Source organism: Lichenostomus cassidix, chromosome 9 (assembly GCF_008360975.1).
Source record: "Lichenostomus cassidix isolate B80296 chromosome 9, HeHo_3.0, whole genome shotgun sequence".
Lineage (NCBI taxonomy): Eukaryota > Metazoa > Chordata > Aves > Passeriformes > Meliphagidae > Lichenostomus > Lichenostomus cassidix.
This window is the reverse complement of record NC_139490.1, coordinates 22759049-22829477: the sequence shown is the minus strand read 5'-3', so window position 1 is coordinate 22829477 and position 70429 is coordinate 22759049. Positions and strand designations below refer to the sequence as shown.

Here is a 70429-nt window from a genome sequence, read left to right as displayed (position 1 = left end):
GTAGGGGTGCAGTTCAGCCAGAGCAAGACCCCAAAGGAGCTCCACACCTTGGCCATGGAAGCTGCTGTGGGGTGTGTTATCACCTGCTCAGCCCTCACAGGCATTTCCGTCTGCCCTTCCCATAGCATCTCCCTGGATTTCACCATCGGCATTGCCTGGACCCACTGCCCTTCATCCCATGTCTGTCTTTTATTCCTTATCCCTGTCACCATGGCATGGCTGAAATACCCCATGGGAGCCAAACCTCCTGCTCCCATCCCTGTGCCTGTGACCTCTGTGCCTTTGATCCTTGCCTCCTGGTGTCCCTGCATCCCTGTGTCCTTCTATCCCCGTGTCTTTGATCTCTGCATCCCTGCATCCCTGTTACCCTGAATCCTTGTTTTATGCATTCCCATGACCCTGCAGCCCTGTGTCCTTGAGCTCTGCATCCCTGCATCCTCAATCCTTGCATCCCTGTCCAAGAGACAGAGCTCCCATGCCTTGCAAGGGGCTGATGGAGAATCCTGCAGAGTTGCTGCCTGGGTTTGCACCTGGATGCAGCTCCTCCTGTGGGCTGGACATCCACACCCCTGGAGAGATGGGAAAGGGCCAGCAGGCTCTGCTCCAGGTGCCACCAGTGTCACCTTGGTGGCTTTGGCTGGGGCAGCAGCTCTTGTGGGTGACAAGGAGATGGCTCAGCTGCTGCAGGGCTGTCTGGGGAGTTCTGGTCCCTGTGTGGTCACAGTGGGCTGGGACAAGGCCAAGGGGCTCCTTGGGGCTCCCTGGCTGTCCATCAAGCCCCTTTCCCAGCCAGGAACACCTCATTCCCTTGGTGTCACACCACAGCAGCCTCTCTGCAGCTTTGCTTCCTGCTTTTCCTCATTTCTCTTTGGAGAATGGTGTTATTTGGTCCTTGGAGCACCCTTGAATTTTGGCAGGTCCTCTGTAGGCCCTGGTTCCTCCTCATCCTCTCCTCGTGCATCCCTGCTCCTTTTCCACTTGCTGAATGCCAGAACTGAATCGGGAAAGACAAGCTCATCACACTCTCCTTCATATAGGAAACTGTTTCAAAAACCAAAAATTCCTCACCAGAATCTGGGAGAAGGGCAATTTCACCCCCCTTCCAAATAATCCAGATCCTTGTGGGGGAAGTCAGGCAAGGCTGTGGGCCAGCCCTGCAGCCGCTTCCCAGCAAACCAGTCAGGCAAACCGGCTGCTTTCTCTCGCCTCAAGTCCCGGCTTGCTCGTCGGACCGGCAGGAATGAAGCTCTCCCCGCTGGTCCTGCTGAACCCTTCCCTTCCCCCTCCCTCCCTCTCTCATCCCACCCCTTTCCCAGGGGTCCCCCAAGCCTCCAGGCTCCTCTCTTGTCCAGAGCTTGTTGGGGGGGTGCGGTGCCCCCCAGGCTTTTTTCTGCCAGGGGTCATCGCTCCCTTCCCGAATTCCTTGCATTGGGCTTTGCATTCCATTGCCGAATGAGGCACCCTAAGGTGTTCCCTCGCTGCAGAGCATCAGCTTGCATTTTTTGCATTCCCATGACCCTGCACTCCTGTGTCTTCTATCTCTGCACCCCTGTGACCTCAGTCCTTGCATCCCTGTCCCCCTGGCTTCCCCTGCCCCTGCGAGGGGGTGGCTGGAGATGCCTGCTGAGCCCCCAAAATGCCTGTGTGGCAGAGATGGGATTGCAGGATGGGGGTTGTTATTTCGGGGTTGGCCATGACACCCTCCAGGATGCTCCATCCACTCAGCCTTGGAGCATGCTCCAGCTTGGCAGCTCCATCCCCACCCTCCCCAGCCCCAGGTCCTCCTGAAACCCTTCCTCCAGGACACTTGGGGAGGTGTGGACAGTCCAGGTGTCGTGGTGGGGCTGCCCAGCTCCTGCTCTCCCAGCCAGGATCCCCACCTGGGCTCTGCTGGGCTCAGCAGAAGCGGTCAGAGCCGCGGTGCGAGCGTGGCGAATTCCTCATTCCTCTTCCCTGCGCTGTGCTGCCTGCCTGCCATCTTTGCATGCAAACAGTAAACAGGCTGTTATTATCCTGGATGCTTTGAATAACTGTGGCTATTTTTTCTCTTCCCAGTATTCTAAAAAGGCAAAAAATTCCCTGCGGTTTCTGAGTCAACTTTTTTTTCCTCGCTCTCTTTTCTTTCCTTCCCACCACCTCTGTGACCTTGAAAAACCAGGCGGATGAGCTCCCTGGCTGGCTGTGCTCGCACCCTCTCCCCAGCCGTGCTCCTGCTGCTGCTCCTGCTGCTCCCCGGGGCTGGAAATAAGGGAATTCTGGGCTGAGGCTGCTGGTGGAGCAGCCCTGGCAGAGCAGTGGTGGGCAGGATCTGGCCTGCTGGGCATCTTGCCCATCTCCTCCCTGGGACGAGGTGCTAGGGATGCTCAAGGAGGTGTTAGGGATGCCAGAGGAGGCTGGGGATGCTGGAGGTGCTGGGGATGCTCAAGGAGGTTTGGGATGCCCAAGGATGCTCGGGATCCTTGAGGTTCTGGGGATGCTGCTGGAGGTGGCCAGGGATGCTGGAGGCACTGGGGAAAGGGAAGGGAAGGGAAGGGAAGGGAAGGGAAGGGAAGGGAAGGGAAGGGAAGGGAAGGGAAGGGAAGGGAAGGGAAGGGAAGGAAAGGAAAGGAAAGGAAAGGAAAGGAAAGGAAAGGAAAGGAAAGGAAAGGAAAGGAAAGGAAAGGAAAGGAAAGGAAAGGAAAGGAAAGGAAAGGAAAGGAAAGGAAAGGAGCCTCCTGCTAGAGCTGATGGGTTTGGGGCTTTTTTTTTTTTTTGGTTGCTTGCTGAGTTTGCTGTAGCAGGAAAATTTTAGAGGTTTGTGGCAGGTCATGGCACACAGGGCTGGATCCAGCATGGATTGAAGGGCAAGTCTCTGGGGTGATGGGCCACATGCCACCACAGGGTGCTGCAACACGCTCTGGCCGAATATCTGGAGGGAACCAGGGATTAATTAACTGGATGTAAAAATTTGTGGTCATTAGAAGCTCATTTGGAAGCAAAGGGGCTGGGGAAGGGCAGGAGGCTCTCAGCACTTCCTTGGCTGGATGGGGAAATGACATCCAGCCACAGGAGATGGAGATGGCAGGAGCCATTGCTCCAGGCAGGGAAAGCCTTTAAAACCCACCCAACTTCATTTCCCAGGTCTGTCTCTCCCAGCACAGACTCACTCCACACTAATGCTGCTCAGGACATTTCAAGCGAAACTTTGATTTCAAGTATTTTCCCATACAGAAGTGCCTTGGTTTCTTTTTTTTCAATTAAAAAAACTTGTCTTCTTCCTTCCAGGAAAAATTGGATGTTTGGCCTTTCTGCCCACTGCAGGGGAAACCTTTCATTGTGATTTTCCTTTCGTCTCCTCTCTCCCTGGAGCTAAAACTCTTCCGAATAAACAAGAGTTTAAGAATGTGTGTTGGTTAATGAAGAAGAAGGGGCCCATATCCCACTTTCCCAGAAAATCACAGAAGTACTGAATTTTCGGGAAAACAGTTGGCTTCAGGCCAAAGGAAAGTTTTAACTCCCAACACTTGAAATTGTATATGTACAAAGTTTCCTTGAAACATGGCAGGGGGAGAGAATCACTTTCCTTGAATTTCTCAATTTTTCATTCGAGAAAGCTGGAGAATAACAAAAAAAAAAAAAAAAATCCAAGTTTCAAGGAGAAAAACACAAACAGAAAAGCAGAATGTGAATTTTGGCCTCGATGGAAAAATGACACAGCCTGGAAAATATTCCCACCCGCATTTTTACAGCCTTAAAGTGCGATCCTGTTATTTTTTTTCCCTCTTGCATAGGGTCCAGCATGAAGTAACACTACCCAGCCTCGCAATCCCATGGCATGTCCCAGGAATTTGTAAGCAATGTTGTATTTGCCGAGTAAACAGGGGTCGGGACAGAGGGTAGGTCAGGGCCACGTGTGTCCAGAGCCACTGGAGAGCAGCTCCTGCCACTTTTGGGAAGGGAGGGCAAAGCCCCACCACCCTGACTGGCTGTCCTGGAACTCCAGGCATGTCTTGGATCTACCAAAAGTTTAGGAGTGTGTTTCCAAGGCAACCAAAACATTATTTTTTCCAGCTCACCCCCTCCAAAAAAAAAAAAAAGGTGGAATTAGGAAAAAAAAAAAAAAGAAATGGAACCATCAGAGGAAATTCTAAGAAAATGAAATCAGATGGAAAACTGGCAGGCTGGTCCCTCTCCCCGGCCCTCCCTGAGGAATGCTGGATGCATAGGAGGAGGGAAGATGCTGATGGCTGCACACCAGGGCTGCCCTTGCCAGCTGGGGCTATTCCTGAGCTGCTGCCCCATGCCCAGACCAGGAGCGGCTCCATCCCGGAATAGAGCCCCATGGAGACATTACCCTATTCTGGGTTGTGTCCCTGCAGAGTTAAATGTGTCTCCAGCACCCGGGAGGCTCCATCCCTGTGACCCAAACACAGCTTGTCCTGCACAAAAGCCCCACTATTTTGGTCCTTGCTCCTTCCTCTTCCATCCATTTTTCTCCCCACCTCCTTTGGTTTGTGGCTGTTTAACAAGCAGCTTTGCTTTCCTTCCCCATGTCTAGCTGGCTGCAAGGCTGAGCAGTGCATGGAGCCATCATGGGTTGGGAATGCCCATGGATCAGTGGGGAGGAATGCTCAGCATTGCCCAGCACCCCAGCTTGGCAAATCAGGAAGACTGGATTGCAAATCCCAGGAATTTTTTTGCACTCTGCTCTCTTGTTTACGGCTGCTTGCAGGGTGTAATCCCTGCTGTCCTCCTCTTCTATGCCAGGCATTTGCTGGCAGTGATTCCCTGTCCTGCCACGGAGCTGCACCCAGGAGAGTGTGAGGGAAGCTGGGCAGACAATGCAGGAAAATCCACTCCTGCTTTGTGAGGCCCAAAATGGCTGTAAGGGAGAAGAAAACCCATGGAAAAGACGGATGTGTGCTGAGATCAGAGAGGCAGCTCGTGGCTTTGTGGTCAGGGGAGCAGGAGTGAGTGGGAATGGACATCTCCCTCGGGACTGCTGCACCATGGGCTGACTGGGAGGCTTGGAGAGAGCTTGGAGAAAGTGTCACTCTGTGGTGGAGCAAAACAGTCATCCCAGCACATCACCATCACCCCCCTTGGCTTCTGCTCCCTTCCAGACAGGAGAACCAGTCCCATGCCTTCCAAACCACACACTCTTCATGCTCCACCAAGCACCGTCCCCACTCCCATGGTCCAAAGACCATCTCCAGTCCATGGTCCACCTCCACTCCCAGTGCTCCTTGGAGGCTGGTGCCCTGCCAGGTGGGAGAGCACTGAAAACAACCCTGAAGCTGGAACATTTCCAGCTCCACAAGCTCTCCTGGCTTCAGCACTGGCAATCCCTGGGGCTAAAACCAGGGGTCCTTGGGCTGACCATGGCACAAACACTGAGGGATGAAATCCTGAACATCCAGGCTCCTGCTGTGCTGTGGATCCCTCTGGCTGACTACACACAAACACAGAGTTATGTGCGGCACAACCAAGGCATGGCTGTCCATGTCCCCAACTGTCACATCTCACTCACTGGCCAGGGAACAAAATCCTGGGATGACAAAGCAAGAGAATTCCAGGGTGAGCTCTACCACCATAAAACAGTCTGGAGAAGAGAGGGCTTTGGGGTTACCCAATTGCAGCCTTTCTGTGTCTAACAGAGCTCCAAGAGAGCTGGGGAGGGACTTTGAACAAGGGCATGGAGGGCCAGGACAAGGGGGAATGGCTTTCCACTGCCAGAGGGCAGGGTTAGATGGGATATTGGGAAGAAATTGTTCCTTGAGAGGATGCTGAGGCCCTGGCACAGGGTGCCCAGAGCAGCTGTGGCTGCCCCTGGATCCCTGGCAGTGTCCAAGGCCAGGCTGGACAGGGCTTGGAGCAACCTGGGATAGTGGAAGGTGTCCCTGCACATGGCAGGGGGTGGGATGAGATGGGCTTTAAGGTTCCTTCCAACCCAAACCATTCTGGGATTCAGTGATTCCATCCTGCAGACAAGAATTTGCTGGGTAACCCCGGTTGCTCCCCAAGCCTGACTTTCAGAGCATGACTAGAAAGCGCTGGCTGGCTCCAACATGCCGAGGCAAGCACTGCCTCTTCCTGCAGGTTCTGCAACAAACCGCTGCTGCTTTGCTTTTGTGCAACACCTGGAATGCTTCCAGAGGCTCGGCAGGTAGGGAGGGATGGGAGCCTCTGCCGGGAATGCTGCTGGGTCAGCCTGCTGTCCTGCACTGCGAGGTTGCTGCTGAGCCCTGTTCCTGGCACAGTGGGTTGGGAATGCACTCACCCCCTCCCCAGGAGCAGAACCAAAGCAGATTTTTTTATTCTTTATTTTATTTTATCGTGTTCTCAAATGGTTTCCCAGGGGCTGGGGAAAACCCTCCTCTTGCATTCAGGTTTTCTACAGAAATTCCACAAATTCTTTCAAAACTCCCCAACTTTCTCAGCTTCCCTGCAATCTCAGGGCTTCACCGTTCTCCAAAACCTGTGGAATGAGCAGTATTTCCTGGTGTTGAAATGCTGACGTAACAGGGTGGTGAATCAGTGGGGATCTTTCTGCCCAAACCGTGTTGTATCACTGTTAGTGCTGAAGTTTTGCTATTTTAATCCACAAAGCCCCACACTATCCAGCCGGAGTAAATGGCGAGTAACTCTGCTGTATCCAATTTCAAACCTAGGGACTGGTGAGAACTGTATTAATGCAAAACTATTCTGGTTGATGGGACCCTGCTCCAAACAGACTGGATGCCATGCAGTAATCCAAGCAGTGTGTAACATTATAAAGTGTATAAATAGCCCTCGCCGGGTGTGTCGGAGGGGCAGGGGGAATTACAGCAGAAGTGTTTGCCCTGGAAAGATGAACTGAAAGCCAGAGATGGGCCTGGGGCTTGAATCCACACTCAGTGAACTCAGTCCTGGCTCCTGCCACGTTACACACACTAAAATGGGTTGGCTTTGCTTAATCCCTTCACTGCCTTTTGCAGGTCTTTAAGTGACGCTCATCAAACTGGGCTGCTGGTCCCTAACTGCCAGTCCCCTTCCCTGCCACCGCCTCACCAAGGATGGTTTGGCTTCTCCAAAGTCAGAGCTGCCTGCTGCCTTGAACCCAACTCCTCAGCCAGCAGCATCCTCATGTTCTCCCAGCTTTTCCAAGAAAAAGCTGACGCAGCTGCAGATTGAGGGGCAGAGGCCACGGAGCCACCAAAACAAGGACAAACGAGTCCCTAGCTGCCATGGCATGACGCGGGGAGATCCTTGGAAGCGACAGGGGAGCACATCACCCCCCAGGTCATGGCAATCTGGCCCCCGAGGGCCAAGTCCTGCTCAGATCCCTGCGCCCCCCTCCTCCAGGGTGAATGAACTCCAGCGCTGGAGTTTGGAGCGGACACTATGTCCACATTCTTCAGCCCAGGGCCGGGAATGTCAGCTCCTGTCCCGACGCCAGGGGCTTGCATTCCTCCCCGATGCTGCTCCCAAAAAATGCCAGCCCAGAGGGTGCCGGGGAGAGGGTGCCACTCGCTCCGGGGGGATGAGGGGAGATGTGCTAAGCCCGCAGCAAAGCCTTTGCCGAGCTGGCAGAGCCGGGCAGGGGTTAGCTAGCACATGTGTGCTGCTGTGTGTTTACTAAACACTGCTCCCGGCGAGAGGGAATGGCTGGAATTCACCCCCTCGCTCCCCACCAGACCCCAAGGACATGCAGGCGGACCAGGGGAATTCGCTCCTCCAGCCTGTTGCCATGGCTGCATATTTCAGAGACTCAAGCAGTGAAAAAAATAAAAGAGGCAAACCAAAACATTTCAATGGGAGGGAAGAAAAATAGGAGGGGGAAAAATGCAGAAGAGTAATGAGAAGGACGAGCGAGTCCAAGAAATGTATTAGATCATCCTTAGAAACTGGTGTCTGAGGAGTTCTCCGTAGCTCAGGCTGTTCCAATATTTACTGTGTGTTATTTAAACCATGACTCCTGGCACCAGCTGGGGCTCGGGAACGTTGTTAAAAGCTGGTCCCGGGCTCCAGGAGCGCTTGAGAGGGGCTGGAAGCAAAACATCCCTGCTGGCTGGGGATGGCAGCCTGCTCCAGAGGAGCTGCTGGCAGGATGGCAGGGCTGTATCCTGAGAGCGGGACCCAGTGTGGAGCTGGCAAACAGCAGTGTGGGATAGAAATTCCTAAATTATAGGATCAAATCCTTGGAGAGGCTGAGCAAGAACAGGCCAGGGCTGGCTCCAGCGTGAGAATGGAGCTGAGCTGAGCAGGACTCTGAGCGAGGGTGAGAGCACACCTGCAGGCAGGAAGTGTCCTGGCTCCTTGGATCCTGGAGGGATTTGTAGCTATTGGTACACTGGGTATTTAAAGCCACTCCGTGGGGTGGCTTATGAGCAGGTTTTGGCACATAGATTGCTCCCTGTGCTTCGTGTCCATGACACTCTGGAAAAGCATCCCTTTCTCCTGCAGAGGCAGTGCACAGCATTGGGAAGCTGGAGTTCCCACTCTGGCCAGGGTGATGCAAGTCTGGTTCATGTATCTCTGTGATACCCACTGGGGTTTGCAGGGGAGCCACAGGCATGGCAGAACCCAGCTGGATTTAAAACCCTGCAATGATCAGGCACCTTTGGCTCTCAAATCTCCCAGAAGAATCTGGATCTGCAGCAATGTTTGTTCTCTCGTGGGATTCCCACTGTTAATTACATGATAAGGAACGATGGTGCCATGCTCTCTGCTCCACGCCAGGAGTGCCAGGGCTGCCTGACCACATGCAAGAGATGGTCTGGAACTGGTTGTGAACAGGAACAATTTCCCAAGGGATGAAATCGCAGAATCAGGTTTGTCTTGGAAGGGACTTTAAAGATCACCTAGCTTCACCCTCTGCCATGTACAGGGACACCTTCCACTATCCCAGGTTGCTCCAAGCCCCATCCAACCTGGCTTTGGACACTTCCAGGGATCCAGGGGCAGCCACAGCTTCTCTGGTCAACCTGCACCAGGGCCTCACCACCCTCAAAGGTAAGATATCCCATCTAGCCCTGCAGCCCTCTGTCAGAGGGAAGCCATTGCCCCTTGTCCTGGCCCTCCACGCTCTTGTCCAAGGTCCCTCTGCAGCCTTCCCAGTGCCGCTTTAGCCCAAGAAGGTGCTGTGAGGTGATCCCTTCCCTTCCCTTCCCTTCCCTTCCCTTCCCTTCCCTTCCCTTCCCTTCCCTTCCCTTCCCTTCCCTTCCCTTCCCTTCCCTTCCCTTCCCTTCCCTTCCCTTCCCTTCCCTTCCCTTCCCTTCCCTTCCCTTCCTTTCCCTTCCCTTCCCTTCCCTTCCCTTCCCTTCCCTTCCCTTCCCTTCCCTTCCCTTCCCTTCCCTTCCCTTCCCTCCCCTTCCCTTCCCTTCCCTTCCCTTCCCTTCCCTTCCCTTCCCTTCCCTTCCCTTCCCTTCCCTTCCCTTCCCTTCCTTTCCCTTCCCTTCCCTTCCCTTCCCTTCCCTTCCCTTCCCTTCCCTTCCCTTCCCTTCCCTTCCCTTCCCTTCCCTTCCGCACCTGGCAGGTTCCTCTGCCGCGCCGACAGCGTCACCTGGCGGCCAGCGCCGGCCCTGCAGCCCGCACAGCCCTGGGGAGGGAGCGCGGCCAGGGAAGGGAACGGAGCCGGGAAGGGGCTGGAGCACTGAGAGCGGCTGAGGGAGCTTGGTAAAGGGTTCAGTCTGGAGGAGAGGAGTCTCAGGGGGATCTTCTGGCTCTGCACAACTCCTGACAGGAGGAGGCAGCCAGGAGATGTCGGGCCGTGCTCTCAGGGAACAAGGGACAGGTTGTGCCCAGGGAAGTTTAGATTGGGTATGAAGGAAAATTTCTTCATGGAAGGGGCCGTCCAGCTTTGGCACATCTGCCCAGGGTAGTGGTGGAGTCCCCATTCCTGGAGGCATTTAACAGCCATGTGGTTGTGGCACTTGGGGACATGGGTCAGTGGTGGCCTTGGCAGTGCTGGGGTAACAGTTGGACTCCATGGTCTTAGATGGGCTTTTCCAACCTGAATGATTCTGTGATTCCATCTTTATATTGCATTTAGTGACCCATTCCCCAGGCTGGAGTGGGGCAGTGATGTTTTCCAGCCAAGGGCTTTTCCCCATGATTCATTAAGGAACATTTCTCCCTGGCTGGTTTCATTCTGCTCACAATAATGAGTCTTCAATGACAACTCTGTTGCATGTTCAGGACAAAGCTTATAAATGAGGGATAGGGAATCTGTTGCCCTCTCCAGGAGATATTATGAACACAGGCAGAGAGATGCCAATATCACCAAACTGAAAGCAGTTTTGAAATGCATGGCTGTAAACTGTCCACACAGCTTTCACCCCATAAAAATGCTTGTGGATGGTATTCCAAGACCTGCCTTTTGCTTCTCGTGGTGTTCAAAAGATGTTAAGCAGCAGAAAGTTCCTTTCCAGCTGACCTAACCCTCACCCTGCCCCACGAGGAGATGCCTCCAGTGGGAAATAGGAGATGGAATTCATTGCTGTGACCCATCAATGTCCAGCCCTGTCACCCACAGCTCAAGAAAATGCCGAAATAAGACCTATGGAAGCGGTTCAAGGTCAGGCTTCTGCTTTACAGGGGAAACCCAAGGAAATGCAGCTTATTTTGCTCATGCAGGACAAACAGCTGAGCACAGTGATCACAAAGCAAGAAAATTCCCAAGGTTTTTTGCCACAATGGTGACAAAATTTTAATCAGCTGGTGAAAATGTTGTGAGGATTCTGCACCCATCATCCAAGCTGGAGAGAGACCTGGCCCATGCAAGTTCCTACTTTCCAGGGTCCCTTCTTGCTTCCAGGATCCCTTCTCACTGTCTCTGGGGCTTTAAAAGATTTCCCAGCACAGAAATGCACATAGGAATACTGGAAGTTTTATGAGAAGCATTTTGAAATGTTTTGGATTTTTTGAAAGAAAGAGTTTTCATTGAATTTTGGGCTTCATGTGGTGGGAGCTGCTGGAGAATGAATGGTCTGGCTGGGATTCTGAAATCACCCAGGAATGGCTGGATGGGAGGAGGACAGGTTGCCTTTCCAAGGCTTTTTTCTGGACTCTTCCCTCAATTTCAAGATGAGGATGTGTAAAAACACAGCAGCCCTGACAGAACAGAATAGAGCCAAAGGCACAAAGCATTTTAATGAGGCAAAAACATCCTGCTAAGTCTTTTGGTTTATTGGTGTTGAGCCCATTCCAAGCCCAAAGAAAAGGACTCTGAATCTATTAAAATAGTTGGCTTGTGGGATTTGCAACGTAAGCATGATTAAAATCCATCTATTTTTATCTATATGAGAATATATCAGCCACAGGAATCTGGTTTTGTTTTTCAGAAGTAAAATATATTTGTCTTTAGTGCAAGTGTCCAGGTGAGCTCAGTGCTGGGAAGAGACAGGTACCTGGGTCTGCTGCTCCCCAGCCCCTCTGTTGGCTGGTGCTGGTGACATTCCAAGAATTGTGATGCCACTTGGACAGCAAATGGGAGATAAGAGTTAGATCTCTGCAACCTGAAGAAATTCAGGCTTGCTGCTGCCCACAGCAATCTAAACCCTGAGAGGAGTGGGAGAGTCCTGCTCTTTTCTGCTTCCAGCTTTGTTGGACCCAGGGGCTTCACAGCCTCTTCTGTAGAGGGTGTGGGATTTGTTCAATACTTCTTTCTGCTTCTCATTTACCCCAGTGAAAATGGGGATTTTAATACTTTCTCAGAAAGAAAGTCCCATAAATATTTTCCACTTCCTGAACAGACACTCCAATTGTGCTTTTGTAAAAGAGGGATGGGATACAGTGACTCCTACAATTAATTATCTCCATTCCTGTATTGTGTGTGGGCTCTGAAAAACCCTGGTAAACCATAAAGCAGCTCCAACTGCCAGAGCACAGGGAAACACTTGCATGAGTGACCTGTAAAACACAACCACATCAGTTTATAACTGCTGCTCTGTTGCCTTCCCGAGGGAAAAGGGGAAGGCACGGAGAGGACTGAGCTCTCTGAGGATGGGTGCTGCACTTGGAGTCATACTGAATTATAGTGAAAGGTCTGTTGTCTGAGCAGAAACAAAATAAAACCCCGGGAGACAAATTTCGAAGGCCTGGAGACAATTTTCGAAAAGCCAGTGAAAGACCAAACAGGAGCAGGTTCAGGTGCCTGCTTGCTTCTCTTTTCCCTCCACCAGATAGTTAGCCAATTTTCCCTCAATTTTTCGACCGAAAATGGTTTTACTTGTAATTTTCTGTCCTCATACCAACTCTCACGTGAGCATCAAGCTCTGATTGAGTGCAGAACAAATTGTAACAGCATTACAAGCCTTGTGCAACATCCATGGCCCCAAATCCTGGCATTCACTGGCAAGGAAAACGCTCCCAATGACACACACGCCAGCCAGCAACCCCCGGGTGTCCTGGGGAGGGAAGAGGTGAGACAGCCAGCCCCCAAACACAAACAATTCATTTCATATTTAGCAATATCATGGCATGTACCCTCCCCTTATAAGGCAAACACAGGAATGGCATGTGCCTTCCCAACCACATGCTGAAACCGTATTCCGAGGCTCTGCTCCCCTCCAGCCTCCCTTGCTTAATGCCACAGCAGCTCCAGCCAGCTTCATGATCCCAGGATGTTTTTTCCATTAAATGCTACATTTCCAGGAACTTGTTCACGCATTTCCCTCTGCTGTTGTGTGAGTGACTTTTCCTCTCTGTATATCCCAGCCCCAGCAGTCTGACTCTGCAGGGATGGAGCAGCTGGCCCTTCCTTCTCCAGGACAGCTTTACGGACCTGTGAGCACAGTTGGGAAATAAATAAAGAAAAAGTAGAAATCTGATGCAAAGAGGAGCAGGTTGGAAGTCTGAAGGCTTTTATCTTTGCCCCAGTGCTATTCCAGAAACGGGACACCAGCCTTCCCAGTGCCTCCTTTTTATGGTTGATGAAATGGCACAAAAAGAGTTTGTGGGAAGGTCTGTACATTTTAAACTTTGAAATTTCAGCTCTTGCCTCGCCTGGAAGAGTCCACAGGTCAGTGCTGATTTGAGTGAAGCCATCTGTCTATTTATATGACTCAGTATGTTGTCCAGTCCCTCATTCTCATTTCTCCTCCTTGGGCTTTGGGAAAAGGGATGGCAAATTTAGAGAAGAGGGAGCAAACGAGCAGCAAGCCCCCAGTTTGTTCCACCCAGATGAGAGAAGAGAACTGGAAACCCTGGGGCATCTTGCTCTGTGAAAGACAGAAGTGGGAAACCCCTCAGGAAAAGGCAGAAGATGAAGCAGAGAAAATGAATGGGTTTATCCCTCCTCAGCAGTGTATGGATGTATCCTTGCCCATGGAAAGGGGTAAGTAAATATTAAATAAAAGGGAATACTAAATAATAAAGGGATCAATCAATAGTAAATAGCGTAGGAAGCCAGGTGTTTGCACAGGCTCAGCTCTGCCATCTTTTCCTAGGTCTCCTAAATCTGAAGCCCCTCTTGCCCATTTCTAATACCCACCCGTGAGCAAAGCCAAAGCTCCAGAGCATTTTGCAGAGAAGCCTTGTGGGCAGAAGTCCTTATGCAAACTAAGAGTGAAGATTCCTGGGCCACAGAACCAAGGTGCAGTCGTGTTGGAAACCATCCAAGCACTGAGGTCACCTGGTACTTGTAAAGGAGAGAAGCTGTTTGAAGGGAAACATGTTGGAAGACTGATTGGAAGAGGCAGAAGGACTTCATTCCTGTGTCTGTGTGAAGGGGCCAGCTCCCCTCTCCAGGGAATGCTGCACAGTCACTTCCAATCATAAAGAGGAGGTGGGAAAAGCCATCCTGCATTGCAGCAGCATGTGTGAGCAAGTCTGGACATGGAGCAGTCATTCCCAAAGCCCTGTCTCCCATCTCCCAGCACCCACGGAAATATCCCTATATCATGTGCCTTCCATGAGGCCCTCACGTATCAAATTCCCATCAGTGTCATTAATTGTCAGCTATTTGCTTTTACAGATTTGTTTTACATCCAGAAATGAATCCCAGCTCTTCCTGCCTCTCGGGACCTGGCGGTGGTAAGTGCTGATACAATCAGGCTGGGAGCACATGCAGTGATGCATCCCAGTGCCTATCCAAGCAAAACTTTTCCATGCGAGTGCTGCGAGTTCACAGCTATTGCTAGCAGCCTGCCACGGACAGACTTTGTGTATCCTCTTGCAATATAATCTTCCCCAGAATGGTTTTGAAAGACTGTGAACTTGATCCTGCCAAAAATAGTCTGTGCAGCCAAAAAAAATCAACACAAGATCTTCAGTGTTTGAGCTGGCCCGTGAGTTGCATTTTTCACCTTTTTCCAATGAGATGTTTCTTGACATCCATGAAACCTTCATTTGGCTCCAAATACCCCCAATTATCCTCGCAGCCTGCATTTTAATTACAACATCAGAGCCCGGCAAGCAATTGGCTTCATGGGCAGAGGGGCCCAGCCAGGCCTGTAGCCCCGTGAGCGGCTGTGCACAGGCTGGCAGCTGCAGCCCAAGAATGTGTTTATTTGTGTTTGGTTTATGTGGTTTTGGTGACCTTTTGTTAAAATCAGCCAGTGGCTTCCAGGAGGCAAAGTTACATACTCACTGAAAAGAAATGCAGGGCAATAATCCCGCACGGGCCCTTCTGCCGAACGTCACATTTGTGCTGAATATCGTGTCCCTGTGCCCAAGGCAGGGGTGGCTGAGGTTAAGGTTAAAGTCATGTTATCCACGATGGCTGCATGGATATTGTCCCCTCGATCCTTGTGAAGAAGGACAGCCCAGAAATAAGTTTGGGGGAAATGAGGCACAGTGGAAAATGGAAAACAGACCCCCATGTTGGGGTTCCTGTGCATGCTGCCACCATTGCAGGGTGTTACAGCTGAGAAGTGTCTGTCTGTCTGTCTGTCTGTCTGTCTCTTCTTCCAACTCTTCAACAAACTCATGGGAAAAAAAGAGCTGTTTGTCTCTTGTCTGGTGCCTACACCACGTTTTCAACCTTGCTGGGCTTGTCCAACCTCCAGAGAGCAGCAGCAGTTTCTGCTGCTCCCTCACTCATTGTGACGGATCTTTCCAAGTGATAAATCCATGCCAGCGCTCGGGTGGCTTTGGCAGTGTCTTTCCACATAAACTGCCTGCTCATGTCACCAGAAAAGGACATCAAAATTTTACTTGCTCTCTGGCTGATGAGCCTCAGTCTTGGTTTTGATCCTATCAGACACCACACGTTGTCTGTCTGTCCATGAGTGCCTCAGCGAGGTGCATCAGCAACACACGGAGCCTGGGATTTAGGCTGCGTTGGCAGGGCAAATAAACACAGATGCCCAGGCGCCGGCTTTCCAGGCTGAGGAAATGGCCTGTGGAGAAGCTGTGGTGTGGAGGGTTCTCTCTCAGCAACCAGCACAGTGCAGCCTGGGCCACATTCCCCAACTACAGACCTGCATGGAATTTCCAGCCCTGTTCCAGTTTGGTTTTTTTTTTTTTTTTACACCTCACGCTGTTTAAGTAAGTGATGGTTATTGTGGGGAGAAGTGAGAGCAATTTCTCTTTCACTGCAGCAATTAGAAGAGCAGAACTTCCTACACACTTTCCAATCTTATGATTAAAAGCTGAAAGACTCACTGGTTAAAGCCCTCCGTGGGCAATTAGCCTGCAGTGTTCTCCTGTCATGGTGTCCCACAGGATAAAATTCCTCCCGGCAGGTCAGGAGGGAGCATAGAATTCAAAGCCATTAAGGGATTTAATGGTCATAAATTAATATTGTGATGCTTCTACTGAAAATCTCAACCAAGCAGGCAGCTCCCAGCAGTGGATTTGCTAAGAATGAAGCTGTTGCTGCACTTCAGGGAATCCAGAGGAGCTGGAGAGCAGCCAGGTGTGACAGCAGGTAGGAAGGTGACAATGGAGGTGGCTCTACAGTCCGGACAAGCGAGGAATTAGGCATATTTAAGACAGTTGCCAGCTCAGAACAACAAAATCCCCTTCCCAAGCCAATTGGAACTGAGGTTTTGTGTTTCAGGGGAAAGGTAGACACCTTAAAAAAGGGTTTTGAACCAAACTGACACAGAAAGCCTTACTTTTGAAATTCTGCACAGCAGAGGATTTTGGGAAAAGGTCAGGAATGTTTGTATAGGAGATTCAAAGCCTCACAATGGAATTTAATGTTGTTTGCATCGTTGGACTTGATTATTATTGCATTCTTTTAAAATATATCAGCTGTCAAGCAGCCCTGCTGCTGGAATTCCATACTGTAACAGAACAAGAGACGTGTTTACAGTTTGGATTTTACTTCAGGATCATAACAGGCAGCAATGGCTTGGCTGGAGTTGAAATCACTATCCTCTATGGGCCAAAGGCCCTTTGTTATAGTGTAATGAAATGCTGCTGCTGCTTCTTAGCTCTGAAAAGACTTTAAGATAAAAAAGCAGATTAAAACATTAAATATAACATCGGTATGATTTATATACTTATAAAAAGTGTGTTTAAAAAAACCCTTAATTTTTAGTTTTTAAAATAAATACCAAAAAAGGAAATTCTCTTAAACTAAAACACTGGTATTCCAGCAGCATTTCCAGTTGGGAAAGCTTCTGAGCAGTGTGCTGAGTTTTGGGTAGCGGGGGAGCAATAGGAGTGGCTTCTTTGAGAAGCTGCCAGAAGTTTCCCCTGTGTCTGATCAAGCTGATGCCAGCCAGCTCCAAAACAGACTTCTCATTATCCTACCAATCTGATTGGTAATAAATTCCATAAATTTCCCCAAATCAAGTTTGTTTTGCCCAACAGCAATCGCTGAGTGGTCTCTCCCTGTCTTCATCTGAACTTAAGTGCATTATATTTTCTCTCCCCTGTCCAGCTGAGGGTAGTGATAGAGCAGCTTTGGCAGCCACCGGCTGTCCCACAGTGTGTCACTCTGGAATTACCTTTTTTCTGGAATATTTTGGCAGAGCATTTCCAGTCATGTGGTTGTGACCATGGATGGATGGCCGGGGCAGGCTGGGGGGGTTTTGGGATGGAGAGAATGACAGCTAAGGGGAGCATGGGGATGTGCAGGGTGTCAGGGTGAGCATGAGGCGATTCGGTGGGTGACCCCCAGGATGGGGTCAGAGGCCGTGAAGAACCTGGAAAAGGCTCTGGAGGTGCTGGTCAAGAGTGGCTGGACATGAACCAAGCGTGCCCAGGTGGGCAGGAGGCCAATGGGTCCAGCAGGCCCAGGGCAGTGACTGTCCCTCTGTGCTGGCACTGTGAGGCACCTCCAGTGCTGTGCCCAATGTTGGGACTTCACAACCAGGACAACTGAGGAGCTGGAGTGTGTCCAGGGAATGGAATGGAGCTGGGAAGGGGCTGGAGCACCAGGAGAGGCTGAGGGAGCTGGGAAAGGAGCTCAGCCTGGAGAGAAGACTCAGGGGGACCTTGTGGCTCTGCACAACTCCCTGACAGGAGCGTGCAGCCAGACGGGAGCCAGGCTGTGCTCTCAGGGAACAAGGGACAGAACGACAGGAAACGGCCTGAAGCTGTGCCACGGGAGGTTCAGGTTGGATATCACAGACAGGGTGGCCAGGCATTGGCAGGGGCTGCCCAGGGAGGTGGTTGAGTCCCCAACCCTGGAGGTGTCCAAGCAACGCCTGGATGTGGCACTCAGTGCTCTGGACTGGGTGACAAGGTGGGGATCGGTCAGAAGTTCAACTCGATGCTCTTCGAGGTCTTCTCCGCCGTCAGTGATGTCGCGATTCCGCGAGCGGCAGGAGGCAGGGGCCGGGATGCTGTCCCTCCTCCTCTTCCTCCCGGCGCCGGGCGGGCTGCGGGAAGAGGCGGGAAGAGCCGTGAGGGGATCCCGCCCCTCCTGCCCGCGCTCAGGGGGCGCCCGCGGCGGCGGGAGCGGCGCGTGCGCGGGGCGGGGCCTGGCGGCGGCCGCGCCGTGCGAGGGTCCGGCGGGGCGGGGGGTCCCGCCCGCTTCCCCCCGGCCCTGCGTCCGTCCCTCCGTCCCCGCGGAGCGATGGTGCCGCGGCGCCGGGAGCCCGGCGGGGGGCGGCGGGGCCGGCCCCGTGAGGCGGCGGGGGAGGCGGGCGCGGGGCCGCGGCGGGGCCGGCGGGTGCGGGGCCCGGGCCGCCATCTCCTCCGTCTGCCTCTGCCGCCGCCGCTGCTGCTGCTGCTGGTGCTGCCCGCCGGCGTCCAGGGCCAGCCCGGCCCCGGCCCGCACGCCCCGGACTGGCCCCCCGGCGGCCCCGGGCCCAGCCTCAGCATCTACCTGAGCGAGGAGGAGGTGCGGCAGCTGATCGGTGAGTGCGGCCGGGGGCGACACGGGGCCCGGGGGCGGTGCGGGGCTGAGGTGGTGGTGCCGGCGGGGGAATGCGGCCGCTGAGGAGGGGCTGAGGGGAGTCCTGTGGGCCGGGGTGGAAGTCTGGGGGGCTGGGAAAGGATGGGAGGCTGTGGGACTGCGCTGGAGATGGTGGGGGTCAGCAGGACCAGAGGGGGCTGCGGCGTTCCGGGGGCAGTGGTGGTGTATGTGGGAATGTTGGGAGGGAAGCAGATCTAGGGATGTAGGGGAGAATGGAGGCGGCTGTGAATGGGGATGAAGGACCTTCAGTTGCCGAGAGGATGGGGGGCTGTGGGACTGGGGTGGTAATGGATGAATCCAAGATCTCTGTGGGTTCTGAGCGATTGGCTGTGAGCGGGGCTGAAGGAGCTGGGGCTCGGGAGGGTGAAGGGCTGAGGCACTGGGCTGAGGCTGATGGGTGTCAGCAGGACCAGGGAATGGCTATGGGCTCCAGGAGACTGGGAATGTCTGTGGGACTCCTGCAAGGGATGCAGATTTGGGGGTGCAGGGGAGGACGAAAAGGGTCGTGAGTGGGGATGAAGGACCTGGGGGCTCAGGGTATGGGGTATGGGGTGCTGTGGGGCTGGGGTGGGGATGGGTGATTCCAGGGATTTGTGGGTTTTGTACAGCTGGCGTCATGGTGAGAATGGAGAAGTTAGAGGATTCGGGAAGGAGTCTCTGTGCTGCCTTCTGTGTATATGGCTGGGGGGGGGAGAAAAGGGCACAGGGCTTCACCCTGATGGTGAGGGGCTCCCCAGGCTGGAGTGATCAGGGCTGGAGTCCTGGGGGAGCAGAGTAAGCCCTGGAAGAGGTGAGCTCAGGCCCATGATTTAATTAGCCCGGCAAGCGACATGCAGAGGGCAGAGAAGAGACCTGGCAATAATTGGGTGCGTGTGTGAAAGGAATCTTAATTTCTAGGCAGGCTGACAATTGCTGCGCAAAGACTTGGAGGCAGTTCCTGAAGTCCCCCATCTGGCCTGCTGTGGAAGGCTTTCACAGGAGTTCTGTGCTTGGAGAGTCTGACTTAAACAAAGATTTGTTTTCTGTAGGCTTTGGCTTGCATAGGCTCTTGTTTAGAGTTGGTGGCTGGAGTCTCAAAACAAATCTGTTGGTGTCCCCTGTGATTTGTTTTTCCCAAGTGCCCTGTATGTCTGCAAGCTGGAAAACTGGCAGTGCAAGACTTTATTTGCGTCAAATGGACAAAATAAAAATATCTCCAGTTAATTTGCACTCTGTGAGCACGCAGCTGACCCAAGTCAGGGGATCTGGGCACTGTAAACATTTTTCCCCCATGGTTTGCTCTGATGATCAGTGTCCTGCTGTTGTCATCTGTACATGGCACGTGCTTGCTGCCAGATCCTCCAGTACAGAGGGTGAAAATGTACGGCTTGCTGGTGAGTTGGGATTCTAAACAAGTAGTTAATCTCAGAAGTACTGAAGGGTAAGGTTTGAGCTCTTCCACGTCTTGTGCCTGAAATCTCTGTTAGTTGGATTTGTTCAGGCTTCCTTGGCCCACTGGCATAATTATTCATTGTGAAGTAGCAACTGAGGAGGCTGTTACTATTTATTTAAGAGGTGCTGTCACTATTTTTTAAATGAAATTTCTTCCTGTAGCCTCTCTTACGGGTGTCTACTGCTGCATGGCTGAAGGTATTTACTACTCAGCTGTCTGGTAGCTGGTTTATATCACTTTAAGTATCTGACATGAATGATGTGTTCTGCTTCTGTGACCCCAGAGACCTGGATAAATTGGAGTCTAATGTGGAGGTAAACTGCCACTTCTTTCAGTTAGTGGGGTTCAGATCACTGGAAATCTGTTGTAAACTAAACTTCAGGGATCTAAACTGTGTTTTTGGCATGAGCAGATTTAATTTGAGGGGTATCCTTTACACATACTTGCTACTGTAGCTGAGATGTAGTGTAAGGAGGCATTTAGACACAAGCCAATTTACCAATAACTTCATGTATTCCTCTGGCAGAAGAAAATCCAGAAGGGTAGACAATTTCGTTCCAGGTCTTTGCGATTCTGAAAACAAACCCAGCTATTTAATTTTTTCCATTTTGTAGTATCTGACTGGGGTTTACATACAATCAAGTTAGTGATTTAAGGCCCTGTACTGATGTGTGAACTTGCAAAGAGCAGGGAGGGGATTCAGCTTCTGAAACTTCCCTGAGAAAAGCCATGGTGCAGCGGATGCTGGGATAGTCAGTCACGGGGAATAGGAAAATGAGTTTGCTTGTGAAGCGAAGTGTTAAGTTCACTGAAGCTGCTAATAGAAACTGGATTCTTTCACCTTTTGTCTCTAAACAAACTCTTGTCTCTGCTGTCTTGCTGTGGCTGACCAGAAACTCTCAGACTTTCTGAAGTGCTTATAAACCCAAATGTTACATGGAGTTACTACAGCCTGTGGTGTTTTCGTGCTTCTAAATATCATGCCTGTACAGCTTTAGGTGGCAAATTCGATTAGGAATAAACGTAAGGCACATGTGGCTGTTGAATCAGTCACAGACAGCGATGCAGAGCTGGAACATCCCCAGGGTCTGGTGGAAGCTCTGTGGGGCCAAACCCCCACGCGGTCTCTCCATCAGCCAGGCTGACACGGTTCAGTGGAGCATCTGGTGCTCCTGCTCTCCACAAACCCGGGGTTCGGTGTCTTGCAGAACCATGGGCTGTGTTTTAATCAGGTTGTGGCTTTTGTAAGTGAAATAGGAACTTGTTGCAGATTATTTGTGGCTGCTGTTCTTTGTGGTGTGGAGGAAGAACAGATACAGTGATTTATAGTGAAAACTGCTCACTCCTTTCCTGTATGCTCACACCAGATTTCCACCACTGGGCTGTGGGATTCTGACCATGTGTCTGCCTTAGGAGGAATTGTTTTTAAAGTCTTCAGGGCTTTATGTAGAAGAAAACTGGAGGAAACTGGCTTGTCTTGTTGTGTGAGGTGGATCTGTATTTCGAAACGCTGCAGAGTTCTCAGGGTCTGAAAGCAGGACTTGCTATATGGCAGGCAGATGGTGTCTCTGTCAGAAATATCTCTTGCCATTCCCATGGAAAATATTCCCAGCCATCCAGGCTACAAGCCTTTGGGAAAAATAATCTGTAGTTTTCACATAGTTGAATGTGTCAGATTCTGCTTGCAGCAGACAGGATTTGGTGATAGAGGGGATGGAGGTAGAAGGAAGGGAAATCGATTGAGATGACTCCAGCGATGGCAGCAGCAGCCAGAGGTGTTGGGGTGAGAGCAGTGATGAGGCACAGGGTGAGGGAGAGTTGGGGAGGAGGAAGGGAAGTGCTGCTTTCTCGGGAGAAACATCCAGAGCACCACAACCATTTTAGGGGTGTCTGTGAACTCTGTTGGCACCATCATCAGTAACTTTTTGGAGCTGGTTCATATGGAGAATCTCTTTTGGGCCTGTGCTTATTCCTGAAGAAAGTTTTGTTTGTTTTGTGCAGTGGCTGTACAGGTGTGATAAACACCACCCAGTCCTATCCCTTTTTCCTGCCCTGTGATGCTGAAGATGCAGGTGGTGTGAAGTTTGTGATGAGTTATTCAGCAGGAGGTCTCTATTTGATTTAGTGACTTTCATTCCAGTTTTCCTGTGAAATCAAAAGGTGGTGTTTGTCTCATGTTGAAATGCTCCATTGTTCTGCTTTTCACAGGATCCTGGGATGTCAGGGTCAGTATATCCCTGCTTTGCAGGCTGTGAGCTAAGGTTTAGAGAATAAGGTAGAAAATATTCATTATTATTAGATAGCTTGTTTTAGTAATTAAGGGCTGGATCTAGTCTGATTCAATAGACAGTGTTATTTGGCACTTGGTGCATTCCTGGTGTATCTCTTAGACCTTGATTGTGATTTCCCAGCAGTTCTGAGCTCAGCCTCACAGGAGACTTCGGGTTCTGCCCTCTGATTCTGAGGAGCAGAATCAATAGCTGCCTGTGAAAACTTGGCTTGAGCAGTTCGTTCTCCTGGCATTGCAGGCTGTTCTTTTGCAACATTCATAGCAGCAACAAGGTGCTTAAGCAGTGAGGACAATCCTTTCTGTCCCTGCAGGGTTTTTTTTGGACACTACATGCCTGTAAGCTGTGAAATTTGTCTTGTGGATAGCCCTCCTGTCACATGGCTCTGGGTCTTTTTAGAGATCTGGTCTGAATGTTAACTGAGACTTTAGTCCCATGGGGGGAAAATGCCACCACATTATCATGTAACTAAGGGCTATCATAAGGCATATGTACAGGGGGCTAAATTAGAATTGCAGGGGAATTTTAAAGTCAGAAGTCTTACAGTGTTTGTGTTGAGTTTCCAAATTTAGTGTTCTGTGGCCTAGTTTCTTCTGAGTAATCATTGAATGCTGTCTGTTGTTAGTTTTATATTTGCACTCACTCAATTACGGAGTTAAATGAATTTCACTTATGTGACTTGTACTTACGTGTTCTAGAATTTCATTAGAAGCCAGGGTGCAGTTTACAAAAATGAGTTGTCTGGCTGGAAGATGCAACATTGATGCAAAATCTATTACAGCAGAGGGTTGTTTGTTTGTTTTTTAAATTGTGCGGCTGACTCACAGGGTGGTTGAGGTTGGCAGGGACGTCGGGAGGTCATCTGGTCCCACCCCCTGCTCAAGCTGTGCCATCCAGAAGCTTTTGAACATCTCAGGGGATGGAGACTTCACTGCATCTGTGGGCAACCTGTGCCAGTGCTCTGTCACCCTCACTGGATGAGTTTTTCCTGCTGTTCAGGCAGACCCTCCTATGTTTCAGTTTGTGCCCATTGCCTTCGATCGTGTCACTGAACGTTTTTGCACACATCTTTGAATATTTATATATACTGATGAGATCCCCCTGAGCCAGCTCTTCTCCAGGCTGAGCAGCTCCAGCTTTCTCAGTGTCTTCTCATGGCAGAGGTGTTCCAATCCCTTTAATCCTCTTTGTGTCCCTTCACTGAATCCTCTCCTGTAGTTCCATGGCTCTTGTATTGGGGAACTCATTGCTCCAGGTGTGGCTTCACCAGGGCTGAGCAGAGTCCTGGGAAATTGCAGGCCACATGCAATTTTTTATATTAGAAATGGAGTCTAAACATCATTTTATTGCAGCAGATGATCTTGATTGTCTTCATTTCATACTGTGAAACAGCTTTGTTGATGTCACTATTTTGGGGAGTTAGTCCCAGGAGTTCACATCAAAAGTGCTTTATGGTACTTGCAGTGAGTCTATAGTGACTAGAAATCCTCTTGTTCCTTTGTTGCCTGATTGTTATGAAAGGGAGCTGAAAGCGTGTATTCTTTGTGATTCTTGAAAAGCTTCAGGACCTTGTTAAAATCCCACTCAGCCTGTCTTGAACAGCATCACAGCCTAGAGCACCACCAGCAAGCTGGTGCTGTGCTCTGAGTGAGGGCTGTTAGTAGCACCCAAAATAATTTTCCATGGGAGCTGGGAAACTCACAGGTACTGGAAAAAATGCAGGAAAGATGCAGGAGGATGGAGGAAATGTCCCTCAAGGAGCAGATGTTTGAGCACCCCAAGGTGTGGAAGCAGATGTGTCTGTGGTATATGACCTACAGTTCAAGACCAGGTTCTGTTGTATGCGTGTTCTCAAATCTTCATTTCATAACTTTTAAGTGCCTAGCTCTGGAGAGCTTTCTGCATGCTTTTTGCATGCTGTTGTTTTTGCTGTGGTCCACATGCCTGTCTTTGCAGGAGTACAGACCCACTTCATGGCACCAGTAGAAAGGGAAGATATACATAGGTGCACACCTGGATGGAGAGCTTACTTCTAATCCTGACAGACACCATGCACTGAAACAAAACGGAACTGGTGAAAATGTTCTGATATATCCAGTGAAGTGCAAATGCTGTTTATAGAATAATTGTTCTGTTACCTCTCTCTGCAAAGCCCTTTAGCCTGCTGACAGTCTGGGATGGATGCTCACTAGCTGGTGGGTTTGGGGTTGCAGGCAGGTGTTACTCAGCCTGCTCTGGAGCAGTGGGGCTGGGGACAGGGAGATGTTCAGGGCTGTGTGCAGCAGCAGCAGGTTGTGACAAGTTCCCTGTGTTGTGGCGTTGAGCAGCCTGTGTTCATTCTGGAGCCTCCCCTTGGCCTCGGTGCCTGTTGATGAGATTGACCAATTACCAGGGTTCACATCCATATTGAGGCTTCTGAGAGCAAGCTGCAGTTGGGGTTCCTCTGTCCCTTTCCATTCTGTTACCTCCCCTTTAGCTTGCAAAGTCCACATAACCAGTGGACAGCCATTTCTTTGGAGATGTGCAAAATTGTATTATCTACTGCAGTATTGGTAATGCTTGCAAACCTGCAGAAGAATAAGCTTCTAAAAGATTGAAATAGCCCATGGAATGCCTTCCTCCTACAGGAGGCAGCCCAGATTAGGATTGCTTTGAAACGGTATTCTGTGTGATGCCACTAAGGGGGAAGTCTGTGGAATAAACTTTCAGTCCCTTGTGTGCATTGATCTGCTCAGCATTGCTGAGGTGGGTTGTTGCTTTCTGAATCCTGCTTTGGCACATCAGTTGATGTGTTGGGATTTAAACTGCTGGGGGCTCTGTGTGAATCCTGCCTGGAGAAGGCTCTTGCCCTTCTGCAAATTGGTGTTCAGGCAGCACTGCACAGGCAGACTGCGGCTGGGCTGCCTCATGTGGCTCTGTCTGTGCTCAGCCCTGGGAGGAAACAGCCATTTCAGCTCCCCAGAGGCCAAGGTCTGTCCAGTGATAAATGCTTGTGGCTCTTGTAACATTTGTGTGTCAGGGACTTGGAAGAAACCTGACCTCTGAGACTGAAGGCTGGCCTGATGGTGTGGAGGGGGGGAAATTGCCAAAGCTGCATTCCTCACTGCTGTGACTTTACACCTGCCTTCTGTTTGGCAGTATCCTATTTATCACTGTTGATTGTTTGGCCTCTTGGAATACATGCTCTTTCTCCCTCCAGTGCACAGACAGAATGGGAACGAGAGAGGAAATGGAGGCAGAGCTCCCTGCATGCATGAGAAAAGCCAGCAAGAAGGGCTCAGGATACTGGGAGGAAGGCAGGGACTGAAACTGCTCCTAAACACCACCTGTGCAGAGAGAAACACAAGAGATAGGGATCATGTTCACAGGCATGAAAAATCCCAGGGTGGTGTTTTCCTGAGAGTGGGAGCCGTGGAGGCAGCTGTACTGTACACTCAGGGTATTTTACAGGATGAAGCCTTGAGTTTTTCTCCTCCTCTTCTGCTATTCAGAGTTGTGTTTGGATCCTGGAAAAGCTGAATTAATGAGACAAATCCCAAATGTGTTGGTTCACAGTTGTGCTGAGCTCTAGCGAAATGGCTTGATGACTAATTGCTACCTGAAACTATCCAGACTGGAATATCACGGAGGCTCCTACTTCCCTTGCAGTGGATAGGTGTTTAGTCAGAGTTACTGCTCTGTACTTTGGTGTGCAGAATTGAATCCTACTCGAAGTCTCAGCCATGAGAGCAGTGGCTGCATACGGGCTGAAGTGCATTTAATGAGTTGTGCCTGATAAATTGAGTTCTTTTCCCTTTTCCCCCTGGAATGGCAGCAGCACCAGCAGCTCCCATGTCGGGATGAATGCTAACACTCTCTGCTAACGCCTTGTGGTGGCACAAAGGGCGCGATGGCAAAGGCTTCAAACGCATTATTCCTCTTCCATCGCTGCCTTTGTCCTTCTTTCAAGCGGATAACTCACATATTTGCACTGACTGCTCCAGAGAGCTGGGAGCAGAAGCAACAGCATGAAACTAATGCGATGCTTTAGAATTGCCCTGCCACTTACTGGGTGTTGAATAGCTGTAATTAAATTAACCACTATATTGATTTCAGCACACTGCTTGGGAAAGAGCAGAGAGGGAACACAGGCGTGGGAGCTGCAGCTCGGGAGGCTTGGAAAGCTGGAGCAGGCTGATAAACTAATGATGGTTATCCTCTCCAAGCTCTTTGGGCCTTCATGGAGTTAGTTGATGGCCTTGCAGAGTAATTCCTAATAAAAGAAAAAAATACTACGCCCTGTGGGTGTAGAGATGGCCACAGGAGCGAGCAGACCTTGGCTTAGTTTGTTTGGAGCTGGGGTTTGTGTTAAACAATCCGTGTCACTCTGATGGAAGTGTTCAAAGCATCTCAAAAGATGTGGAGGGTTCATTATCCCTTCAGCAATCCTGTTGGGCACAGAACCCAGGAGGTATGAGTTTTGAGGTCTGAAGCACTGACAGAGGGGGTGTATCTGTTTTTCCTGATTAATATTAACTTTGTTGGTACTCTGTTGGGTGCTCACTACTGGAATAGCCATGGCAGTGGCAGGGACACTGTTCTGGAAGTGACTGAGGGTCTTGTCTACAGGAATAACTGAATCAACATGTGAGTGCATTCCTATAACAAAATGAAATAAAAATAAAATGGCACAACTTCTGTGGGTAGGTGACACTGAAATACCACAACCACATGTTATTCACAAGCCCAAATGACATCTGGCATACCTCTGTGAGGTGATGGTGTTTTAGCTGGGAAGATGACGACAGCAGCTCCCTTTCCAAGCTTTGGGACACTCCTGAGCATTTGATCAGAGGCTGTTTTATTTTGAGGGCTGTGCTCTTGACAGCTGCAGGTCATGAGGAGGGAACCTTTTGGTTTTCTGTTCTCAGTGTTTGCTTCCATTCTAATTCAAAAGGAGCATCAAACTTCATGTTACAATAATGATGAGAGTTGCCATTACTGCAAAGTTAAATTTTTATTTCATAAGCACACCTAAGAATAAAGTTCTTTCATAATTTTCCTTAGAGTTAGAATTTTTTTGTTGTATTATATAGAATTTCCTTTCAGTGGCCTCCAACCCTGTAGCTGTGCCATTCCTCTTCCCACTTGTCCCATTTCCCCTTGCCCTCTGTGTAGGTCATTGCCACTAATTTTCCTCTGCCTTCAAGTATCCATTTTGTGCATCTCTGCTGCATTTTTCCTTTGGAATCAGCCGTTCAGGTAACTCGTGTGCACCATTATTTATTAAAAGCAAAGTGGCTGCTGCTTTGGGTGAGGGTTTACTAGGTTTTTCTTTTTTTTCCTTGAAATGCCCAAATTTCATTTCGAAAGGTGTTCTCAGGAGCAGAGTTCGCTTGTATTTTACTCTGAGGTGAAATATACGGTGTTGGTTTGGGGTTTTTTTTCCCCCAGTAAGAAGTGTCATCTGCCTATTTCCACAGGGGTCTTTATATCCTACCTAGCAGGAAAGTTGAGATGTTTTTTCTGTAGGTGAAGGAGAGAAGAACAAGCAGGCAGGTGGTTGAAATGTAATTGCTGTTCAGAGACAAATGAAGGCTAAGCAGATGGGTCCTGGGAACAATAAATATCTTCTATTTAGTATGGATCAAGTTAAATATTGATTGTACTTGAGCAGGTGCCATCTCCTAGGGGAGCTTCTTCCTGTGGAAGGGAAGAAGTCCTCTCTCTGACTTTCCAAAAGGCCTTTCAGTGGAAAAAAATGCCATTTGTGTGGGGTGTTGAACTTGCAAATTGTATTTAACAGCATCAGTGAGGTGAATTGGGGGTGAACTGCCTGTGAAGATTCACAAGCACTTAATGAGAGCTCTCAGCTAAGAGTTTGTCTCCTGTTTGCTGGATGTTGGGAAGCTTCCTGCTAAGATTTCCTGCTGGGGAATTTTGGTCGATTTTCAAGGGTGCATTAATTGCCTTGAAGTTATGTTGAGTATTTCCTCAAATTGAATGCTTTGCACGTTGTATTCCCCCTCCAGCTCATGAGAAGCTAACTCTGCACAGGTAACAACAAATAACCACAGCCCATGTTCCTTCTGCTGCTGCTCCTTGGTGTTGGGTGAGCTTGCAGAGCTGTGAGTATTGCTGGTTTTGTGCTGCTGCTTTGTCTTTCAGCTTGACACTGAACACCATCCTTTGACAGTCCCTAGTGCCTGTGTTAGGAGTCTGAAAAGGTGCTTCTTCATCATCTCCATGTTGCTGAAGGTTTAACTTGTTTTTGCCCTCTTTTATTTTTCATCAGTCATCTTTTCCACAGACTTCCCAACCTGTAAAGTGTTTAGAAATGAGTATTTCAGTCCAAAATCCTGGCTAGCAACTCTAACTGGCAGACTGTAGCTTTGTGGAAAGCTTAAGTAAAAATTGAAGTGGAAGGCTGTGGTCTGTTACTTGTTTTATTAAAGCAAAGTTCACTTTGTTGTTGTATATACTGGATATATACAAATAGGATGTAAGAAGTTTTTTTGTTTGTCTGCATTTTCAGATACTTAGTATTGCATTCCCATTGTTTGCTGTTTTCTAAACTAAATTGATCCATGTGTATCAGTTTGCATTTGTTTTCCTTGTATCTTTGAATTTCCAGCTGTAGTTTCTGCCCTGGGCAAGCTGACTGGTGAATTAATTAAGTACATTCAAACTAATAAGGCTTGCTCTGGGAGTGTGTTCTTTCTACCCTGTTAAAAAAAAAAAAAAGATGTTTCAGTAGTCAAGAGCTGATTTTTAGTTCTTCAGTCACATTTCCTGTGTTTGGGCTGTATTTTCCAGTGGAGGTTTGCAGAACCTGTTGCAAAAAGAGTAAAGTTAAGCATTTAAAGTCAGTGTTTCAGACTTAGGGTACGCTTTAAATGAAAGGAAAATAGAAGTAAAAAGCTGTCCTTCTTCAGCCAGTTAAATTGTCCAGTGGTGGGAGAATCCAGTGTGCTTATGGAGTGGGATGAGCAGATTTGGGAGGGGGGTGGTGTTGGAGGGGATGCTGAAGCTTGGGGTTTATACTGTTTTCACATGGGTGTTCATCCTGGAGTGGGAACTTCTGGTCTGGCCAGAAGACTAACCCAGATGAGCTGCTCAGGAGCAGAGGCCTCAATCTCTGGAGTACATAGTAGAACAAATAAAATATTCATATAAAGATCATAATTGGTTTCAGTAGCTGTGAGTCAGGATCAGGAATGGCTTTGCGCTGGGAGGGCTGTGGTGGTTTGATGTCACACTGCAAAGATTTCTCAGCTGCTGATGAAGAAATTTTTAAATTACAGGCTAGAGCATTAAGAAAACAAACCCTAATTTCAGTCATTTCTCTGCTGGGGAGCCACTGGGACTGATGGTTATGTCAGCTATTGTTACCAGACTGCTCTTAATAAAATGCTGCTTTTTGCAATACTCAGCCTATGTGTAATAGCAAACTCTTGCATTGCGCACCCATTTTTGATCTCCCCATTTAAGACAAAATCTGCCAGAATTATGTAATGGAGATTAGAAGTGATTTAGTATTGAAGTGTAACCCCAGGTAACAGACTCCTGAACACTGCTGTCGTCTTTAAGAAGAACATGTTAGTACTGGTGCACATTGCAGGATAGATTTGCTTCATAAAAATAAAATCCAATTTTCCCATGGTGGCAGAGGCAAGTTTCTTTTGCATATTGTGCTTAAAATGAAAAAAAAAAAAAAAAAGAAAAAATGAGAGAGTTGAAGCTGGACTGCATTTGCACAAGGACATTTGAAAAGAAGTGTTTTGTTAGGCTGCTAGACTGACATGATTCAATTTTGTCATGAGCACAAGGGCTGCCCAGCATCTTTGGCATCTGGTAATGAAAGCTGGCCTCTCCCCTTCCTTTCTGAGCTTCTTCAGATGTTTTGTTATGTTAAACAGTGCAAAGAATGACAGACTTTCTCTGTGCTGCTGCTTAAATTTACCTTTTTGTTTGCCTTCAACTTTAATTTATTCTTTCAAGTCTGTGCCCAAGGTACAAAGATGGGGAAGTTAATAAGGAGATTTAGAGGTTGCCTGGGTAAAAGGGTGGTGTTTTGGCCTCAAAATCTAGGCAGAGCATTGCTCTGATTTCATGTGTGTTGGTGTAGGTTAGTCAAGTCCAAGTAAGGAGAAACCAGATCCTTCTGTGCTGTGCATTGTCTGCATATGGACTTGTTTAGGGAGCTTTGCCAAAGCAAAGCTGCAGCCCAGCTTTTCAAACTGGTCACCATCGATCACCAATATTCTGCTTAAACCAACAGAAGCCTTTTGGAAAAGCTGCTTTTCCTCCTCTGCATTTTGTGATATTTCTTTGTAAGGTTCTCCACCCCTTTCTTTATGTTTTGCCACTTTGCCTACAAAATGATTGAGGAACTGCCCGTTTCCTGTAGCTGACTGTATTGCACCTGTCTTTTCCTCCCAGAGCCACCTATTTGCTCTTTTTATTATTCCATATAGGACATTACATCCAGCTTGGATTTGCCCTACTTAGTGCAAAGAAGGATTTCAGCACCTTCAGAACAGCCCGGCATCTTGCAGAATGACATTTTCTCTCCCCTCACCCGCTAGTCAGGAGGTTTAGTAATTTACTGAGCATTCTTGAAATCTGAAACAACTGAGAAACTAGAAGTTGTTTCTGTTTTCCTCTGCAACCTGCTGCCTCAGCTGGTGCATCTTACACTGCTGCTGAGTCTGAAAGAGATTTACACTAAAAAAACGTGAAAAGTTGAGGTTGCTGCTTTAGGCTGTGCATTGGCAGTGACCTGCTTCATTTGATGTCATTTTTGTGAGCTACCTATGCCCAAAGCATGCTTTGGAAAAACCTTACAGTATCTGAATGAAGTCACAGGACTGTTTTAGTATAAGCTCCAAGTGCTGCTGCAGCCTCACGCTCCATGTGGGATGCTCCTGGGCATCCTCACTAACCCAGGGTGTTAAACCCACTGAGGAGTGTTCCCCACTTGTTTTCTCTCCCTGCATAGTGCCAGTTGGACTCCTTGCACATGACTTGCTGAAGGCTTAAATAAGGAATGTTGCCAGGCAGGTGTCAGTGTGAAGTGTGAAGGCAAAAGGGGAAATGCAGAATTAAAGCAATTCTGAGTAACTTCAGCTGTCACGGTGAGACTTGGATCCCACACCCCATCAGTGACCCACGGCTGTGGCTCTCACTGCTTTTCTCTGCAGTGCCCTGTGTGATTCCTGACCTGTCTGTACCTTTCCCAGTGCCTTCCCTCCCAGCTGGGGTGTGGTGCAGCTCCCAGCACTGCCGGGATCGGCACTGGGCTCCCCTGTGCAGCAGAGCACACCTGCCTGCCTGGCTGCCTGCCCGCAGCACAGGCCGGGGCTTTTCCTCACTGGCAGGTTCAGCTGCAAGTTTTTGTGTGTTTTGCTGGCGTGATTGAGATAAATTATACAGACGGAGCGCTTGGGGAATTCAGGATTGAGTTGGGGAGGCAATGAAAAATTAGGAAGGGAAGGATGGTCTGGAAGCAGATCTGTCCTGTGGTGGATTGGGAGGTGGGGAGCTGGGTTCTTGCTTGTGTGGGGAGGACCCTGCTTCTTAGCTGTGCATGGGAAATGGAATTTTGTCTGTAGTTCACTGATGGGAAAAGATCTAGAGAGGAAATGTTTTAGTTGTTGATAAGCTTAAAAGGGAAAATTACTGTACAGTGTTGAAGCACTGACATTTTCCAAGTGTGTATCTGTCAGTTTCCAGGCTTGGAGAAAGCATTTACCCAGATTCCTAGAAGAAAAATCTGGTGAGAAGCAATTGGAAGATCATGCCTGTGAGTTTAATCACAGAATCATGGAAAGGTTTGGGTTAGAAGGGACCTTAAAGACCATCCGTGCCATGGGCAGGGACACCTTCCACTATCCCAGGTTGCTCCAAACCTTGTCCAACCTGGCCTTAGACACTTCCAGGGATCCAGGGGCAGCCACAGCTTCTCTGGGCAGCCTGAGCCAGTGCCTTACCTCCCTCCCAGGGAAGAATTCCTTCCCAGTATCCCATCTAACCCTGCCCTCTGGCAGTGGGAAGCCATTGCCCCTTTTCCTATCATTACACACCCTTGTCAAAAGTCCCTCTCCAGCTTTCCTGTAGGAACTTAAGGAAATCTGTCATCTACACACTGGAAGCACAGAGGATCTGCTGGTAAAGTGTTAGTGTGTCCTTGGGTTTTAATCCTTCCCTAGGCAGTTTCTTTAGCTCCCTGATGGGAACAGGACTCTGAGCCAGACAATCTTCTGCCTTTTTTAGGAATTCAGAGCTGTAGAACAAAACCTCTGAAACTACTTTTCTGTGCCAGTGTTAAAACAGAATATTTTGAAACAATACAACACAACATTGATTCTCACGCACCTCTTAGATTTTGCTGTTGAAATTCACATAATTAATGCCTCCTGTTAGTGTGGAGCTTTTTCTGGCAGTACAGACACTAAAACATTATGCCCTGTAGAATGAAATTACTCAGTGTTGTACCACCATTAAAGCTTAGAAGTTTGATTGCCCTTTTGTAGGGTAATTTGGTTTTGTACACCTTTAGATGATATTGCACATCAAGATACTTCTGATAGCTTCAGTTAGGATTGCTTTTTATATTACTTTTATGAAGCTGGGTTTTTGCAACAGGCAGTTTAAACTTCAGTGGTTAACAGCAATGAGAGTGAAGAGGAACATCTTTGCTGCATTTCTGTATCTTGTGGAAACAAGGTGGATTAAATCAATATCTGAAATAAGAGAAAATGTCACTTTGCACTGATCTGTGCCCAGTTTTTGCACTAAACGGGAGGAATTACTTCTCTTGAGCTGATGATCCCTTTCTTCAAATGCAGCTTATCTACACAGTCCATTGGTTAGCTTGGATTTATTTTTACCTAATTTCCTAAAAAACCCAACCTTTCATGATGCCCTGGATTCTTGAAATAACTTCAGGATGCCTTAAATGCTGTTTTCTTGAAGTCACAGCCTCTCCAATATTCTTGACTTTCTAGCCATAAAAAAAATAAATATCATGGAATCACCAAATGGTTAAGTTGGAAAAAGGTCATCCAGTTCCAACCCCTTGCCATGGCAGGGACACCTTCCACTATCCCAAGTTGCTCCAAGCTCTGTCCAACCTGGTCTTGGACACTTCAGGGATGGAGCAGCCACAGCTTCTCTGGGCAACCTGTGCCAGGGCCTCCCCACCCTCACAGGGAAGAGTTTCTTCCTGATATCCAATCTAAATCTCTCCTCCTAGTTTAAAACCATTCCTACTTGTCCTGTCACCTCCTGGCTTTGTAAAATGTCTTCCTGTGTTTTATAAGCCCCCTTTAGGTACTGGAAGGCCACAGTGAGGCATCCCAGAATGCACTATCTACATTCCCATTTTTACTGTGTTTGATTTGAAATCCATTCCCTCAGTGTGGAATATTCAGTGTCTGATTTGCCCCATTGTTCTCCTGGCATGTCCAAGAGCATAGATAGCATTTGACTGGGAGCACAGGAGGAAGAGCTGTGTGAGACAAAGCCAAATGGTACTGACTGCAAATCCAGTGTGGTTTTGTCCTGAGGATATGGAGCTGGGATTCATTTTACCCCTGCAGGGAAGCAGTGCTTACTCTACCACTAATTGCTATTGACACCCAGGGCAAGCTGCAGGGTCCTACCCTGTGTTCAGCGTGACCTTGGATCATGTGCTGCGAAAAATAGCGGCAGCTGCAGCATTTAGAGTATCAGAATCTGTGTCTTATTTAGGGAAATGCACCTTAGTGCCCTATAATGAGTAGTTGTATGGGGCTTTCGGGTCTCTAGGTCTATTTAAATGTTCAGAGAGCAAGGGGTGGACACAAAATGTTAGTATTGCTGGGAGTACAAATGTCACCTCTCACTCTTTGCAAGTGACTTCTTACGTGAGCAGACAGTGCTAAGGACAAAGGGGGATGGTTTTAACCGATAAAAGCAAGATTTAGATGGGTTATTAGGAAAAAATTGTTCCCTGTGAGGGTGGGGAGGCCCTGGCACAGGTTGCCCAGAGAAGCTGTGGCTGCCCCTGGATCCCTGGATGTGTCCAAGGCCAGGTTGGGTGGGAATTGGAGCAGCCTGGGGTAGTGGAAGGTGTCCCTGCACATGGCAGGGGGGTGGGATGAGATGGGCTTTAAGGTTCCTTCCAACCCAAACTGTTCTGGCATTCTGTGATCTAATTCTGTGATTACCTTGAAGCTAATTCCATACTGCTTAGGTGTCTCAGGCTCAAGAAATTAGCTATTCCAGAAGGAATTACCTGTGATTAACTGGCTGATAAGTTTGATTTGAGTGAGCACATTGTAAATAAGAAAAAAACAAGCCGTGATTCCCAGAAGCAGAGCAGGGGATGTTCAGGAGAGCCTGTAATGACTCTCCTGGATAATTGTATGAAAAGTCATCTTTCTTTCCATTACATTCCAGCTTTTTCCTGTTCCTTAGGATGTGACACCTCTGTGAAGTGATTGCTCTGTAAGGCTTTGGAGCACTCTGTGAGGGCTGACGTCTGTGAGCCTTGGTCTCCAAACCTGCCTTGGAATTTATGGATTTGGGGAAGTGTTTGCTTAAACATGCAGATACAAGTGGAGCTGATGGTCCTGAAAGTTGTTTATTCCACTGTGTTTAGTCCTGTTCTTCCCTGTCTTACTCTTCTCATTCTCCTTACAGGTCTGGATGCAGAGCTGTCCTATGTGAGGAATGATGTGGTTAATCACTATGCCTTGTCCTTCAATCTCCTAATACCCAGCGAGACCAACAATCTCCACTTCACCTGGCATGCCAAATCCAAGGTGAGCAGGCATGGCTTCTGCTCTGGGTCCTTGAGACAGGAGCTTTTCTGCTTGGTGAATACCCACTGCTATCATTTAATGGCCTTTTTCTTTGCAAAAATTAGCATATGCAAGGTGCAAAATAGTTACTTATATGACTGCAGGCAATGAGTTAAGATGGTATATGTCTAACGTGTATCTTATTTTAGAAAGTTGAAGCACTTATTTTAAAGTACTTTATATTTCTTGCTCCTGGCAAGGTGTGTGTATACATACAAGCCACTGGCTGTGGAATCTCTTCCCTTGGTGCATTGGAAACACAGAAGGGCAGCCATGAACTGAAGCCTCTGGAAATCATACGCAGAGCAATTGTTGTAGAGATTTCTAGAAACATATGCTTGGAGACAAGGAGAGTCTATAAAAGCAGCATCCAGTATGTTATTACTGAGCCCTGATTAAATGGAAAGGGTTTTTATATCACTTAATCACCATGGCTGGAGCATGCAGCAACAGCTGTCAGAGAGATTGCGTATGCTCTTACATTCTGAAGCATTTCCAGTTACTTAACAATTTATTTTCCTATATGAAATGATCTGTTTAGTCTCTGCCAGATGTTCATTCTGTTTTTTTTAAACTTGAGTGATGGTTGTTCTTCTGCCCTTAAGTAGGAAGGGCTGCAGTAGGAGCAGTAGCATTAAACAACTCCAGCAGTGCAGGTCCTGAAGGTTCCTCCTGCCATTGTTCTTCCCTTCAAGGTGTAACTTTTTAAGAGAAGTGAATTTTAGCCTGCAGTGGAATGAGGGCCAGCCAGCCCTCATATCATATTCCACCTGCACAGTGACAGTCCAGTCACTTCTCACTTGAGTAGGAGTTCCCTTGTCACAGCTTCAGCCATGGGCTACTTGCATCTCTGGCCCTGCTCTGTGTTTCCCTGGTCCTGGCTGTGAATTCTGAGTAGGAATTTTGGAGCTTGTGTAGCCCTGCTTCCCATTCCTGTGATCCCACCCTGTGCTCTAACTTGGTGTAGTGCAGCTTGCAGGAGCTCAGAAACTGGGTTGTGTCTCTTCCCTTGGCATCCTGACTGAAGAATAAATTGATAACAGAAATCAACCACATTATGTTTTAGAAAGGGGAAAAAAACTAGCTATTGGGATAAAGTCAAACAAATTCGTTCAGCTGAGAGTGGAGGGGTAGGATGAATTTCCAAGAGGATCTTATGACTTAGAGTAGGTCCTGTTCTTTTTTTTAATGAATGTGTGCAGAGTCAGCTTTTTAAGTGGAAACAAAATCTTGACTATAGTTGAATGAACTATTTCTAAGCAATTTTGTTTGTAAAACTGACTGTGGGAGGGGGAGTTCTTTGAATTCCTATGGCTTTTATAAACTGACTTTTGAACAAGTAAGTCTAAAAGTATCAACAAATAAGGTTTGTGGGGGAATTTTTTTAATACAGCACTCTGTGTTCTGCCCCAGATTTTAAGGAATGATTTCAAGAGTAGCTTCTGTTTTGGCTTTCTTTATTTGAAAAAGTCTTGTCACATAAGAAACTTGGAATGTGGATGCCTAAAATTACCAGCACTCTTTGAAAATAACATATGGTTTTTTATTTTCAAGAAGAATTATGAAAAGGGATGTTGCATTTCTTGTTACTGCTGGACAGATTTCTGATGTGTTTTCTCTCTCCCAACTGTTGTTGCAGGTTGAGTATAAACTGGGATTTCAGGTCCATGATCCCATGGCTATGGCTCTGCCCCAGGCCAACATTTCTCTACAAGGAGAAGTTCCTCGCACCCTCTCAGGTAAACTTCCCACCCCCACCCAGCTCTTGGATTAATAATGGTCACTTAGCCACAAATGCAGTTTTAGTCATCTGCTAATGCTTAGTAAAATTGACACAGATGAATTTAAAATCTGTGTCCTTTAATGCTTTAATAGCTGAAGCAATGAGGCATGAAGACTACAATAGCATTTCTTAGTATTGAGCGCTTTAGCAATGTACTTTATAAGCAACATCTCAAAAGATACTTTGAAATATTATTTAAATATTCTCTCATCCCAGTGTCTGAGAAGGACTCACCCTCACCTAAATCCCTGTGTTGTGTTGTGTTGTGTTGTGTTCACAGTGTTCCGTGTTGAACTCTCCTGCACTGGCAGACTCGACTCCGATGTCACAATACTGATGCAGCTCAACTTAACAATAAATTCCTCAAAAAACATCACAGTTTTAAATTTCAAACGAAGGAAAATGTGCTACAAAAGTAAGAGATGCAGTTTCAGCCATTTAAAAGTTTTTACTGTTAAAGCATGATAGGAAAAGGGAGTGGGATGGTGTGTGATCCAGGACAGGAGGAACAGAGTGAATTTTGGGGAGGATCAGAAGAAATCAATTAAAATTCTGCCTTTTGGAGAGGAATGGGGACTTTTGGTTAAAGCAGAAGCTGATGAATGAGCAACTTTCCCCAAGAGTTCCACTGCACTGACTGACTTTTTAATACATATATAACAAATAGCATTTTCTCTGTGTTTGGAAAGAAAAAAACAGTTCCCTCAAAACCGCAACATTCTGAGAATTCAAATTGTTCTAAGAATTACCAAAAAAATCTACTTACTTTATAAATGGTGATAAAATTGGCTGTTTATTGAGTGTAGGAGGTGTTAGTCTGTTAGATGTGAAGTACAAAATGATCCAAACTTTGAAAATCCTAGATTGGCTCTTCTGTGTTTCCACTTGGGAATTGGCAAGCATAATTTATTCTTGGATTGTTCTTGTTTACTGTTGCTGCTTCCTGGAATTTTCATAGTATTTCCTAGTATTTTCATAGGCATCAGAGGAAAATTATTTTGGAGAATCCCAAGAGCTGTGCCCTCCTTAAAAATGGCTGTGGTGTCCATTCCTAGGCAGTATTTGGGGATGGCCACTTCTCTCTTTCATGCTCCTCCTGGCTCTGCTCAGCTTAAGTGGGGCCTTTGAGGACAGTAGCTGTCTTTCCAAAGGGAAGTGTGTCACTTTCTTGGGTATAAATGTCTAAGGATGAACTTGAGGAAGGTGTGGATGGAAAAGCCAACCACGCCTTGCAGCACATAATGCTGGATTGCTTGTGTTCCTTGCACTGAGGTTTCAGGAATACCATTCTTAATTCAAAGTGTGTGTCCCCTTCTAGTAAAAACAGAGGTCTGGCTGATAATGTTGATGTTTTTACCTTTATTTCATGAGGTTTTGGGTATTTTTTCAAATATTCCAAGTGGAAGAAGTCAGCCCTGCTGATCCATTCACAGCTTACTGAGTTGTGGATGTGTGATGGAGCTTTCCATAGGCACCACACAGTTCTCTAGGGGGTCAGACAGAACCACTTCCAACATTCTCTGCACCTCCACTTTCTGCTGCGTTGGACCTTGGGCAAGCTGCAGGGTTTTAAGTGGATTCAGTGGGTTCAAGCTTTGCCTCACTGAACATGTGTGTCAGTGGTGAAATACCTGAGCTGTGTGTTTCAGTGTGGTTTTAATTCTACCATGGTTAGGTATTTAAATGGAAATGTAGGGCTAACTGTAGTCCTTGAGTCAGCTCTCCTCCTCGGACAAGCAGATCTGTTTTTCCATACCTGAGGCAATGTGAAGGGCTACAGTAATAAAGATATTCCAAACTGAATGGCTTTCTCTCATCTCTTTAGAGCTTGAACCAGAATTGAAATCTCCAACAGCTGATAAAAACAGCAGCAAGGCTATCTGTAAGTAATCCTCAATGTACAACTTGGGGTGTAAAAACAAAAAAACTTGGGATGTGCTTTGATTCCACAGCTTTCCCTATGAAAACACTCCCCAGGTAGTCTGTACTATACTGAGTATTGCTGCGGTTTTTTGGTAATTAATTGTTTTTTAACTGGTAAAGAGGAAAAAACCCCATTCCAAGTCTTATAACAACTCTTGTATCACATCTTAGGGGCTCTGGGTTCTGTGCATTACTCTGATCTATTGTCTTGACCTTAGGACATGTCTGGTTTGCTGTTTTAATTTGTCACTATTGAAGGAATTAAATGAGGTTGTTTCTTTTACTCTCCTTCTAGCTGGAGATGTAATTGGCTGACTCTGGCTCCATAATACCCAAAATGAGAGTGTTTTTGTAAAAATGCTGTTGGAAAGCAGTGGGATGCACTGCTCAGTGCTCTCTTTACCTCCCGCTGTCTCATCCAGGGCAGTTGTTCTCCTGACTGAACATTTGGGATGGTGAGGCCCCTGCCTCTCCGTGCCTCCAGCCCCTCTGCTGTGTTGTTGTAACAAACAAACAAAATGTCATTTCTTGGGGGTTTTCTTTCGGGTTTTTTGTTGGTTTCTCTCCTTTGTGAGAAGTGTTCATTAGCTTTCTTCCTCTGTTCCAGATGATCCTGTAAACGCAGCTCCCACCACATCAACCCGGGTGTTCTATATCAGTGTGGGCGTGTGCTGTGCTGTGATATTCCTGGTGGCAATAATCCTGGCTGTCTTGCACCTCCACAGCATGAAAAGGATAGAGTTGGATGACAGGTATGTGTTCAAGCTTTGCCAGTGTGGTTTTGGGATATGTTTACTCAGATTTGTGGGAGTTTGGTCTCAAAATGAGCACTCTGTGGTAATTTGCAATTTCTGCTCTCAATGGCAAGCTGTAGCAGTGACTGCCTGTGTGGGGTTGTGGTGAGAGCTGTGCTAGAGAAAGGCAGCAGTTCCACATGCTATGCTGTTTATGAGGTGCTTGGTCAAGTTTTGCCACAATATTTGTGTGGAGTGGGAAATTTCAGACAGAATCAGATCTGCAGGTATTGTCAGGATTGAAGGGAAAATTGACTTGGGCACACTGGAAAGGCAGGCTGAGAGAGCTGGGGATGTTCATACTGGAGAAGAGAAGGCTCTGGAGAGACCTTAGAGCCCCTTCCAGTGCCTAAAGAAGCTCCAGGAGAGCTGGAGAGGGACTTTGGGCAAGGGCCTGGAGTGACAGGACAAGGAGGAATGGCTTCCACTGCCAAAGGGCAGGGTTAGGTGGGATGTTGGGAAGGAATTGTTCCCTGGGAGGGTGGGGAGGCCCTGGCACAGGGTGTCCCAAGAAGCTGTGGCTGCCCCTGGATCCCTGGAAGTGTCCAAAGCCGGGTTGGACATTGGGGCTTGGAGCAGCCTGGGCTAGTGGAAAGTGTCCCTGCCCATGGCAGGGCATGGGACTGGATGAGCTTTCAGGTCTCTTCCCACCCAAACCATTCCATGATCCCATGATTGTATGAAAACATTTGGGTTTTACTGACATCTACAGGAGACCAACTTTCAGTTTTCCCTACTTTAATCGATTTTCCAGTGTTCACTTTGGCCTTAGGGTGCAGTCTGAGCATTGCAACTGCTTGGTTATAAAACTGGCAATGCTGGGCTCTCCCAAGTATATTTCCAGTCCGGAAAAACCGTGGCACATGCATGGAAAAGGGACTTGTAACATGAATCCAAGTGCATTGGAGTGGGGATTGAGCACTGAGGAGAAGGGAGGCTGGAAAAGCAGGTGGACTGAGGCTGTATGAACAGCCTGCATCAGATGCAACTGTTCAGGAGCAGGCAGTGTGAAACTGGATCCTTTGGAAAACAGTCGGCCTGTGGGTGGTCACCCCTGTGAAAGGGTATCTTGAGCTAAAGGATGTCTTGAGCTGCTTCTGTGCTGCCTGCAGCCTCATGGAGTAGCTTTATCTTTTCATCCTCCTCTTTATCCATTCATCTGTTCCTTTCAGTTTTCTCCCTGCCATTCCCTCCCCTAGTGTCCCCAGCCACATGGCCTTGGCAGTGCCACTGCATTGAGCAGTTGTGGTTTCTCAATTGATGGTAACCAAATGAACTTGTCAGCCTTCCTCAATTCCTTTGTGCCTCATTGTTTGATTGAGGGATTTTAATCAGCTGAAGGTGTTAAAGCATGTGCAGCTTGCTATAATTCAGAAAGAAAAAACATTTCTGGTGTGGGGTAGTGTCATCTGTGAGGTTTTGCGGTGTCCAGCCCAGCTGTGTGATCAGATGTCCTTCCATCTACTCCACTGCACTGGAGTTCTGTGGCAATACAAGGTAAAAATGCTAAAAAACCAACTGACTTTCTGTGGAGATAAAGCTAAAAATCCATCTGATGTTAGTCCTCTGTGGTTTGTAGGTGTTAGTAATTTGCTCTGAATCGCTATATACCTTATTGATAAATTCTGATAGATTCAGGGGACTATCCCTGTCCATAGAAGGGGATTGGAACGAGATGATCTCCAAGGTCCCTTCCAACCCAGATCATTGTGTGATTTTTATGAAGTTTGTGAAGCTCCTGGGGTTTAGCTCTTCAAGAACCATATGATTACTTGTTTTTTTAAGCCTAGAGGTGCCTGGCCTGGCAGAACTGTGGATGTGCTGCTATGTAAAAGCTGTGCTCAGGCAGTGCCAGAGCAAAGATGTAACAGAAGCAAAATGTGAAGATTAAGAGCTGTGGAAGCAACAACTTTTCATTTGGTTGTGAATAATAATCTCAAACAGTTTCTGTAAAAGGTTCCTGAATGGAATATGACAATGTTATTAGGGTTAACGACCTCCCAGGAGCAACAGAGCCTGGAAAACCCACTGGTGCTCTTAATTTCAACCCCCAGAACTAAATAAAACCGAGGAGGGTTGTTAACTAGAAGCTCAAGCCAGGCAACCGAGTTTACAGGCTGCACATGGATTATTTAGGAACATTGTATTGGAAGTCCACAGCAAATGCTGCAAACCTTGGAGCAAAGGCACTGGAAAAGTGCCAAGGAAAGCTGGCATGGTTTAACAGCAGGATAATGGGAGTCATTAAAGCAAGCGGCATCATTCAAATAGCTGACAAAATATGCGAGTGAGGAAGCTCAGAAAGTGAGTTAAACCTAAAAACCAGAATGAAGCCAACCCAAAAGAGAGGTTTTCAAACTTGCAACAAGCATTAAAGGAATAATTCCTTTCTCACACTTGCCTCTAGCCAAAGGAATCCGAAGGGCTGGTGGGTGATCAGGTTACAAAAGGAGTTTCTAGCCAGAGCAGGAAAAGGAAATGCAAGTTGTGCCTCGGTGTTTGATGTGGTGACCATGCCAAGACACTCCTTACTGGGGAGCTCACTGCAGAGTGGATCATACTGAAGCAGCTCATGGATCTAGTAGTGGGAACAGTTCTGATAAGCAGTAATAATTTGCCAGCACCAGAGAGTATTCTTTCAAAAACTCTGAAGGAAGTTAAAGGGGAGCAGCTAGACCAGCAACTGTGGCTTTTAGCCTCGTGCTAAATGCTGGGCTGGAACCCTGCACCTGGAAGACAGGGTATGTAGGAATAACTGTTAAAAAGGAGTTTCAGGGAGAGATTGAGGCCAGCTATAAATAAGTGTGTATTGTGAGAACCAGTAGATTCTGTTCCAAATTAAAAATTCAGCGGGTGCATCTGTGATTGTGGTATGATGGGGAAGAGTGGACTTGGATTTCTGTTTTTTAAAGGCAGTCTGGCTTCCAAAGTAGCAGTGGGCCTGGAGAGCATCACTAGCCATGCCTCAGTCCTACAGGGATGGCTGGCACTGCTTGGTCAGCGCTCAGCAGCAGCCCAAGAAACATTAAATGTCGATTATTTGGCAAAGCACAGCTCATATCCCAAAGCAGTTTCCTCTTTGTCCTCCCGATACAATCAGCAGTGGAGAAGCTTTGAAGTTGGATAAAAGGAGGGGATGTTTGTGTGTGTTTGAGGAGGGGACATTAAAAAAGCTTCTGTCTGTGCTATCTGACCTGGTAACAGGTTCTTGGTCCATTACAGCTGCAACAGCCCTTTTTGTAAGGTTTTGGCTGTGAAAATAAGATAGAAATCAGCCTGCTGTGGTTTAAGCTGGGGCTTACCTTTCTCATGGATACTCTGTGGACCTCTGGTCCTTCTGCCCTAAGAAAGCATCTCAAAAAGCATGTTGTAGGGGGTGCTGGAACGGGCAACAGGTACCCTTAGGGAGGAGAGTGACAAAGTAGGGTAGAGCAGTTTGGGCTGTAAAAGAGCCCCAATCTGAGTGGGACATCAGTGCCATGAGAGAAACATGTGCACATCTTCTCTGGAATATAATAGTTGTTCTTGGTATGACAGGGTGGTTCTGGCAAGAAATGCTTTGTTATTCACTTCAGTTGCTCAAAAGTGGGGGGAAAGTACTAGAAAATACAGCAGATTCTGGAAAGCAAATAGGAGGAAGCTGTTCATGCTTAGTGCCAAAATTTTGAGTTACCTGATAGACATTTACATGTGCGAGAGACTTCAAAAACTCTGCTCTCTCAGAGTTTTGCCTGGAAAATCTCCTGGTTTTGGCATCGATAAGTTAATTTGGACCGTGTTGGAGTGGCAAGCAGTGATGTTGATGTGTGTTTTTGTTTCCCAACAGCATCAGTGACAGCAGCAGCTCGCAGGGGCTGTCACAGCCCTCCACACAGACAACGCAGTACCTGCGGGCTGACACACCCAACAACGCCACACCAGTAACCAGTAAGTGTTAATCTAAGCACAGACCCTCCTGGCACACTGCTGTGGGGTCAAGTACAAGAGAAGAGCATGAGTAATCCTCTGGCTCTGTCGCTTTGCCTCTTGAATTCACGCATTGTGTGTTTTATCCAGCCATGCCATAGTCAGGAGTGAGTTTGGGGGCATGTGAGTGGTCATATGAGCATGAGACAGTGTTTGTCCCTTAGGATAGTCTCCCTGCACCCAGAGCAGTCAGCCAGCCAGACTTCACCAGTAGCTGAGAAGCATCTTTAACACTGGGAAGAGCCTGCCTTGTGCAGTCCAGGCAGAGGAGAGAGAACAGGATGTATCCACCCAGCCCTGGGATCTGTTACCAAAGCAAGTGATCCCATGTGCATGAATCCTGATGGTTGTGTTACTCTGTTCATCTCTTTTTGCTTGCAGCTTTGCTTGAAATGATATAAAATAGCTGAAGAGGGCAGTGAGTGGAAAGGAAGGTTGGCAGCAGCTTGTATACTGATCTGGTAACTGATACCACAGAATCACAGAATATCCCAGCTGGAAGGGACCCACCAGGATCAACCCCTGGCCCTGCACAAACATCCCAACAATCCCACCCATGCATCCCTGTGCATCCCTGGCACTGCTGTCCAAAGCACCCTCTTTTCCTGATCTCCAGCCTGAGCCTCCCTGACACAGCTCCAGCCATTCCCTGTGCCCTGTCCCTGTCACAGAGAGCAGAGCTCAGAGCTGCCCCTTGAGAGGAGCTGCAGACTGGGATCACATCTGTCAGTCTCCTCCAGGTTGAACAGACCAAGTGCTCTCAGCTGTATTCTGAGTTAATTCTGTAGTTAATGAATGTATTTATTACCTGTGGAGTTCTTACTCCTCAAATTATTGTCTAATGGAGGGCTATCCCATCCAGCATTGCTCCAGCTGCAGGGAAGGTGCCCAGCATAGGGACACATGGAGGTTTTTTAAAGCAACTAATAAGACTCCAAAGTTTCTCCCACTGTCCTCTGATGGCACTTGGTGATAGTGACTGTCCCATCATGAGGGAGCACAGCAGAAAGGTCATCATTACTCTCCACCCTCCTGTGTTCTTTTTTCCTCCCCATGTGTGGAAGCAGGTGTTTACCTGAGGCTGAACTGCAACTTTGGGAGAGATTTGGCTCGCTTCTAAATTATACTGTATATCCCTAAAAAAAAAGGATCTCATTTACCATCTAAGTTCATCTTTCCCTTGCAAAGAGCTGCCTTTAAAATTTATTTGGTGTAAGCACTAATTTAAAAACAGATTTTTAAAAAAAATAATATATGAAATGTTCAAAAAATTCCTTTCTATGGAGGTTTGAGACCTTATCCTGCAACTAATTCTAGAGCTGGTTTCCCCCTTGTCACCTGAGTCCCTCTTTATTTTCCATCTCTTAGAGTCACAGAATCCTCTAGGTTGGAGAAGCCCTCCCAGATCATCAAGTCCAACTGTTCCCCCAGCTCTGCCAAGGCCACCACTGACCCATGTCCCCAAGAGCCACATCCACACAGCTTTTAAATCCCTCCAGGGATGGGAACTCCACCAGCTGAGCAGCTGTGACAGCACTGGACAATGCTTTGGGGGATGAAATTTTTCTTTGGGACACCTCCAGTAGCACTGGAAATGGAGAAAATGAAAATAAGAAAAGAGGTTGGATGTGTGAGAAAAGCAGGATTGACATTCCTGGTCATTCCATAGTTGCATAACTTTGTTTTCAGTAACATTTAAATTTTGAAGAAAGTATTATCAGAGTAATTCTTGAGATTTCTCCAATAACTCATACACATGTACAAAAATATTCCAGCCTTTCTGACTCTACTGGTGTATCCAGATGTCTGGAAGTGCCAGAAGAGGGCACTGGTCGTTTGTTAATGTCCTTCTGGGGTAAGGAATCTTCCCTGCTCCAAGTTTTCCACCAATCTATTTCCTCCTCCTGAGGGCAGTGCAGTGTTGATCACCTTCACTACAGGAGTTTCCTTCACCTGGAGTTGTTTGCATGACACTCCAGAGAGTTCTTTCCCTGCAGATGATTATTGTATTTTTTGTTGCTTACTACTATCATCTTTTTAAAATTCATAAATAATATATTTAAGATGGTGCTGTGTGTGGAGCTGTGGGTGGTGCTGAGGTGAAGCCCTGTGCCTGTTCTCATTCCAAGGGTATTTATGTTGGATTGTTTGGCTCTGCTGGCTCCTCAGGTTATCCCACATTACGGATAGAGAAGAATGATCTGAAAAGTGTCACTCTCATGGAGGCCAAAGCTAAAGTGAAGGACATAGCCATCTCCAGGGAGAGGATCACCCTCAAAGATGTGCTCCAAGAAGGTATTTACAGCACTCAGGCACTTTATTCCTGCAATATGGTATAGATATATAAATACATGTATATATTTATTTATAGAGTTCTCTGAAATCATTCATGGATGACGTTTGTGATCTTTGTAGCTTCGGTGGAGGGGAGGAATGATGAGTTATGTTTGCATTTGGGGTGTGGGGTATGGGGAAAGCAGCTTCCAGACTTCATTAGGCTAGGGGAGCGACCAAGCACGCTCAGTAAATCATCCAGCTTGTCTGTCTTAATGACCTGCTCCCTGAAATGAAGGGTGGCTGAGGAGTGAGGTCATCAGCCAGGGCTTTCGGTGTCAGGATAGCTCACTTTTGGGAGTTCCTACAGGAGAGCTGCTCTTAACAACAACAAAAAGCAAAACAAAGCTAACCCAAAACCCAGGAACACTTCAGTTGCCCAAACTTGGTGTCTCAATTGGATAACTTCATTTGGAAATCTAATTGACAGATGCAACATTTACAGCCCTGAGTAAAAGATTCAGAGATTGCTTGATTCTTTTCATGGAAGATCCTGACCTGGAAATTACCCACAAGGATCATCCAATTCCTGAATTGTTCACTATTTGTTTAATGTTCACTTCAGAATTGTTCATGCGCAACATCAGTCGATTCTTGTTGATACTGAATTTGAAAAGTAGGCTTAAATATTTAGTTTTCTTTGTCATTCATCTTTACTGCTGCAACTTTGAGTCTGTGTTCCCTGAGGAATCAAACTTCCCAAAGCTGGAGATCAGATATAATCATGATTTGGGTGCAGAACGCTTTGTGTTAGTCTGAACAACAGTGGAGGATGTTTCTTTCTTGTTCAGTGTGTGCTTCTGAGCCTCTGAGGAGGCAGTTCTGTCCTCACTTCCAGTGTGGGCCCTGCAGAAACCTTCCTTGGCATGTGGGATGTGCTTTGTGTTCCTCTGGGCTGCCTGTAGCTGGGATGTTGGGAGTCATCCGTGACTAGGAGTGACTCAGTGCCCCAGCAACGCTTCAGATGTTTGGTCACAGAGCTGCCCTGTTCTGCCAGATGAGGCTTAAAGAGCTGTTGAATGCAGTTTTGACCTAGTTAATCCTGGGATCTTGTTTCTTAGCCTCCAGCTGTTAATTTGAGTCAGATCCTTCAAAAGGTAATCACAGAATCATTAAGGTTGGAAAAGCCCTCTAAGGTCATCGAGTCCAAACACTCCCCCAGCACTGCCAATGCCACCCGTGTCCCCAAGTGCCACATCCACATATCAGAGGACCTAAAAGACCTGACCAGTTTTAGTTCAGGATTGTAACAGTGTTGAGTCTCTGCCACTGAAGAGCAAAAGAACTTCAGAGGGGAAGAAGGGGATAAAGTAAATGTGTGCATGGAACTCAGATACATTTTATGGATCTTGGCCAGAGGTTCATTATAAACTTGGAGTAGCTTCCGTAGCTTCACCTGCTTTAACATTTTGGAAATGTGTAGTTAAGGCACTTTCTTGAAGCCTTCAAGAACCAAGACAGGAGGGTTTTTGTTGCTGTTAAGTAATTCATGCTGTGTAGTTGTGGTTGCCTGAGAGTCTCCTGAGTTCAGCTGCTGCTTAGTGAAATTGCAGTCTGAAGACCCCTGTCATGCAGGGTTTCCTTACAGCCTCAAGGCAGGTGATGGAAATGTTGCACTGCCCCTGTTCAAGGTATTTAGAAACAAATAAAACCTGTGTTTCATACTATCAAAGATCTTTCAACCTAGTCAGGCAGGAGGAATCACTGGGAAGATGCTGTAATGCTGGAATAGACTGTGTGGAGATTAGGCACACCTCGGTGCAGAAAAGTGTTGCCAAGCTGAGCAGTAAAAACCAATTAATTCTGTGTGTGTTACCAGTTGTTCTCAGCCCAGCTCCTCAGTGTAGCTCCTCTTCCTGCAGTAGCATCAGCACCATTTTGTGAATGGAAGAATGTTGGAGAGTCTGAAAGATCCCCAAACAAAGCCAGCATCTTCCAGCTGAGGTGAAACTTTTGAGTAATGTGATGCTGGTTATTTCAGACTGTTCCATGTGTGCTGGCTGGCCAAAATTACCATTTCCTTGTGAATGTTTCCAGAAAACTTGCTCCTTGTGAGAAGTGCCTTGGCTGAGAATTCTAGACTGGCTGGGTGAGAAAAAGGAGCTTGAGTTCCTAGTGCAGGGAGTTGACTGAAGTGCCACAAACAAACCGTCATTATATTGATATTTAATTTCACTGGATTCTGCTGCTGTCACTAGTTCACTCTCATGCTTGTCCTCTTAGTTTTTATTTATGTAAAACTTCAGTATTTACTGCCTGTAGTTGTGAATCCCCCTCGTGCTGGAGAGTGGTTTGGTTCTCTCTTGGTGACTTTGTAGGATTTAGAGACACTTTAACTGCAGTTGTTCCTCACTTGCTGCTGTAAAAGGTACTGTTTGCTTAAGATATTCTTAATGTTATCAGTGTTTCCTAACCACATAATACTAATTGGATATTCTCTTCCTAGGCACGTTTGGCCGCATTTTCCATGGAATTCTAATAGAAGAAAAAGACCCCAGTAAAGAGAAACAAGTTTTTGTCAAAACTGTTAAAGGTATGTTTGCATAAAGGAGTGGCTTTGTGTGCAGGTGGATTGAATTGTGCTGCAGGCTGAGGGTGCCAAACCTGGCTTTCCCAGCAACCCCTTCCTCCCCAAAATATGCAAATAGTTACTGCTTAAAAAGCAAAAGCAATTTGGATGCTTCCTTCAGCCAGAGAAAGCAGTAATCTTATATGGAAGAAAAATGCATGTGTCCTCCACCAGTGCCTTCAGTCACTGCCCTTGAATACATTTGTTTATTATTCTTCTAAATAAAAATTAGATTGTTTTTTCCCCAGCATGTCACTGTCTTCCCAGCCACAGTCTTGTCCCCTGAAAACTGCTGACAAACTGGTGAAAAACACCTGAAATACACCTTAAAAAATCTTTTATAAGCATGTGGCTGTACAAAAGACAGGGCATGGTTTCTGTCCTCCTTAAGCTTTGCAACTGAAGTAAGAGAGTTAACATTTAGAGCTGAGTTTATCCAAATAGAGCACCTGTGTTCAAGAAATATCTTGTTGGTGTGATTGAAATGGGGATAGGCAGACTTAAGGTGCCAGGTAGGTGTAGATGAAAATCATATTTCAAATTTCCTACATGTTTGTCACATGTATCCTAAATATCTATTACATGTGTCCTACATCTCTCCCTTCCTCTGCACTCATCCCAAATTCTCTTGTAGCAAAAACCACAAGTTTTGCTGAATTCCCAGTACAGTGGTTGTTTTACCAGTTCTTTTTGTCATTTCAGTTGGGTGTCTTACTGCCTTTGGTTTTTCATTTGACAACTTCTTTAATTCTTTCTTACTAAAAAAAAAAGCTTCTGTAAGAATTGCAACTTTTTTTTTTTTTTTTTCCTGGCTATTTATTTTTGAAGATACTGATTGGGAAACGATGAAGCTGCTGCATTTTGTTGTTGAATCTTTCTGCAACCCATTTATTCTCTGCCACCTTTAAGAAAAATATGTTGCTTAAAGAAAGCAGCCCCCTTGGTCTGTTTCTCACACAATCATATGCTTGTGGTGCTCTTTTCTCTTGCATGGCATGGAGTGGTAGAACAAATCATGGAATCATGGAATGGTTTGGGTTGGCAGAGACCTTAAAGCTCTAAGCCCTGTCCAATCTGGCCTTGGACACTGCCAGGGAACAAGGGGCAGCCACAGTTCCTCTGGGCACCCTGTGCCAGGGCCTCCCCACCCTCACAGGTGATATATCCCATCTAACCCTGCCCTCTGGCAATGGGCAGCTATTCCCACTTGTCCAGTTCCTCCAGTCCTTGTCCCCAGCTCTCCTGGAGCCCCTTTAGGCACTGGAAGGGGCTCTGAGGTCTCCCTGGAGTCTTTTCTCCAGTATGAACACCCCCAGCTCCTCTTATTTAAAAACCAAAAAATAAGCTTCTTTCCAGTATTTTGGGAACTTTTTTTGAACTCTGCCTTCTTTTGTTCCCTTTCGCTGCCAAACAGTTCTGTCTTTTTTTTTCCTTTTGGCTCATATTTAATATAGTTTCCAAAACCTTAGCCCATGGCACACGAGCTGCTTTTTATAGCATTGGATTAAACAACACAACAACATTTGTCAGAAGAGATCTTAATTTAGCTGCCTCTCATGACCTCTTATTGAATTGCTTTCCCAAAATGGGACTTCCAACCCACTCCTAAATCCATATTTCTCCCTTGCAGTGGCTTGTATGTGTGACACAACCATGTCCTAAAGGAAGGAAGCTCTTCCCTTTGCAGGGAAGCATTCACTGCAGTGAACTGGAGTATGGTCTTCAGAGAGTGATGGCATTCATAGGATCACTGTAGAGAATTTCCCAGCATTTAAGAGGATCTATGTGGAAAAAGTTCAGAGGAGGTTTTGCTGATATCTGTCAGGTGTGGGCAGCTGCAAGGACAAGAACTGTCACATTCCCTCTTGTCACAGCAGCTCACCTGCAGTGCTGATATTACAGCTTCATTTTCACACCCTGGCTGTGATTGCTCTGTGTGCAGCTGGGATGTGTAATAAGTTGGGAATTTGATCTGCTTGGAAGAAAAAAACCTGCAAAAATTCTCTCGTAACCAGAGTTTTTCCTTGATCTTGCTCATTCTGTGGCCACACACACACTGCTGTTCTGGCACGAGCAGGAGCAAGGCAGGACCATAAAAGCTGGATGGATATGAGAACTAATAAACTGACTTAAGTATCTCTTTGCTGAAGGCAATAAAGCCTGAGGGTCACGGAAAATAGACAAGGAATAAAGGCTTTGTCTGTGGAGATAAATTATTCCTTGCCAAAAGTATGAGCTGCTCCAGAATTCTTGTTTTATCCAGAAGTGCACTCTGAAGGTGATGAAATAAGTCCAGTGGTGCCCCAAATGTCAGGAAACAATGGGGAAGGGGTGTGGAGTATTCCAGATCTTTAGAAAATGTGAACTGAAGTTCTTTTAGCAGGTGTTGTGAGGAAGAATAACCTCCTTGAGAGAAAAATCACCTCTTCTCACCAGGATCAGAGCTTGAGAAACCAAAGACAGTGCATTGGCTGTTCTGACATTAGGGAAGCTGTTATGGCTTTAAGCCTGGAATTGCCAAGATAATCCTAAAATCCAGAATGGTTTGGGTTGGAAGGACCTTAAAGCCCATCCAGTGCTACCCCTGCCATGGCAGGGCCTTGGACACTTCCAGGGATCCAGGGGCAGCCACAGCTTCTCTGGGCACCTGTGCCAGTGTCTGATCTCACAGGGAAGAATAAATAAATCAATAAATAAATAAAATTGTCTTCCTTATGTCTAATGTAAATCTACCCTTTTCAGTTTTAAAACTTTTGGCCCTTGTCCTGTCTCTATAACCTGTGCTCAAAAGCCTGTCTTACAATCCATTTTTTAGTATTGAAAGGCCACAGAAAGGTGTCCTTGGAAAATTTTCTTCTCCAGGCTGAACCATCTCAGCCCAAGGAGTGTTACAGATGGGCCAGGAGTTCAGGTTTGTTGGCTTTTAGAAGAAGGTTCTGCTGTTCAGTGAATGGTTTCTGAATGAAAATCCATGGAGAAAGGTCATGCCCTCACTGCCTGTCCTAGTGGATCTCTTTTCATATGTCCTTCCTTTAGTTGTCAGTGTGTTACAACATCCATGCCCTTTCAAGAGGAGTGATTTCCAATGATGTGTACAGAGGTCATGTGTCAGTTTTCCTATTTCTTGCCAGGGAGGTGAATGTTGTGGCTGTTGTGCTCATCAGGCAATAGTTATATCTGTGCAAATTCCCTGCTCTGGAGGGAGATTGATTGCAGCCTTAGTTTGTCTCTTCCCTGTATTCTTTCCCCAGGGTTGATTGTTGCCCCCAAAGGATTAAAAGCACGGGTAGTTGACTGCAGTAGCTGCAGCAGCCATTCCCACTTTCCATCCATGGTGTTTTCCAGAGGTGCAGTGAGATGCAGAGCATTGCTATAAACCAAGAGAGTGCTCAGTGGAACCAGCATCCCTGGATTTCTCTGAACATTGTGCTTGTTCCCCTTCTGAAAGGATCTGCTCCTAAAGGAATCAGTGATACATGAAAACTGGGAGAGCCTGGACCTGCTGACTGTCCTGAGAGGTGGAAGAGCCCATCCAGAGAGTTTCCAGGAATATACTGTATTCCCTGTTTTCTCAAGCTGGGGTAGAACTGTTAGGTCAGGCTCCCAAAGGGTACATTTAAGTTTGATCAACAACATTTGCAGGGGGCAAAGAGATTGGAATATGCTTGTTCAGCATGGTTTGACTGGTTTATCCTCTGCCACAGAATTTGGGATCTTTCATTTGAACACTTCATGAAGTTACTGAAGTACTTTTGAACTGATTCAGTGATTACTTGTTCTGTAGCTCTTAAATTGATGGGGTGGAAAAGTTGGAGGCACTTCTCTGGAAGTTTCAACACTACATCTCTTGTAAAGACAGGCTGAAGGAGGATTCGTCGCTGGATTTCACTCCAGATCCTTAAAAGAGTTTTTTTTTTCACGGAACTCTAGGGAGAAAGTTGTAACATGCCCATGGTAGTGACAAAGTTTCTACGTGCAGGTTCATGAAATACATGAGTTTATGAGGTTTTTTTAATGCTTTATCATCTGTCTCTGGGTGCTTGAGCCTTCTGATATGTACAGTGCTTTGTGCCAAGGAGTGCTTAAAAGGAAAATGGATCTCTCTTGGCTTTTTGGAGCTCTAATAATTTCAGACTACAAAGATCCCAAGCCCTGGGGAAAAGGTGTGATTTGTTCAGACTGTCCCTACATCCTTCACGTTGGCCATCCAGTTGTTCTGTTGTCTTTGCACTTTACACTTTCACTGTGTCCATGTTCGAGGCAAGGCACTCAAAGTCACAGTTACTTTCACACTTAGACATATCAATGGAAAATTCGCCTTCCTTCTGCCTTTAACAGGCACTGAGGAAGATTGAGGATGTGTGTCATTGCCAGCAAGAGCAAGGATGTGTTGTCTAGAATACTTTGGATTTTGGAATCTTTGGATCAACACAACCTGAATAAGTTCTTCGTTAGAAAGATGAGAGACTTAGCTGGCGTTTGCATTCTTTGTCGTGTTTCATATTCTACAGAAAGATTGTGTTATGAGGGTGGAATGCTTCACTTTCCTCCCAGAGGTTTCCAATCCCTCTCAGTTTTGGAAGTGTCCCTGATGGCATGTTTCTCCAAGCTGACATTGCATCTCTTGCCAGTGTTCAACAGATCCTTTATGCCTTTCTTGGGGCTCTTTTAAATCATCTGATGTCAGAGGAGGAAGAAAACACATTGGTTTCACCTTTGATTTAAAGAACACATTGTTTAATGGTGCTTTTCCTGTGAAGGAGAAAATTCTTAGCAAAACAAATGGAATTGTGTTATTCCAGGAACATATGAAGTGAGGGTGAGCTGTGCAGAGCCCTGACTCATTTAGGATGTTCTGGCCAAGGTACACTTTTGGTAAAAACAACCCAGTGTGCTGTTCAAGATAACCCTGCTGCTCCCATTTCGTGTTCTAACCACTTAACATTTTTCTGATGTACAAGGAAGGAGTGTGTGGAAACAAACCACCCATGGAAAACACTGGAAGCAAAGTTGGTGTGTGACAGAGGTCAGCTCTTTAAACTTCATTGTTCTACCAACTTTAACAAAGCTTGGAGTTTTGTCATCTTCAGTCACTAAAAGACTTCCAGCATTCTTTATCTCTGCCATTTTACTATTTAGATTTTTTTTATTTATTGTTAATCTAGTTAAGAGGAGATGCCTCATCCCTGGAAGTGTTCCAGGCCAGCTTGGATGGGGCTTGGAGCAGCCTGGGATGGTGGAAGGTGTCTCTGCCCATGGCAGAGGGTGGGACTCGATGTCCTTTAAGGTCCCTTCCAGCCCAAACCATCCCATGATTGCAAGATTGGTAACCCTTTAGGACTTCATGCAGTTGGGAAGTGTAGGAGTAGAAATCCTGGGAATTCAGCCTGTGCAAAGCAGGAGAAAGCAATAAGCACATTTAGGGGACTTAAGTGTGTACAAGAGCTCTGTCTTAATCAAGGTGAAGGGTTTCTTGTTCATACTAAATATATGCCAGAACTTGGAGCATCCACAGTTGTTCCCAAGGGGTCATGTTTATATTAATGGAATTTACTGTTCTGGGCAATTCATTCTTAAAAGCACAGCCTTGTGAAAATATTTCTAAGTTCATACCTTAAACGTACAGTATTTAAGTTAACTGTTCAATATATTTGATGTCCCAAAATCAGAGTGCAGGATTCTGTTTCTGAAGAATATAGTTCATGCCAAAAAAAACCAACCAAGAGCTACTGCTCATCTGAGCTAAATTCTTGTGTCTTTATAAAGGAGGATACTTGAATTTAAAGAATTAGGGCTAAGTGGAAAATTTCTGAATATCAGTGTAGAAATGAGCTCGATTTGTCATTTAATCCTAGTTCTTTAAGAAAATACCCTGAGACAGCTAAAGTAGTACAATGTACTTCAGAAAATAATGAGGGATGATTTCCAAAGTATTGTACTACGTCATTTAAAGATTTGTTATTCCACGTGCTAAAATGAATTCACCTGCAGGTCACTTTAATTTACATACAGTTAAAATCCCTACTTGTATTTCAGTTTTATTACCGGCTACCCCTTGACCTTTGGACCACAACGTCAGTCATGTCTCTCTTCTGCAGTTTCACTTTGCACTTACTTAACACTTTCAGGTTCATTTTGAGTTAAATGGGTTATTGAGCAAAGAGCCTTTTACTTCCTGCTCTTCGTTGCTGCTTCTTGGATTGTGGTGTTACTGTTAGGGAACTAAGATTGTCCTCAAATCCTGCTTTTCTCTGCCCTTTTCTGTAGTTTAAAACTGTGCATTTGTAACGTAGGAAAACCAGAATAGCATTCCCTATTTTAGCAGTGTCATGTTGACTCACTCCCAGGATTTATTAAAATTAGACTTGGATTTGTCACTGTGAGCTGGCTTGCTTTGCAAAGTAATCTCCTGTGGTTGATACTTGATGCCTGGATACCACGACTGGAAGAGAAATCCAGCTCTGTGGAAATTTTAGCAGGACTAAGTGTGGTGTCCCAGGCTGTAACTCCTCCTGCTGTGGTTTGGTGTGCACGACTTACCTTTACAGGAGACTGGAATTCTGCAGGATGCAGGGCTGCCTGGTGAAGCCAGGTGGATGTTGATGTGTGGAAGTGATGACCTGAGTTCCTCCTGCAGCTCAGAGCTGCTAACAGGAATGAGGTGTCCTTGGCAGGAGGAAGCTCCAGATGCTCCACTGGCTCCACTTGGCCCTATCTGACTCCTGGGACCTCTTGAAATTTTAAAGCAGGAATATTTTTTTATAAATACTTTCTGCCCATGAAAAAGCAGGTTGGATCATGACTTCTTGCATTCCTTTAGCACAGCATCCTTCTGGTGAAGGAAAGTTGTGAAAGTTACCTGCTAGGAGCGTGAAAAATGTCATGTGCAACAGATGTGAGCACAGGCATTGAATTTCTTCCAAAAGGGTTAAAGCAATACTCAGGCATGCATTCTCTTTGAACTGAGGTGGAATTCTGCCTTGGGAACAGTTTTACCTAATTAATTGCTATGCAGAAGCAGCAGTAATTAACAAGGATATGTTGATACTGGGAGCATTTATCACCTGGAGCTGTTCTAGTCCTGCAGTCTCAATTCCTGTGGCCACACTCTGTGACCACTGTGCCTGCCTGTGTGCCTGTCACCCTTCAATAACTGGAGCTTGTGCACTTTAACATGGGATATTTGGCAAAGCCCATGAGGCTAAAACAGAATAAGGGTAACAGAAGCTTGTGAAAACAGGCAGGTGTGTAGAAATGGGCTGCATAAGTATTGGGATGTGGGGGAGTATTACCTTGCAATATGAAACAGGAGGAAGTTCACAGAGGAACAAGTTGTTACAAATGGTCCAAAGATGAGAAAAGTTGCAGGTAAAACATCTTAAATACTGCTGTTGGGAAGCATTCATCAGAAGCCTTGGACCTCCTGGCTGAAAGTTGGCAGAGCTGCTTCTGACAGAAGTGCTGAGAGAATCTGCTGTTAATGCCTGTAGCAGGCTGTGAAAGGGTTCAAATGTGACTTAGTTCAATTTTGAAACTTGTGATTACATGGATTTTCAGGTTCTGCTTTTTCTTCTGAAGAAACAGATTTCAGTGACCATTCTACAGTTGGAAGTCTTTAAATCATAAAGCTGCTCAGGGGGGCGTGTAGTGAGGTGGGTGTCAGTCTGTTCTCCCAGGGAGCAAGGGACAGGACAAGAAGAAATTGCCTCAAGTTGCCCCAGGGGAAGTTCAAGTTGGACATCAGGAAAGATTTCTTCCCAGAAAGGGTTGTCCAGGCCTGGCACAGCTGCCCAGGGCAGTGGTGGAGTCCCCGTTCCTGGAGGGATTTAACATGTGTAGATGTGGCACTTGGAGACATGGATTTGGAGTGGCTTTGGCAGCACTGGAGGAATGACTGAAGTCAGTGATGTTGGAGGGCTTTTCCAACCGAAGGGATTCTGTGATCCTACTTAAGCTGTGCTTTGCTTTTTTGTGGTTCTGGGAGGTCTGACTTACAAAGTGACTCATGAAAACATCCAGCTAATCACTTACCCACTGCAATATCCAAGTAATTGCTGCTTTTCATCTCTGCTACATCCTTTGGGGTGTGGAGTGACTTTTCCTAGTGAAGCAGAGCCTGGTGCCCTGGAGCTGATGAGTGCCTGGCCTTGGAGGAGGCAAATGCCTTCAATTCAGTGTCATCACAGAGCTTCCCCAAGATCTTTTCATCTGATAATGCGTGTGATTGATGAGTGATGATGAAGATTTTAAAGCACATTTTTGCAGCTGAATTTTGAGAAGTTGGTAAAAATGGAGTAGGTGTTTTTTCTCCCCATGAACCAGTCATGGCCCCAGCACATCCTAGTACAGAGGGATCAGCCTCTTCTATAAAATCAACAGTGCCAAGAGCCCCATTGTCCCTGGCTGCATACAAATCCTGTGATATCAGGAGATAAATGTGCAGCTCCATCAAAGCTTCTTGGAATCCTGCCTTGTTCTTGCTCTGGGCCTTGAGGCAGGCTTTCACAGCCAGGCTCTTGGGTAAAATCGGAGCATCTGCTCTCTGGAATGCATTTACATCTGTCTCAGTCTTGGTTTTAAGCACCTTCTGAAAGTTGGACCATTTTGGTCCTTACTGAGCATCTGAAATTTCTGCTGGGTCTTAAATCTTCCTCTGAACTCACCTGAAGTGGCTGCTCCTCATGACCATCCAGCTGCAGCTACCCTCATGGCTGAGCACTGACATATTCTTCATCACAAGTAATGGGAATACTTCAGTTTGCCTTTTTTCAGGGCTCTGAGGAAGTTTTGCAATGAGCCCTTGTTGCCTCGCCCTGGAGCCCAAATTTAATAAATGGGAGACTGTGGCCTCCTCAGTTGTGTCTCCAAGTAGGTGTTGTAATTCCAGAGGTTTCTGGCTCTGTGGGAGGCTTTCCCCCTGCTCCCCCTCTGTAGCTCTGTGTGTGGCTGTGCTTATGTCCCACAACTTCATGGATCCTGGACAGACAAAAAGAGCCACAAAAACCCATGGGCATCCTGTGTGCTTGGCAGGATCTTTCCCCTCTCTCATTTGAGTGGCTGCACAAACAGCTCTGAGAAGAAACCAAAGTTCTTACATGGAACACTCAGGGATTGACACAGTTTGGGGAATTTGGGATTATACATTGGCCCAGGCAGGAAGATGAAATCTGTAGGATCCATCTATGGCCTTGGAAGTATGTCCCTGTATGGCCTTGGAAGAACATTCCACTGAGCATGGCTGTCACTGGCTTGGCTCTGGGACTCTGCTTCTCTTATCAAAGCTAGAAATGGTGGCTTTGCTGGATTGGTTTTCAATACAGGATGCTCAGATTCACCAGGCCTTCACCAAAAAAAAGGTATTATTGGCAAAATCACCTTCATCATGGTCTCTGAAGACATATCTGTTGGTTGCTCAAAAGTGGTTATAGCGTACTAAGTGTGACAGAGTTTGTTTAATTGAACTTTTTCCTTTGTAACTGATGAAAATGGCCTTAAAAGGAAGTCTGGTTGCAGTGGGCACTGTTGCAGTAGCAGTATTTTGGTGTTCTTTTCCCCCTTTTGACACGAATCACTCCAAGAAGTGGTGATTAATGCTGTGTTTTGAATTATATCTAGTACAAACCCACAATAATCAAATTGTGTGGTGGTTCAAAATTGGCACTGGTCTCCAGTGGGGAAGGATTAGCCTTGAACTACTATTGTTTGTTCTGAGTCTGTTGAATTTGTTGGTATTGGGTAAGTCTTTTTCCATGCAGAAAACAAGGAAATAATATTGATAAGCAAACACAATATGGATGGTGGGACTGTTCCACAAGATAAGATTTCAGTTTCCTTATATACTTGCCTGGGAGTCAATCGTCCTTTTGGGTGCTCAACCACTATAAAGTGGAGAGAAAACAACAGAACGTCACAGGGACCTGCTGGAAACCTCCCTGAGTGCTGGAAAGGGAAAGGCATGGGCAGAAGAGTTACCATGAAGAGATGAATGGCTGCATTGTCCAAACCAGCCTGACTCGTTCTGTAGATTTTAAATCCACTCTTAAATAATCTCTGATTTAAAGCTTCAAATTATTGCTTGGTGGCTTTTATAATTAAAAGCAAACCAGTTCAGCAAGCACAGGGCCAGAGAGTGTGCAAGGAGTTAATCAGCTAAAACTCACACCCAGGAATCTCTTTGTGTGCTGGGTGAAGGGGTTGAGGTCTTTGGGCTCTGTAATTGCTGCTTTTACACCTGAAGCTCTGGACAGGTAACCTGCTCCTCTGACTTCTCACAATCTGCTTTGCCATGTCCATTTTTAATGCTGGCTTTTAGAACTGCCTGATTCAGTCATTCAGGGCTATGTAACTTGGTTTTAATGTAGGATCTTAGTTTTTCATTCCAAGCCTTTTGCAGTCTGTCTCGTGTGTCAAATTCATCACCTGTCCAATACCACAGCTGTTATTGTCACTAATTTAGTGGCACCTCTGGGCTTCTCCAGAGCACTCCCATCACTCTTCACTCAGCCAGAGTCATGTTGTCTTTTGCAGGGCTCAGGCTTGGTTAGGAAAGGTTGTCAGGGCTGGGAGGGCAGGGAGCAGGATCAGACCAGGAAGGGGGGAAAAGAGCAGAGGATTTCTTGCCTCTTCTTCCTTCCAGGGCAGTAAAACCTTGGCTTGACTCATCCACAACATGTAAATTCCCCCAAGTGCAGCCAGGAGAGCTCATTGGGCTGTGCTGGGCTCTCCTGTGCCAGCTCCCTGCCAGAACTCGTCCCAGCATGAGGGAGACACAGAAAATGCTCTCAGGTGTGAGGAGGGTGGGATCGGGAGAGCTCTTCTTGATGTCACCTTAAGCTTCCTTTGAGGTTCTTGCCACCAAAGGGGGGAAAAAGCCTGAAATACACAAATATTGGTGGGGAAGGGGTTCCAGGCACCACTTGTGCTTCTGCCCAGTGGATGCTCTGATTGCTGTGGGTCACTGGAGTTATCACAGGTGCCTGAATTTTAGCTGGCAGCAGTGGTTTTATTAATTTACTCATTTTTAAAGATGGAGAAGAAAACAGTGAACAGTCCTAAGGTTACCAAAAGTCAAGTGTGTCAAGCAGAGAGCTAGGAAATAAGTAAATCTAGACATAAACAGCCTCCAGCCATGTGGCAGTAAACACAATTGTACCTGTAGTGGGAGTTCAGCAGCAAAGCAATGACCTCTGAGCACATCCGTGTTTGGGAAGCACTTGGCACATCCCATTGCTTCCATAGGCACCAGGATGGGACCCACACTGCCCCGTGCAGCCTGCCCAGAAGCTGTCAGGAAGTGCAGAGCTACAGCCTGTCAGCCCCTGGAATGTGCTTGATTTCCTTTCTGGGCTTCACCCCACTCCTTTAAGTAGAAATGAGCCTCAGAACTTGGCTTTGAACTTCGGGGCTTTTTGTAAGTGAGTTTTTAAAAAGGAGGCAGACAAGTCATGTTTGTGCTCAAACGTCCTCAAGTGACTTGCAAATCTGGAGCGAATTTTAATTAATATGTTGATTTGTTTCCAAAGTTTATCTGTGGTTCCTTTTCCCCTCAGATCAAGCGTCGGAGGTGCAGGTGACAATGATGCTGACGGAAAGCTGTAAACTCAGAGGGCTTCACCACAGGTAGGGCAGGCAGGGCTGTGACAAATCAGTGTCACTGGGAGCTGGAAATACCTGGGCTAAAGCTCCCTGGGGAGAGGGAGGTGTTTGTTCTGAATTCAGCAACACTTCTGTAGAATCATGGAATGCCAGGGTGGTTTGGGTGGAAAGGGATCTTAAAGCTCATCTCTGCCATGGGCAGGGACACTTTCCACTAGCCCAGGCTGCTCCAAGCCCCATCCAACCTGGCCTTGAACACTGCCAGGGATCCAGGGGCAGCCACAGCTTCTCTGGGCACCCTGTGCACCTCTGGGCACCTCTCACCTCTGGGCACCTCTCACCACCCTCCCAGGGATCAGTTCCTTCCCAATATCCCATCTATCCCTGCCCTCTGGCAGTGGGAAGCCATTCCCCCTTGTCCTGTCACTGCAGGCCCTTGTCCAAAGTCCCTCTCCAGCTCTCTTGGAGCCTGTTAAGGTACTGGAAAAGGCTCTGAGAGCTCCCTGGATCCTTTTCCAGGCTGGACATTCCCAGCTCTCTCAGCCTTATATAATAATGGCCTTGCCTAAAATACAGGAGTAGCAGGTTCTTGGTGAAACATACTTAAATTAGAAACAAAATGAACCTGCCCTGCTCTCATTCCCAATTAGCTGTTGTCCTCCTCCCTTTTATAAGCCAAACTCTCTTAAAAAAGTCCAAAAAGCTTTTCTTCCCTATGCTGTCTACAAAGCTGGGACCTTCATGGGTCTCTAGAGCTCATGAATGTAACACCTGCCTGTGAGAAATCTTCAGGTGGGAGCAAGAACATTGTAAATACAAAATTAAAAGTCGTTGTAAGTAATTGGTGACTTTCACTAATGGTTTTCAATGGAAAATACAGATATTTTAAAAAGTGATTAATGGAAATTGAAACTATATCTGGTTTGCTTTGAATTGCTAGGAATTTACATACTGACATATATAAATTGTATATTATATCCCTTCTAAGGAAGAAGTGCAGAGACTGCAGTGTGGGGATTACCTGGGCCTCAAAAGGCTTGGAAAGGACCTTTAAAGTGACTAAAACTAAAATTTTCTGTTTTGTCACTTCGCAGCAGATCAAACATGATGTTACGACTTTTTTTTTGTTAAACTATTACAATGTAACTATATATTTTATACCTGTATTTGGATTTAGAACGTTACACTTCCCTGTTGAGGATATAGCACTTCTGAGTACAAATGATAACTTATATTCACTGCAGTTTATTTCAGCACTTTTGGACCAAGTGAAAACATTTGGAGGGTTCTTCCTAATGGGAAAGTAGTCAAATATTTCATTTGTTAAGAGAAGTAATGTCTAGGGCTTTAATAATGTGGACACATTGTGCTCTGCAATTCCTAATACAAGATTAAATGCCTTTCTTCCATGTTTAATTAATTTTATTACTGTGTTTAGGGGTCAAGAGTATTCTTAGCAAATTTCAGTTCTATAACATTAGGAATTTCTCTGTCTTCCAGGAATCTGCTGCCTATCACTCATGTCTGTATAGAGGAGGGAGAGAAACCCATGGTGCTGCTGCCCTACATGAACTGGGGGAACCTTAAACTCTTCCTGCGACAGTGCAAGTTGGTGGAGGCCAACAATCCTCAGGTACCCTCGGGCATGTGGGGTTTTGTGCCCATTAAGCCTCTGCTTGGTCTGGCAGCTGAGTTTGTGCCACCACAGGAATGGTTGTGGCACTCTGCTGTTTGGTATGATGGCAGGACAGCAGCAGAGGAGGGACACTTTCCACTTTCCAGCAAGTGTTTGCCTTGATTCCCGGCTGGTAAACATTCCTGGCTGTTGATCTTGGGTGTTCAGAGGGCATGAAGCTCAGTCAGCTCTCATTAGGGTAGGAGCTCAATCAATGCATCCTAAAGTGATAACAAAAAATGAGAGAAAATTGTGGATTTAAGGGGAAATCGTGTATGGAGAAATTTCAGATTTGCTGATTTTAATTTTGGTATCTCAAGCTATGAATACATGCAAGATTTTAGTTATGATGGGACTGTGAAGTTGCATAAGGAGCTGGAGCAGCAGCCTTTGATACTGGTTTTGGGGAGCAACAAGGATTTTGACTGTGCTGCTGCCTGGAAATGAGCTGGCTTCCAGGGAAACAAAGTGAAAAAGGTGTGGGAAGAGGGGTAAAATGAACCATTTCTGCCCATGTCCACCTCTAATCAAAGGAAAAGTAGATACAAAAATGAGGCAGTTGCAAGATGGAAACATTTGCCCTTGGCACATCAAAGAAAGAAGTTAAAATTACAGTAAGGCACCTTCATGAGTGTCCACAGGTGATTGTAACTGTGGGGACTAGAAGAGGAGAGGGCACTGGGCCCCAGCAAACCCAGTAACCCTGCAGATACTGGGCTGAAGGGACCTAATGGTTGCTGCTCTGCTCTTGCAGGCCATTTCCCAGCAGGATCTTGTACATATGGCTATCCAGATTGCCTGTGGGATGAGCTACTTGGCCCGACGGGAGGTCATTCACAAAGACCTGGCTGCTAGGAACTGTGTGTAAGTACTGATCTCAGGAGCTGCACCTCCCTCCTGTCAGCCTCATCTCTCCTTCAAAACACAGAACAGGGCTTTGATGAGGTTTTGGGGCACTGGTTTAGTCAGGGAAGTTGTTTTCCTCCAAAGCCGAGGGGAACCAGGAGGTGTGGTTCTAAAGGACATAAAACATCCTCTCTGTAAATGCTTATGCTGGGTTTGTCTATCACTTTTTCAAAGGCTTGAGAAAAATTAAAGTTTCCCTTCAACTTTAATAAAACTTGAAATGTCTTTGACAGTTTATTGATAGATTTTTGTTTGAAGTTGGTTGTCTTCATTTTTCTTCGCTTTAAAACTGACTTAAAGACTTTGTTCATTGGTTGATTTCTTAGTTGCCAAATGAAGGATAGATAGAAATGTGCTCTGGAATGGTAGGGATGCCAGGGTAGGAATTGAGACTATCTTTGGGCTGGAATACACCCCAAAATGTAGAGATGGAGGTGTTTGGTGGCCTTCTAGAAACCCAGATGCTCAGTGGGATGGAGTTCCTGACAGATTCTGTTCCTAATTCTTATTGCTTTTCCTCACTGAACACACTGAGGAGGAAGTGCTTCCACAGGACACAGAGCTCACAAACATCAGAGGTGTCACCTGGAGCTTTATGTTTGGAAAGAGAAAGAGGTGCCAGCAGCCAGGGTCTCCTGAAGGGCTTTGTTCCACCTGCTCCTTTTTGTTCCCCAGGTTTGCTCCTGGGAGGTGAAAAGCTCTGACACAGCATCAGAGCTGTGTGTGTCCTGATTTTGGGAAGGGAGCCAGGATTCCTGTGATCTTGGCAGGTTTATGGGAGGAAATGCTTTTGGTCTCGTGTGCCCAGGGCACAGTCAGGTCCAATTACAGTGGACATGAGGATTACACAAGTCAAAGCTCTCTAACCACTGGGGAACTGCCCTTTGGATTAAATTTTTATTTTCAAACAACTCTTCTAGGAATTTCTCTGACTAGATAGGAAATTTCCTGGTCTGTAAATTTGGAGGATAATGAACTGGCCTGAAACTGTGTGGAAATAGGATAAATAAAAAGGTATCTGAGATAGTAAAGAGGGAAACACACAGATGGAACATTTATATTTCTTTTTTTCTCATCAAAATAAAGAAATAATTGACAGGAGGAGAAGACAACAAACACCAATTTGTTCCAGTATCCCCAACCCAATGTTCCTTCTGTGTTTTTGTCAGACAATGTTGAAGCCAACATCTTTGCCATATTCTGAAATCACCTGATTTTAACTGAACTTTATTACACACAGTTTTAAGTTCAAAGAGTTTGAATCACATCCCAGAGGGGGCAAGTTCTCTGTGCCGCTTTGAGTCATCTTGTCTTGATTAAAAGTAAGTTTCCCTTAGTACCCTGTTGCTGACAAGCATCAATGTCTCTAGTGGAGGCAATAAACAGTATTTCACCAGATGGCTTGATTGGAGATGTTCTTTTGGACCACAAAAAATACTGGTTGCTTGAAGATACTACTGTCTCTTGCTTTGCTTAGATCTTTGCCTCATTATTGCCACAGAGGTACTACAGATAAAAGGTTTTTAATTGCTCAGATAGGGGATCTCCAAAGGAGCAGGAGTAACTTAAGGCAGTTATTTGTTTGCTTTAACGGTATTTTTTTGCACTTGTAAATGTTTGATTTTATTTAATCAAGCCTGCTGATTTTTTTTTTTTTAGTGCTTATCAGTTGGCACAGAATAAATAGGTGCTGTGATAATATTTGCTAATCACAGAGTAAGTGTGTCTTGATGCAGGAGAATGCCCGTGCTTGAGATGTGGATTAGCACTCCCAAGTGTGGGACTTGAGGCTGAGCAGAAGTGTTTGCTGTGAGTTTGCTGAGTGCTGCTTTTCTCTGTGCCCAGCATTGACGATGGCCTGCAGGTGAAGATCACAGACAACGCTCTGTCCCGGGATCTGTTCCCCATGGACTACCACTGCCTGGGGGACAACGAGAACAGACCAGTCCGCTGGATGGCTCTGGAAAGCCTGGTCAACAATGAATTTTCCAGTGCTAGTGATGTGGTGAGGCTTTTTTACCCCGTTACGTTTTGGAAATGTGTTTAGTTGACATTTTTCTTTTCTCAGCTGTTGGAGAATCACAGGATCCCAGAATGGTTTGGGTTGGATGGGACCTTAAAACCCATCCAGTCCCACACCCTGCCATGGCAGGGACACCTTCCACTATTCCAGCTTGCTCCAAGCCCTGTCCAACCTGGCCTTGGACACATCCAGGGATCCAGGGGCAGCCACAGCTTCTCTGTACAACCTGTGCCAGGGCCTCCCCACCCTCACAGGGAACAATTTCTTCCCAATATCTCGTCTAACCTACCCCTCTGGCAGTGGGAAGTTGTTCCCCCTTGTCCTGTCCCTCCATCCCTTGTTCAAAGTCCCTCTCCAGCTCTCCTGGAGCCCCTTTAGGCACTGGAAGGTGCTGTGATGTCAGCCTGGAGCCTTCTCCAGGTGAACACCCGCACCTCTCCCAGCCTGGCTCCAGGGCAGAGGGGGCTCCAGCCATCAGAGCATCTCCATGGCCTCCTGGACTCACTCCAGCAGCTCCACATCCTTCTGATGTTGGTGACTCCAGAGCTGGAGGCAGTGGATCATGGCATTGGATAGGTACCAGTGGCCTGTTAAGAGTATCATCTCTACACCCACTGCTACATCAGCTGCTCTTGGCAGATGGTTGAGTGATCAGTCAGGCCCTTCATGCACAGCAAAACTGCCCCTTGCTCCCTGTTCCCTTGGGAACACAGTCAATTTCAGGGAGCTGCACTGGGACAAGTCTGCTTTTCATAGAATGTCCGCATTTGGAAGGGATCCACAAGGATCATCAATCCAGCTCCTAGCCCTGCACAGACACCCCAGCAATCCCACCATATGCATCCCTGAGAGCATTGTCCAAGCACTCCTGGACCTCTGGCAGTCTCAGGCTGTGCCCATTCCCTGGGGAGCCTGGGCAGTTTCCAGCACCCTCTGGAAGACAAGGTGCACATCCACTGCTCACCCTGTGCCCTGTCTGCTCAGCAAGGATCTGCTCAGGCACAGCTCCCCTTCATAAATCCACACTGGCTCTTTCCACACCCCTCTGTGCTCCATATGCACAGGAGTGAGTTCCAGGATAATGGGCTCCCTGTCATTAGCAGGAGCTGATGTTTGCCTGGCCCATAGTTCCCTGCATCCCAACTCTTCCAGAGGATGCCTTTGTTGCAGAAGTCAGGAACCTCCCCCAGTTGAGGTGACCTTTCAAAGAGCAGTGTTGCAGTGACCTCAGCCTGCTCTCTTGGTGCCCTTGGAGGCATCCCATCCACAGCAGTGGTCTGGTGCCAGTTTGGGAAACTTTAGAGAAGTCCTGGTTGGTTTTTTCCTCCATGGTCTCTGTACTAGTGCTGCAGCCGTATAAACAACAAGAAAAAGAAGGAAGGAAGGGAAGGTGCCAGCTCTGCTCCACATGTGTATTCATTGGAAAACATGTGGGGGTTTGTGTTATAACAGACTTGAAGACAGGAAAGGAAATGGAAGTTGCCTGTGAAAGCAAGTTGTTAGAGTGCTAAAATGAACTCAATTAGATGGTGATGTTTTTATTTTTTGCTTTTTTAAAAAAATCTGGAACGTGAAAGCATTTGCTATTTGTGAGGACTGGGAAATAAAAGCTTATGTAACAGCAGCAGTGAGATGTGGAACTTCAATAGGATGAGTAAACCTCAGTGTTACAACCATTTTTGAAAACTCCAGTGCAATTCAGCATCTCTTGCAGCCCATTTTAACCAAGAACTCCTTTTTCCATTGCATAAGGAAAAATGCCACCCACCTTTTAACACGCAGTTCTAACTGCAGACACATGACTGTCTGAGTTTTGTAGAGTACAAAGTGAACACTTCTTCTGGGTGTAGAAAACACTATCGGCCCTAAATACCAGCTTTGCATCTACCTGGACTCTTTTCACAAAAAGCTGATGTCAGATGTTTTTGTGGCTTTGGTAGGAACAAACCCAGTGATCCATTGCATGTAACAGGGTGATAGAGTGTGCTCCAAACAGTGTCTGTGTCTGCAGAGATGCCATGGGATGTGTTCCAGGCTTGCTTTTTGGAAGACTTTCTTTCAAATGTGTTTGCTGGCTTGAAACCTTCCCAATAATGTGTTGCTCCCCTGCCAACAGCTCTATCAGTCAGCCAGAGTGTAGGAAAACAAACCACGGTTCCTGCTGGATCTTAATTCTGTGGTTTTCCTGCTGTTGGACATGAAGCTCTGCATCTCTTCCTGCCATTTTTAGGCAGTTACCTGTGGGATTAGAACAGCTGCATTCCCAGGGTGGTTTTGCTTGAATCACCCTTGATCTCCTGTTCATGACCACCACTTGTCCCTCAGCACTTTTCTCCACTGCAGGTAAAAAGAGGTTTTATTTCCTCCAGTGGCTGTTCTGTGCTTCTGCCCTTCCCAGCTGAAAACATCCCTTCCCTAAGGCATTGGTCAAGGCAATAGTGGGATTTCTCTTGATTAAAACAAGAATCGTGTGAACCTTGCAGGTTTCTGCCTCTTTTTAATAAATGATGATGTGTAACTTGAGCAGTGAGTCACAAGCATGCAGTACCAGCCCCATCTCTGTTTGGTCTCCTGCGTCTCTGGATACCAGATAATAAATGATTTGCCTTGTACTCGGCTTGTGCGTGGATTGATTGATGGATTTTTCATCGCTTGTGAGCTCCTTCTGGCAAGGCTTGTCGGGTGAATGTGTTGAATGCTGATCCAGCTGTCATGTTTACTCAGATGAAATCTCTTTTTTTTCCCTGAGTCCTGTTCTTGAGCATGCTCTCCAAATATACAGATAACTCAGAATCAAAAAATTACAGTTTCGTTCAGTCTGCCCTTCTGATCCTTTGAATTTCACAGACCTTTTTTGAGGGCTTTCAAGGCATTTTAAAGAAGTAAAATGTAGAAAAAGATAATTTTATAGTAAACAGTGGTTCAGTGTTCAGTATTGTTTACATTTGGTGTTCTCTAAGGTCATGTTAAATGTATGATTTTTTGTGCTGTTACCTTAGTGCACTAAGATTTTAAGTTTAGTTCAACTTTGTAGAATCACAGGTAGATTTGGGTTGGGAGGGACATTAAGACCATCTGGATCCAACTCCCTGCCATGGACAAGGACACCTTCCACTATCCCAGAGTGCTCCAAGCCCTGTCCAACCTGGCCTTGGACACTGCCAGGGCTGGGGCAGCCACAGCTTCTCTGGGTAGTGTACCACCAGTTCTGTGGTTCTTAATTAGCACAATTCAAGACACGTTCAATTTGGTTATATAGAGCATTTCTGTAAAGCTTCCTTGCTGTGTGTAATCTTACTTAGAGCTGATTTTGTGCCCTGGCTGAAGCAGCTCTCAGGGTTCAGCACATTTTGTTAATGCCTGCACTGTTCCTTTGCAGTGGGCCTTCGGGGTGACGCTGTGGGAGCTGATGACCCTGGGACAGACCCCCTATGTGGACATCGACCCCTTCGAGATGGCAGCTTATTTAAAGGATGGCTATCGGATAGCTCAGCCCATCAACTGCCCTGATGAACTGTGAGTGCCTCTGCTGGGGAAGGGCAAAGGGGCTGCTTTGTGGTTGGTGTTAAAGTCTGGCCAGAGAAAGAGCCAGGGTTGCCTTTCCTTGCCTGTTTGTTCTGCCAGTCAGACAAGCCCTGGGGTAAACATTCCTCATGGAGCACTGCCTGCAGCTCTGGGGTCCCCAACATCAGAAGGATGTGGAGCTGCTGGAGCAAATCCAGAGAAGGCCATGGAGATGCTCTGATGGCTGGAGCTCCTCTGCCCTGGAGCCAGGCTGGGAGTGTTCAGCCTGAACCAGAGAAGGCTCCAGGGAGACATCACAGCACCTTCCAGTCCCTAAAGAGGCTCCAAGAGAGCTGGAGAGGGACTTGATAAGGGATAGGGTGCCAGGACAAGGAGGAATTGCAACCCACTGCCAGAGAGAGGGTTGGGTTAGACAGGATACTGGGGAGAAGTTGTTCCCTGGGAGGGTGATGAGGCCCTGGCACAGGTTGTCCAGAGGATCTGTGGCTGCCCCTGGATCCCTGGAATGTTCCAAGGCTAGGCTGGACAGGGCAACCTGGGATAGTGGGAGGTGTCCCTGCCATGGCAGGGAGTGGAACTGGATGATCTTTACAGTCCCTTCCAACCCAAACCATCCCATGGTTTTCCAACAGCTGAGCAACTCCAGTGAGCTATGTACTGCTCCTTCCTGGATTGCCATGGGTCATATCCTAAATCAACCCAGCACCTCTGCTCACAGCCCCTGTGCTCATCATTCCAGGTGTCCATCCTTGGAAGGAGCTGTTCAGCATCATGTACCATAATCCATATCATCATGTACCATAAGATCCAGAGTTCTTTGTCTCTCTCTGGCTGCTCAGCCAGTTTTGCAGTGGCAAATGCTGTTTTCCCTTTCAGGCTGGGGCTGTGGTTGCCTGGCTGACGTTCCCCTGTGCCTCTGTGTTGCAGGTTTGCTGTGATGGCCTGCTGTTGGGCCTTAGATCCCGAGGAGAGACCCAAGTTTCAGCAGCTGGTGCAATGTCTCACTGAATTCCACGCAGCGTTGGGAGCCTACGTCTGAAAGGGCAGCAGAAGATGGAATTCCCTGCTAGGGAGAAGCCATGGCATCCATCTGCAGCTCCATGCATCCCTTGGACTCGCACACGTGATGTGTATAAAGCAACACTACAGGGAGAAAGCACTTCTTCCCAAACACTGTGCCTTAGAATGCCTTAGTAGTCTCAAGTTTTTTTTGTAAGACCTCTTGGTGTTGAATATTTTCTAGATATCACTTTTGCTAAGTTAAATCGAGACCTTTTGGTTTGCCATCAGGATTTGTAAAGTGTAGAGATAGTGAACCGAAACACGAGATTTGGATGGACTTTGCACTCTGACAGCAGACACGTGATTTTTCGGAAGGGTTTATGGAACTGGTAGAAAAGTGAGGAGAGGGGAAATGAACAGCCACACTGCAGAAAATTTTCCCCGCTTTTAAGAAAAATGTTGAAACTGAATCTTTCTGACCAGCTCTAGTGTTTGTACTTGTATGTATCTGGAATAGCTTTTTAGTATCAACTTCTTCTATTTTGAGACAACAGCACATTATGGTTGGATCCACACATCTTACCTTTTTAACCCATTCACAAATGTTCTTTGGAAAAGCTGGTCTTCAGGATACAACATCTCCTTTCTAAAGCGATGATGTAAAAGTGATCCCAGTTTACCTCATACAGAGAATGGGAAAGGGGGGGTAAGAATGGTGCCCCTCCTTTCAGATCAAAGGAGTTTTGAGATGGTTTTATGTGCTAACTAAAGGCCTTCAGAGAAGCACCAGAACAGCCCCTGGGTGGGAGTCTGTCACCTCAGGCTTCTGCCTCGCAGTTTCTCTTGTTCAAAAAGGTACTGGTTGTTTTTTATGGGCTTTTATGGCCTGAAATGGGCTTAAATATATAAATATATATTTGTAAAGACACTTGCAGAGTAAAGAATGTTTTTCTATTACACCTAATGTGAAAGCTTGGTCCCTCACCTTGCCCAGTGTGTGGGTTGTGCAGGTTGGTGGTGGTTGGGTTGGAATTGGTAGGAAGGGAAGGTGGATGATCTGCCTCCGTGTGGAACTGGTCCCTGAGACTTCAGGTGTTGTCCTGCTGCCTTCCTTAACCCAAAGATCCATTCCACCCTGGGTTGTTTTGAGTTGAACGTTGCCTAAGAGGATTGAACATGTTTTTTCAGCAAAATGTGTGAGAGATTCAGGCTTTTTCTATATATAACAGTTACTTGCAGAATAGCTCCCAGTTCCCCAGGTGAGCTGTGGGCTGCATCCTCTGCCTGGTGGCACCATGAGGAGGGTTGTGCCTTCTGCACAATGTGGGATGTGAAGAGTTGCCTTTTGTCTCTCCCCATCTGCAGCCAAGCACCCGCAGCCTCGAGTGTTTGTGCAACTGCTGGGGTGGGACATTGCCCTGACAGGCTCCGGAGCCATCGGAGCATTTGAGGAGACTGCTGTGCAAGTACGAGCAGCTGGATTTGGCTGGCTCATGCAGATGTGCAGCTT

General features: G+C 46.8%; 1 protein-coding gene across 2 annotated transcripts; it reads left to right on the top strand.

Moving 5' to 3' along the window:
* The first annotated feature begins 17821 nt into the window (after positions 1 to 17821).
* RYK (receptor like tyrosine kinase) lies at positions 17822 to 69878 on the top strand. Of its 2 annotated transcripts, none has more exons than XM_085069919.1 (15): positions 17822 to 18218; positions 34664 to 34785; positions 36464 to 36563; positions 36888 to 37022; positions 38433 to 38489; positions 39138 to 39282; positions 43151 to 43251; positions 45460 to 45585; positions 48071 to 48157; positions 59743 to 59812; positions 61289 to 61421; positions 62218 to 62327; positions 64215 to 64374; positions 67772 to 67908; positions 68845 to 69878. In XM_085069919.1, exons 1-15 carry the CDS (start codon positions 17936 to 17938, stop codon positions 68954 to 68956), a joined length of 1878 nt encoding a protein of 625 aa, XP_084926045.1. In that variant the 5' UTR covers positions 17822 to 17935; the 3' UTR covers positions 68957 to 69878. The 2 variants fall into 2 exon arrangements, with proteins under 2 accessions (XP_084926045.1, XP_084926044.1); XM_085069918.1 differs by having other exon boundaries at positions 43151 to 43252; positions 45452 to 45585.
* Positions 69879 to 70429: the final 551 nt, after the last annotated feature.

Coding starts and splice junctions, on each gene's coding strand:
- RYK (XM_085069918.1), top strand. CDS start 17,936: ATGGTGCCGCGGCGCCGGGAGCCCGGCGGGGGGCGGCGGGGCCGGCCC. Junction 48,158..59,742: donor TTTTGTCAAAACTGTTAAAG/GTATGTTTGCAT, acceptor TTTTCCCCTCAG/ATCAAGCGTCGGAGGTGCAG. Junction 67,909..68,844: donor ATCAACTGCCCTGATGAACT/GTGAGTGCCTCT, acceptor TCTGTGTTGCAG/GTTTGCTGTGATGGCCTGCT.